This window comes from Dendropsophus ebraccatus, chromosome 4 (assembly GCF_027789765.1).
Source record: "Dendropsophus ebraccatus isolate aDenEbr1 chromosome 4, aDenEbr1.pat, whole genome shotgun sequence".
Classification (NCBI taxonomy): domain Eukaryota; kingdom Metazoa; phylum Chordata; class Amphibia; order Anura; family Hylidae; genus Dendropsophus; species Dendropsophus ebraccatus.
In genome coordinates this window covers 82,530,661-82,598,658 of record NC_091457.1, presented here as the reverse complement: position 1 = coordinate 82,598,658, position 67,998 = coordinate 82,530,661, and the positions used below count along the sequence as shown (strand labels likewise).

Below are 67,998 nucleotides of genomic sequence, written 5' to 3'. Positions count from 1 at the left end.
AGAGAGGCTGGGGTGACAGGGGAGAGAGAGGCTGGGGTGACAGGGGAGAGAGATGCTGGGGTGACAGGGGAGAGAGATGCTGGGGTGACAGGGGAGAGAGATGCTGGGGTGACAGGGGAGAGAGATGCTGGGGTGACAGGGGAGAGAGATGCTGGGGTGACAGGGGAGAGAGATGCTGGGGTGACAGGGGGGAGAGATGCTGGGGTGACAGGGGGGAGAGATGCTGGGGTGACAGGGGGGAGAGATGCTGGGGTGACAGGGGGGAGAGATGCTGGGGTGACAGGGGGGAGAGATGCTGGGGTGACAGGGGGGAGAGATGCTGGGGTGACAGGGGGGAGAGAGGCTGGGGTGACAGGGGGGAGAGAGGCTGGGGTGACAGGGGGGAGAGAGGCTGGGGTGACAGGGGGGAGAGAGGCTGGGGTGACAGGGGGGAGAGAGGCTGGGGTGACAGGGGGGAGAGAGAGGCTGGGGTGACAGGGGGGAGAGAGAGGCTGGGGTGACAGGGGGGAGAGAGAGGCTGGGGTGACAGGGGGGAGAGAGAGGCTGGGGTGACAGGGGGGAGAGAGAGGCTGGGGTGACAGGGGGGAGAGAGAGGCTGGGGTGACAGGGGGGAGAGAGAGGCTGGGGTGACAGGGGGGAGAGAGAGGCTGGGGTGACAGGGGGGAGAGAGAGGCTGGGGTGACAGGGGGGAGAGAGAGGCTGGGGTGACAGGGGGGAGAGAGAGGCTGGGGTGACAGGGGGGAGAGAGAGGCTGGGTGACAGGGGGGAGAGAGAGGCTGGGGTGACAGGGGGGAGAGAGAGGCTGGGGTGACAGGGGGGAGAGAGAGGCTGGGGTGACAGGGGGGAGAGAGAGGCTGGGGTGACAGGGGGGAGAGAGAGGCTGGGGTGACAGGGGGGAGAGAGAGGCTGGGGTGACAGGGGAGAGAGAGGCTGGGGTGACAGGGGGGAGAGAGAGGCTGGGGTGACAGGGGGGGAGAGAGAGGCTGGGGTGACAGGGGGGAGAGAGAGGCTGGGGTGACAGGGGGGAGAGAGAGGCTGGGGTGACAGGGGAGAGAGAGGCTGGGGTGACAGGGGAGAGAGAGGCTGGGGTGACAGGGGAGAGAGAGGCTGGGGTGACAGGGGAGAGAGAGGCTGGGGTGACAGGGGAGAGAGAGGCTGGGGTGACAGGGGAGAGAGAGGCTGGGGTGACAGGGGAGAGAGAGGCTGGGGTGACAGGGGAGAGAGAGGCTGGGGTGACAGGGGAGAGAGAGGCTGGGGTGACAGGGAGAGAGAGGCTGGGGTGACAGGGGAGAGAGAGGCTGGGGTGACAGGGGAGAGAGAGGCTGGGGTGACAGGGGAGAGAGAGGCTGGGGTGACAGGGGAGAGAGAGGCTGGGGTGACAGGGGAGAGAGAGGCTGGGGTGACAGGGGAGAGAGAGGCTGGGGTGACAGGGGAGAGAGAGGCTGGGGTGACAGGGGAGAGAGAGGCTGGGGTGACAGGGGAGAGAGAGGCTGGGGTGACAGGGGAGAGAGAGGCTGGGGTGACAGGGGAGAGAGAGGCTGGGGTGACAGGGGAGAGAGGCTGGGGTGACAGGGGAGAGAGAGGCTGGGGTGACAGGGGAGAGAGAGGCTGGGGTGACAGGGGAGAGAGAGGCTGGGGTGACAGGGGAGAGAGAGGCTGGGGTGACAGGGGAGAGAGTGGCTGGGGTGACAGGGGAGAGAGAGGCTGGGGTGACAGGGGAGAGAGAGGCTGGGGTGACAGGGGAGAGAGAGGCTGGGGTGACAGGGGAGAGAGAGGCTGGGGTGACAGGGGAGAGAGAGGCTGGGGTGACAGGGGAGAGAGAGGCTGGGGTGACAGGGGAGAGAGAGGCTGGGGTGACAGGGGAGAGAGAGGCTGGGGTGACAGGGGAGAGAGAGGCTGGGGTGACAGGGGAGAGAGAGGCTGGGGTGACAGGGGAGAGAGAGGCTGGGGTGACAGGGGGGAGAGAGGCTGGGGTGACAGGGGAGAGAGAGGCTGGGGTGACAGGGGAGAGAGAGGCTGGGGTGACAGGGGAGAGAGAGGCTGGGGTGACAGGGGAGAGAGAGGCTGGGGTGACAGGGGAGAGAGATGCTGGGGTGACAGGGGAGAGAGATGCTGGGGTGACAGGGGAGAGAGATGCTGGGGTGACAGGGGAGAGAGATGCTGGGGTGACAGGGGAGAGAGATGCTGGGGTGACAGGGGAGAGAGATGCTGGGGTGACAGGGGAGAGAGATGCTGGGGTGACAGGGGGGAGAGATGCTGGGGTGACAGGGGGGAGAGATGCTGGGGTGACAGGGGGGAGAGATGCTGGGGTGACAGGGGGGAGAGATGCTGGGGTGACAGGGGGGAGAGAGGCTGGGGTGACAGGGGGGAGAGAGGCTGGGGTGACAGGGGGGAGAGAGGCTGGGGTGACAGGGGGGAGAGAGGCTGGGGTGACAGGGGGGAGAGAGGCTGGGGTGACGGGGGGGAGAGGCTGGGGTGATGGGGGGGGGGGGAGCTGATGTGGGGCACAGGGAGAAGCGCGGTAGAGGCAGGCTGGTCCCCCGTTACGGGGCCGGAGTGAGCTGGGCGTCCGCCCCCACTAACCTTGCAGCAGACCGCAGACCAGCCAGGACGGTCCCCCCCAGTATAGTTACAGGGCCGGAGTGAGCTTTGGGCACGGAAAGGCTGTAATACACCCTCCCGGAAGCTCACAGCTGCAGCCCCTCGGTGCCTGGATTCTCTCCTGCTCTGCAGCGCAATGTCACATGGCCGCCGAGCAGGAGAGAATCCAGGCACCGAGGGGCTGCAGCTGTGAGCTTCCGGGACGGTGTATTACAGCCTTTCCGTGCCCGAAGCTCACTCCGTCCCTGTAACTATACTGGGGGGGACCGTCCTGGCTGGTCTGTGGTCTGCTGCAAGGTTAGCGGGGGCGGACGCCTAGTCCGACGCTGGGGGGGGGGGGGGGGGGGAAGAGCTGCACAGAATTCTCCTGCCCACTCACTGTGCGGTCTCTCTCCTCCCCTGTTCTTCTTCCTCTTGCAGGGACTTCAAAAAAATGGCCACCCCTCCCCAGGTAAGCTGTGTACTGCGCATGTCTATGCACATGCGCAGTACACAGTGACGGAGCCTCCAGTTTGAGTGAACCAGACGGACTCCGTCGGTTCACTCCAATGTTATAGAGGTGCCGTATAGTGTCTGTGTGTATGTCGTGAAATGACGTCACACACAGACACTATTAAAATGGCAGCCCCCTGTGCATACATTAGTTTGAATAAAAGACACTCAAGACCAATGTAAAAAAAAAAAAAAAAAAAATACAACACACCTATTTTTTCTTGTTACTTTTTATTAAAAAATTTTCAAAAATGTGACACTGTCCCTTTAAGTGTAACTGCCCCTGAGAAAATAGCTGTTGCCCGGATACTATATATGGCAAGGAAGTTGATTGCCCAATCCTGGCTTGACCAGGATCCCCCCACAATCTCGGCCCTCATTGCCAAGGTTAACTGGCTTATCGCCAACGACAAACATGCATACGAAAAACGAGATGCCATGAAAAAGTTCGAAAAAATATGGGCCCGTTGACTAGACACTCCAGGCTTGGCACCATTGTCGCTCACAAGAGACAGGGCCGCTCCCTCTGTGGTCTCCTGAGTTTGTTGTGCTATGTACGTAGTTTAGACATAACCTCTCTCCAACCGCCTCGTGTCCTGTCAGTCCCCACGGATGGTCCAGACACTTTTTCTTTTCCTCTTCGACTACTTGTATTGCACTGCTTTTTTTTTATATACAAGTGGACATACTGAATACTACAATGGACGTTGCCAGTACTGTTTATGTATTGTTTGTGTTGTTGTTGTGCGGGGACTGGACACATGTGGTGTCCTTCTCTGCTGTTGTTCTTTATAAATGAAAAATAATTTAATAAAAACTACTTTGATTAAAAAAAAAAATCCACAACAGATAAACTACATGAGAACATACCCTATGCCTATATTTGATTATGCATATGTAGTAAAAATGTTGGATGGACACTGTGCAAAAGGATTCTTTTCCTTTTGAATTGATGCTTGAATTAGTGCTTTACTGAACTCCCAACCAGGTATATTGGCAGGCAAATGCCTTAATATCTATGATGTCAATCCTATAATGTAGTGCCTGCTATAGCAGTAACCATACACCGATATAAAAAGACGTCTCTCAATGGTCCCTAATAAAATGCTTACACTTTTATAGGTCAGAAATGACCCAGGAGGCTGACCGAAAATTGAATGTAACATGAGCCTGCCATTTAAGGGTTAATTAGCTGGAACAAATTGTATTTAAGGTAGGAAGGAACAGAAGATTGTGTTATTTAGTGTATCTACTACATTGGACCTGCAGCCAGGATTCAAATACCAGGGCTATTCATGTCACCTAGAGCTGGCAGAGTGCCCAGCCCTGGCAGGCAGACTTGTTATTTATCAAGCTTCCACATCACAAGGCAAGCTATGTTATTATGGTGTAAATTCCCACTGTGCATCAGCCAACAGGCCAGGCTTCATTTATGTGGAGAAAATGCATTTACAAATTACAGTTCTGTATTCTTCATCGCACGGATAGAAGAGCTCAATGTCTACATTATAAAATGTGCAGGAAGAGAGTTCACCCACATAAACTAAGTACTGTGTTGCCGGTATGGTGTCACCATGAGACATCTTACTCTTCTGAGTATAGTTCTCCTGTTATCATTGGGGCAAGCAACCTTTCTTATCTATCAGCAAGCATAAGCCATCTCTCTATGATGCGACTCCATTGATTCTAATGAAGCTGCCTCATAGAGGGGCAGGGGTTTCCTCCCACTAGGGGTGGGTCAGCCCGCCTCCAGTGCTTCAGTCCGGGCCTGATGGTACATTCAATTTAAGGCCAAATTAAGCCTGGTTCTGAAAGGGTTAATGCATCAAACTATCCCTTCTGCAGTATAGTGACACTTAGTTGTACACAGTAGCATGGAGATCAACAGTATGACACAATGGAAGCTGTCACTAAGCAGGGGCTAAGCAGTATTTGAGCCATTAGTAGCCATTAACAAATAAATAGGCTTCTCAATGAATATTTACTATAGAGAAACTAAATTTTGGTTTTAATTATGTTATCTTTATAATCTATCCGGGCACAACAAGCTTGGCACTAAGGGTCCATTTACACAGAAAGATTGAAAAAAGGTTTTTTTTGTACTTAAAAAGCGCTGCCTATATTATATTGTTTGCGCAACCCAATATAGATGTTAATTTAGGTTGTTGGAGCTGCGTGTCAGATTACTGTTACCTGTAATCAGTAAATTAGAGATAATCTGTGTAAAAATGTGTCTGATCGCAGCAACTAGAGGAATAGATTACTCTGCTAGATGGACACCCTGTCTAGCCGGATGAAACAAACAGTTGTATTAGTATACACTAATGTCTCTCTATGTTTGCAGGCCCTCTTCCTATGTTATGTGATGGTATATATGCAAGTGGACTGTCAAGCAGTCCAAAAACGTTCCTCTGCCCTGTTTGTACCCACGCAGTGATGGTCGATGTTTAAAAATGATACAATATAGGAGTCACTCACCCAGCAGTGTGGTTTGTCTTAATGTTCTCCACATTGGGTGAAATCAGCTCCCGGATATCAGAGTAGTATTCTGCTGTCTGAGTCCTCAAAAATATAGTATAAGGGGGGGGGTCGCGTTCCGGCCGGTAACGCTCCTCTCTCCCACTGCAGAACTTCACGTTGGAATCTGAAGGACTCTGTTCAAAGTTCTGCAGTGGGAGAGAGGAGAGTTTCCAGCCGGAACACGACCCCCCTTATACTATATTTTTGAGGACTCAGACAGCTGAATACTACTCGGATATCCGGGAGCTGATTTCACCCAATGTGGAGAACATTAAGACAAACCACACTGCTGGGTGAGTGACTCCTATATTGTATCATTTTTAAACATCGACCATCACTGCGTGGGTACAAACAGGGCAGAGGAACGTTTTTGGACTGCTTGACAGTCCACTTGCATATATACCATCACATAACATAGGAAGAAGGCCAGCAAACATAGAGAGACATTAGTGTATACTAATACAACTGTTTGTTTCATCCGGCTAGATAGGGTGTCCATCTAGCAGAGTAATCTATTCCTCTAGTTGCTGCACTCACACAGGAGCGCGATCAGCCACATTTTTACACAGAAAGATTATCTGACAGATTATCTGCCAAAGATTTGAAGCCAAAGCCAGAAGCAGACTATAAACAGAGATCAGGTCACAAAGTAAAGCCTGAGATTTCTCCTCTTTAAATCCATTCCTGGCTTTGGCTCTAAATCTTTGGCAGATAATCTGTCAGATAATCATTCTGTGTAAATGGACCCTTATGCTGGGTTTACACGGAACGATGATCATGGGAATTTGCACGATAACGATCGAATTCGAACCATAATCGTACGTGTAAACGCAGCGAACGATCGAACGACAAGCGAGAATCGTCGTTCGCAAAAAATTCGCCGTGTAAACAGTCGTTCACTGATTTTACCTATGTGCGAGATAGGCTTAAGCGATCGGAAAACGATCGGAAAACGAATTTTCTGTACGATATATCGTTCCATCTAAATGCTGATCGTTATAAAAGAAAAATTGTTACTTAGAAATCGTTAATCGTACGATTGGGTGAATTATCGCTCTGTGTAAACCCAGCATTAGCCAAACTGATGCGCCGACATGTGCAAACACATGGCTCTCACCACAACAGGCTGTTATAATTGAAGATTTTTCGGAGTGAGTAACTTTTAATAAGGAAACTAGAAACTAAACCTTTCATTCTTTTTTCCTGCACCAATCACAACCCTTTCAAAAGCAATGACCCCACACCTACCTGCAATGCTACAAAAAGCATTATCAAAACTATATAAGTTTAGAGCAATCATCTTAAAAACAGTTTCTGCAGCTTGATTACAGGTAATATCTGAAAGTCCCCAGAAAATCTATTTTTTTTCATTAAATCCATATTCGTTTGGAAAGGTTAGGAGGATTTTCTTTTTTTGAAGAGACACAGCTAAAATGACCAGTCTGTAGAAATATGTACTCAACCATTTCAGTCTACAAAATCAAGAAATCCCAGAAGTGATATTTAGGGGGCCTTCACACACACCAAATCCGCAGCGATTTCACGCTGCTAATCCGCCGTGATAAATCCGCCGCGGATCCGGTGTGTGTGAAGGGACGAGGGCCGGGACAAAGTAGGCAGGTGTAGGCGATGGCCTAGGGCAGAAAATGACAGGGGGCGCAGTAATGTGTAAGTAATTAATTTACTTATCCATCCTACCCCCCCCCCCCCCCGCTCGCCATTGGCTCCCTACCTGTTAGTCACTCTTGTGGCCACAGGCAGCGTTTTGCCTGCAGTCATAAGAGGCCACGCTCCTCTTGCAGTGTAACTGCGTGGCCTCTTGTGACCGCAGGCAAAACGCTGCCTGCAGCAACAAGAGTGCTAGGTTGAGGAGACGCCCAGCCCAGGTGAGTAAGTGTTTTTTTTTTTTTAGTGAGTTTGGTTGTTTAGGGAAGGGGAGAGGACACAGGGGATCTATATACTACTGGGGAGAGGACACAGGGGATCTATATACTACTGGGGAGAGGACACAGGGGATCTATATACTACTGGGGAGAGGACACAGGGGATCTATATACTACTGGGGAGAGGACACAGGGGATCTATATACTACTGGGGAGAGGACACAGGGGATCTATATACTACTGGGGAGAGGACACAGGGGATCTATATACTACTGGGGAGAGGACACAGGGGATCTATATACTACTGGGGAGAGGACACAGGGGATCTATATACTACTGGGGAGAGGACACAGGGGATCTATATACTACTGGGGAGAGGACACAGGGGATCTATATACTACTGGGGAGAGGACACAGGGGATCTATATACTACTGGGGAGAGGACACAGGGGATCTATATACTACTGGGGAGAGGACACAGGGGATCTATATACTACTGGGAGCAGTACAGGGGGTGTATATACTACCACTATATACGCCAAAACTCTTTGTCCTGTCCCTGAAAGGCACCTTAAAGGAAGTTTAGTTGTAAGGTACACGGTATACATATGTATAGTGCAATTCCCTTAGTCTGGAATCAAAATAAGGCTGAGCAGAGATCTATGTGGGGGGCAGAAAACCATGATCAAGCACGGACAGTTCTCTGTAAGCCAAGCTTCTATTCACTAAGTGCAAGAAGAGAACAGATTTGTTTGGTGTACAGACAAGCCGCTCAAACATAAGGTGACCAAAGCCTTATCCAAAGAATAACAAACTTGTTGAAGTCACCCATGCTTTGTGAATTGATGACCAACAACTACAGAATTGTAGAAAACTATATCACAATGACCACTAAAGTACACCGCATTCACATATGTATATATACTGTATATATAGAGAGTCACATGCACTCCATTTTTATAGATACATACATGTGCCATATTCACATACACATATAGAGCTTTACATGCGTCTCATCAAATATATATATAAAACCACATACATCTCATTCACATAAACCCATTTTTTTGGGGAACTGCTTACATGTCATGGGAACCAAATGCAGACAAGACCATGTACCTTTAACACAAAATAGGTTTTCAATTCATCACATGTAGGCTAGACTACTGATGTTGGGCAATGAAGCAGTGGGTCAGTACAAAGACAAAAGAACCATGTGAATTCAAGTTCCCACTGACCTGATACAGATCCTTCAAGAGCTACTGACCAGGAGGGCAATTAAGGGAGGGTCTCCTAATATAACCTCCTGTTCTGATTTCCTGCTGAAGATGGGCAGTTTAGCTCCTGCCTAATCTCTTTTTTAGGTTTGATTCACATTGTTAGAAAATACTTTTGGAGCCCCTGTCACAGAGTCCATTTTAAATTACTGGACAAAAAAGGCTGGCACTTTAGGCTGTGCCTCTGTATTGTGGCCCCCTTGTGCTCTCTAATGGTCGCACAGTGTTGCCAAAAGTCCTGGAAACAGTGTGCAGCCATTTCAACTTGCATTTATTAGTGAGACATCAAGAATACATTCCAATGCTTTGACCATAGAGTCACCTTTATCAATGTGTCTGCACCAAAATCTGCCAAGTTATAGAGTACCCGGCATTGGCTATCTCCACCTTATTGGTGTGCAGTCACTCCTGCTGCCAGAAGATCATTTGGGGGGGGGGGGGGGGGGGGTCAAAAAAAATCACAAAGAATGCCCCAAAACTTTTCTTTTTTTTTCTGGCATTTTTACATCCACCCACCCCCAAAAGATGAAGGATTAAACACGCCAGGCTCTGTTGTAATTTAAAAAACTGCGAATGCACTGAAAAATACCAACCTGCCTTGAAAAAACATTATAGAAAAAAAATGTCCTGTTGGTATTGCGTTTTATTTTTCTCTATTGACACTAAGCTAATATGTGACCTCAATGTTTTTAAACAAACAAAAAAACTCCACTGTAATAAATTTGGTGTTTGTAGTGGTGTTTTTTTTAGAAAACCATTAGTCTCAGTTCAGCTTCACAAGTATGCTACATTTTCTGCATGTAAAATTAGCAATGTAAAATCTGCAGCATATAATTCTTGTGTGCCAGTAAAGTAGCATCTAAACAATTTTGGAGCTCCCAGCATCATATTGAATGATGATACCGGAAGCTCTGAACTCCGTTCCGTAGCACATCATCCGTACTGTACGTGGAAATAAGTACTATGAACTTTCATAAGCTGAAATACTCATAATATGCACACATGACATAATATGTCACAAATGCCATTCTGATGGTTTTAATTATCTTGGTTTCTGAGGTCAGGAAAAAAAACTGATGTGTGAACAAGGCAAAGGACTAGAGATGAGCGTAACTCAAGCATGCTTAAGTCTGATCATTCAGCATTTGAATACCGGTAACTGAAGAAGTTGGATGCATCCCTAGAGGGTCTGGGAAAACATAGTTACAGCCTATAGCCACGAGTCCGTGTTCGAGTAAAAATGCAGACTCAAATGCACCCGCTCCAGAAAGGAAGGGGTTAAATGACTCCCTTCTTGCTTAAAACACCACAGTCTGGTCCCAGGGGGTTAAATGTATCCCCTGTGGGCCACACTGTTCTCCGTTCCGGCGTGTGGGGCAGGAATGCTTAACGCTGTGCAAGGCAAATCATAAACTTCCATTGATTTCCAGCTAACATCTGGCCGCAGGAATTTTTGCAAACAAAAAAAAGGCATGGCGTTTTTATTGATGTTTTTACTAAAAAAAAAGGAGGCAGTGTGAAGGCAGCCTGACCATGTTTTTCTGGACTCCCTAGGGCTGCATTCAACTTCTTTGGCCACCAATATTCAAATGCCAAACAATTGGACACTCATCTCTCCTTAAGGCATACAGTCTAATAAGGTGACACAGTACCCGGTTAAAAACATTAAACAAGGCTTCTCAGCACATATACAGTAGATTTGATTATTCTGCAAAGCTAAGCTTTACAAAACAAGTTTTAGGCTATGTTCCCACACAGTATTTTTGCTCAGTATTTTGGTCAGTATTTTTGTATTTTTCAACCAAAACCAGCCTTTCTGTATTTTCAATCCACTCCTGGTTTTGGTTGAAAAATACTGTGTGGGAACATAGCCCCAGTCTGGAAACACACACAGGAAACTGCTTCTGTAGTAAGAGAAGTGGATCAGACAGGACAGAGAAGTATAAGTCCCCCTTTTTATATTTTCCATCCCATTTGAACCCACTTCTGGCTTTGGCAAAAAAAAACTGCTGTGGCAGTTTTCCAAAAACTGCCAAGTGTGATTGCAGCCTTAGGCTGGCTTCAAACTGCCATTTTTTTTTTGCAAAGACGCCAATAAAAACGACATGGCTTTTTTTGGCAAAAGATATTTTATTAAAAAAAGATGTTTTATTCAAAACATAACATCTCTACATCCCTTGTCGACCATTTTTTTAAAAATAAAAAACAGCACTGGTCATTGATGTAGTCCCCCGAATCCACCGCAATACTCTGGATACCGATATCTGAAAAACAAGAGGGAAAAACACACAAAAAGCCAGCTGCGGAAAGTAGATGGTGAGATGACTGGTGGTAAGTCAACATTGAAGTCCATGTCCGGGTAAAAACGTTGACCCGAAGAACAAGTAAAAAAAAAAAACACCAATTCACACTTAGGCTATGTTCACACTACGTATAAGTACTGTTGTTGTTGCCATCAGCAACAAGGGCCGTACTTTATGCGCCTATGAACACTGTCTATTGATCTATGGGATCATCGTATACGCTCCGGCCGGGACCCCGTGCGGTGCCACAAATAACTGACATGTCAGTTTCTGCGGGCGCAATTTAATGAATTGCGGCCGTAGGAAACCCAGTCAGTTCACACAATGAAGCGAGCATCAGAACCCTGCGCCGAAAGATTATTCGGCCTGGATGATCTGGGCAGAGACCAGCTGTTCCGTGACCCGGCCGGGGTCACGGAACGGCCGGTTGTTCACGTAATGTGAACATAGCCCTAAAAGAAAAATAAAAAAACATCACAAAAAATGACAGAAAAAAGTAACCGCATGACAGAAACCACATGCGACGCTTTGGCGTTTTTTTAGGCTTTTTTTGGGTGTAAAAAAGGCCAAACAAAAATGCTGTCTGAGGGCACCCTTATATTCCATTACTTTCCTTTATACAATTGTTCATGTTCAGTGTCTGTAACAATCCCCTACCCTCCAATATCACAGAACAGGGTGAAACATAATGGATTTCATCGACGTTGAGAATGATTGAAACACACATTATAATTTAAATTGTGTGAAATTCTAATCTCCTGCAAATTAGACAGATTAATAAAATGAAGATATTCCACTGTGTTAATGGATTGCTGTCTCAAACCTTTTCTGCCTTTCCAATAAAAGTTATAATTTGTGATTAAGCGAAATCTCACCCAGACTTCTTGCTCACTTTCTTGACTGGAAGAATGAAGTAAGATGTACCATATTATTAGTTAAAGTAACACTGTCTTTGCATTATAACTTCTCTACACAGGTGTAAAGGGTAAATGGGAAAAAAATGTAAAAATGATAATGTGGGACACTATAGACACCATACACCACCTCTCTTACACTATACCTGTCAACTCTGCGACCCCCAAAGATGGCCGCTCTGCAGTACTCACCGTTATTGTGTAAGGTGAGGAGGAAAGGGGAACTACAACCAAAGTGGATGGCACACAGGAGCTCCCCTTGCTGGTCACTCTCCTTCTCCGCCTCTTCTCCTCCCACTGGCTGTAGTATACGCTGCCCAGACAAAAACACCTGGTGGGCGGGAGTCTCGGTAGTTTTATTACACAGTGTCCTTGTTTACAGATAGTAACCAATCACAGCTCAGCTTTCAATATATTATGTGTCCTGGTAAAGTGAAAGGAAAGCTCTGATTGGTTGCTATGGGCTACTTAGGACAGTAATACTGCGTTTACACGGAACGATTATCGTGCGAATTCGCACGATAACGGTCGAATTCGAACGATAATCGTACGTGTAAACGCAGTGAACGATCAAACGACGAACGAAAAATTGTTCATTTTGATCTTTCAACATGTTCTCAAATCTTCGTTGATCGTTCGCAAAAAAATCGCAAATCGTTCCGTGTAAACGGCCGTCGCAAAAGTCCGGCCGCCCCGATCGCCACCCAATGAAGAGGAGCCGTTTGAAATTCCTGGCTCCCCTCTTCAGCCAATCAATGCACTGAAGAGGGGAGTTGGGAGTTTCGAACACCCGCTACGCCGAGCAGGTAAGGTATGCTCACGGCCGGGACGGCGGGGGCTATCGGAGCGGCGGGGATGGTGATCGGAGCGGCGGGGGTAGTGATCGGGGAGGCAGGGGTGGCGATTGGAGCGGCAGGGTGGCGATCGGGCCCGCGGGGGTGGCGATGGAGCTGGCGGGGGGGGGGGGGGGGGCTGTAGGATCCGTGGTCGGGCTGCGGATAAGTAGGGGCCGGGCTGCGGGCGATATATCTTACCGTCTAAACACTGATCGTTATGTAAAAAAAACGTTACTCCGACATCGTTAATCGTACGATCGTTAATTGGGCGAATTATCGTTTCGTGTAAACGTAGCATAAGGGAAATTTATTGTGCTGTCTTATAGCAAGAGACTCATAGCAACCAATCACAGCTCAGATTTTATTTCTTACATTGGTCTCGGAACATGAAAGCTGAGCTGTGATTGGTTGCTGTGGGCAACAAAGAGAATCTTACCATTACAAAGCTTAACTAATCAACCCCGATTCTTAGTAAAAAGTTGCATTCACACTTGGTGTTTTAGTTGCATTTTTGCCATTCTGTTTAGTATTCCTTTAGCTTTAGTATTCTTCCTCCATAGTGCAGACTGTACAGGACCTGTGGTGACATCATAGTCACATGATAAGGTCCTTCAGTATGTTCTTTAATGTTACTGAATTGTCTCCTGTTTGATCTTTGAATGGACGGCGGAATCCGCCAGACCATAGAATGGAGCCTATGGCACGGGTGGAGTTGCGCGCGGCCGTGAGCGGTGGCGAGTGTCAGAATCCACGGGAACTTCTCCGCGTGATTCCTCTGAACATACCCTTAAAGTTAATAGAGTCAAGTTGTAATACCATGTAAAACCTGAGGACAGGTGTAGTGCTTTATTTGGAAGAAATCAGCTATGTTTTTCTTATCCTGGATAACCATTTAAAAGGAGCTGATGTAGGCTCCTATCTGGTAGATTATTCAGTTGGAAATTCAAAGCTGAATTCATATTTGGAATGTCATAAAAAGGAGCATTTGTGGTAAGTATTTATAAGCTGCAAAGTGAGCCAGATGCTTTTATTGTGCATTTTACTATAATATTGGCTGGACATTCAACAGAAGGAGAATCAGAGAGCAGACAGGGCGGCATTCTCCTGGATGTATGAAGACAGGTAGTTTATTGCAAAGCAACGAATAATAAGACTATTTTAGAAAATGACAGTTGTTTGAGGAGTGTACGGGGAACAACACTCTATTAAATTGCCCTGGTTTTTGGATCCTGTTGACGATTTTGTAACTAACAAATGTCAGGATGATCAAAACAAAGGACAAACCTAGCAGATTTATTGGGAATTAAAGAAAAAATTATAGTAAACAAGTTGTTCCAGCATGAAAAGAACAGCCAGGGAAAGCAGATGCCTAATACTGACACTTTTTGGGTAAAAAAATTGGATTATTTACATGTATTTCAAAAGCTACAGTGATATTTTTTCCCCTTATTTACATAGTGATACTCCATAACATAGTGCACAAAAGAGAACAGAAATTCTATAGCTGTGTCTTTGAAGCAGTAATGTAATTTAAACATTTCTAGATATAGCCAGGTCCACCATACAGCAGTGCACTTCACTTCACATTTTTTCTCTATCTGCCTAAAACTTTTGTACAATACTGTAGGTAGGGGCAACTCCAGGAATTAGGACCTCCATAGTAAATAGGCAGGCCCCTGACTAGGTAGGTAGATCCTCCATTATGTAGACACTCTAATAGGAAGCCCCCCCAGTAGTTATGTTATCCACTGGATAGGTTCCCTTAGTAAGTAGGTAGGGCTACCCCCGTAGTTAGTTGGGCCCCTAGTAGGTACAATAGGTCCTCCTAGCAGAAAGATAGGGCCCCCATTAGGATGGTAGGTTTCTCTAGTAAATAGGAAGGGCCCATACTAGCTTAGTTGCCCTAGTAAGTACTGGAAGTAGGGACCCCAATAAGTTGGACCCAGCACAATCCAGCTCTGCTTAGTGATAACAGTGGCTAATTGAAGGTGAGACCTTTGAGGCGTTATAAAATGTAATTTTGTCCTGTTAGAATAAGTTGAATGCAACCACTTTAATGACATTTCCACATTAGGCTTGCCATGCTCATGCCCAGAAGTCATCTGCTTAAAATATCTAGCTGCAAAGTTTGTAATCAAGTCACATTCATGTCACCTTTACCCTAGTAGTATGTTCTGCCAACTAGGCAAAAGGCAGTGACCAGCACTGATCTATGAGAACAAACAAATATAAAAATATGTAACAGAACTTTCCATAAATCTTTACTAGAAAAAAGTCATCTGTATGCTTTATATCAAAGGCATTTAAAGGGCAACACAACCTTTGGGCTACAGCAATAAGAAGACTTTGGCTGCAGGGCTGGTCACACAGCAAAAGATCACTGTGTAACACTGCTAAATCACGGCTAATAAAGATGAATGGTATTGAAGCCATTTACAGGTAGCAAGGCAACCTCCCTTTCATTAAGTGCCATGCAGAGTGATGCAGTCAAATATGGTTATCTTTGTCCATGTGACCCATGTTGTAGCCTTACCCACTGTATAACTCTAGCCTGAGCCTGGTTTTGCAAGCAACATTTTTTTTGTAAAAACACTACAATATTTTATGATTGGGATGCATTTTATTTTAGCCAAAGCCTAACACAACATTTTCTGTAAGTGCCAATCTGCTAAGTTCTACTTATCTCTCCACGCTCCCCAATGTCCTCCTGCTTTTCCCTGTTAGCTAATCATTAACTAAGAGAGGACAGCACCACAGGTAGACAGGTAAGTAATAACTATACGATTTTCTATATACTTTCATCAGCCGCCAACCACATGCCTCCTCATACACGGAGCAATGCATGGTCGATGGGCGATGATTTTTAAACTAGCTGAAAGACAACGATCAGCCAAAGATCAGCTCCTTGGCTGATCATTGTCTTTGTTACAATTCTGCCTGATTGGGCAGATAATTACCCTGTGTGATAGGACCATAAGTCCTTCTTTTCTATTTCTTGTTCCTTTTAAAACCAATCTCTCTAGACTCATAAAACTGCATTTAAAACTGCTCTGCGTGAAACCAACCTTAGGGGTCATTCACACATTCCATGCACGGTCAGTATATACGAATGATGTGCTACAGAACACATTCCCACATTATCAACATCGTGATTCCGGATGATGTCAAGAGCTCCGAAACGGTTAAAATCTTTGTGGCAATGTACTAACACATCATTCTGCTACTGCAGCCACATGTGTATGGATGTCCCTATGTCAGGTACCACACTAGCACAGTCACAATGATCCTGAGTAGAGATGAACGAATTTACACTACAAACGCAGCAAATCGCTTTGTTAGCTTGGCAATCTGCTTATCAGCCTGCTGCTTTTGTGTCCATGCAGCTCTGTGCCCACTCCGGGTGCCTGGATAAACTGGATTCAGTCCTGGTAAACTTGTCCCAGGACTGGACAGCTCTTCCAGGCACCCGGGGGTGGGGAAAGCAGCACAGACTTCAAAGGCAGCAGGCTGATAAACCGATGGCTGAGCTAACAAAGTGATTTGCTTTGTTCGTACTATAAATTCGCTCATCTCTAGTCCTGAGAATGCTGCTTCCATATCGTTTTGCATATTAGTAGCTGGTTAATTTTAGTTTTTTTGTTTCATTATGATTTAAATGCTGATTAATAATTCCTATAATGTAGTGTCTATTTATACACAGCTAAGGCTTACAGTACCATAAAGGTAGGAAAATATAAACCACTACACTAATATACATGTGGGGGTATTCTCTCAAGATTAAAAGCTATCCCCTATCCACAATATAGGTAATAACTAGCTGATTGGTCGGGGTCTGATCACTCCATCAACACAGTGGAGGTGTCTTATTCCCTGAGTAGATAGAGCAGCATAGAGCGTGCTCAGCCACCACTCCTTTCACTTTCTATTAGACTTCAGGGTTCAACACCTATATTCAGAGGCAGTGGTGTAGCTACCATAGAGGCAGGGAAGGCAGTTTCTATGGGGCCCGTGCAGGAGGGGGGCCCGGGGAAGAAGGTAAGAGCGTGTGTCCTTCTGCTTAACCCCTTATGTACAGCAATGTGTAAGTGACCCAATGTTTACTTACATGCTGCAGCACACAAAAGGGTTAACAAGAAGAAGACAGAGATCTCTGCTTCACTGCACTGATAACCTCTGACCTCTGTTCTCCTGCTGCAATCAAGTAGAAAAGGAAAAAATTATATATATATATATGTGTGTGTGTGTGTATGTGTGTGTGTATATATATGCGCTGTGCTTTGTGTTTGTGCGTAGGGGAGGGGGGCCCCTTAATTTTTTTTGCTGTGGGGCCTTGTGAATCCTAGCTAAGCCCCTGTTGGGAGGTCCCCTAGGGAATGAATAGAGAGGAGGCTGCTGTTTCATGGACTCAGAACACACTTGCCCCCATTCTTGTCTTGTGGCCCAGCAGTCTGACTCAGCTAGACCCACCAGCTAGTTCTTTCTAATCTTCTAAACAAGAATGAGAGACGTGTGAATGACAACCAATCAGAGCAATGCTTGCATTTTCTAACATTCCGTGATTAAATGCAAGCGTGAGTCCTATTGGTTGCTTTGAGCAACTGTTTTGAACCCCAGTCTTTATAGGCAAGTAAAAAAATGAGATTTATCCAGCTGGCTTACTGTAAGATTCTCTTTGTTGCCCATAGCAACAATGGTTACTGTGGGCGACACAGAGACTCTTACTGTAAGACGTTTATACATCACGACTCGTCCGACACAATCGCAATATTTGTTTCAACTTTGTGTCAACGTTCTTATACAAAGCGCCACATCCAAGATGGCTGACCCTTACAGCCACTGACGCGCACCACACCCCCCGTTTCATTGGCTGTCTGCTCTGCGCCGTGACGTCAGTAGTGTAAGCCGGAAGGACCATCCTGGCAAGTTTACCCTGTGTGATCCTCAGTGTTCACCCTTGTATCATGCGATTGGCGCACTTCCTGCAGCCTCTGAGGCTACAGCGTGTGGCATCTCTTGCCAGCGGTGTAATTACAGGAGGCTGCGGGCGAAGAAGACCGCTGTGCCAGCACTTGCCCTTGGATCCCTTAAGTATCTCCTGTAGACAGGTCAGCTCAATGCCTGCAACCATGGAAGACATCCTGAGCAAGTCTGTGCCCCCTCTGCCACCCTATGAGACCAAAGAGAAAAGCCCCCCACCCCCGGATCTGCAGAGCTTACACTTCATGCACCACTACAAGTCCCTGGAGAAGGGGCAGAGGGTGGCACTGCTGGGGCAGCTGGCAGCAGAGTATGGGGTGGATCATGCCCAGGTGGCAGAACTCAGCAGCAAGCTGGTGCAGGCCCAGCAGAACAGGGATCTGGGCACTGTCATGCAGGTGGAGGACAGACTGAGGTACTACCTCACCCCCCAGTACAAAGTGCTCTTCAGCCATATCAGTAGGATGGAAGGGGGCATGAAGTTTCTGGTGGACCTTAGATCTGACATAGTAGAGGGAGTGACGGCCAAGGTGGCAGACGCTCCGCATCTTAGGGTAAGAGCTTTTGCACTTTTTTGGTTGGTATTGTTTACAAATGGTGACATAGCATATGATAACCTCACATGGCAACAACATATCACTTTCTGGCCACAGCATATTCTTACACCCATCTGTGGGTACACCATGGGGCATTGTCTCCGTGTGGCATGGAATCATAGATGGCATAGGAAGAAGAGTGCCCCACTGCTATGGGAGCTATCCAAGTGTCATTGGGGCTTCAGGTCACTGTGCAGTCCTCACCTGGTTTCTAATGCAGGAAGTAGCAGATGGGCACCATCATTAGGGTTGCATCACTGGCGGTATAAGGAATACCCCTGGAAGGAGGGTGATACATGACCATGTGGCAGAAACCATTTGTTCTCCACAGGATGAGGGCTGTGTTGTCACTGGATGCAGGTATGGGTTGTTACTATGCAAACTCCCATGGATGTAACAGTGTATCTCCTCTCTTACTTGCTTCTCCCTGCCCTGATTGATAGGTCTCTTCCTGTTCCCAAGCAAGGAAAGATCAATCAATCAAGGCTGGTGGGGCAGGGAGAACAGCTGGGGAACCACCCCAATGACTCTTCAGACAGCATGAAAATCATGATAGGTTCCCTTTAAGCACATGAACTTCTGTTGCTAAAGTGTCAGAATCCCTCTCCCTGGCTGCTGTAGCCCCCTCAGTGAGGAGTTGATATCGGTGGGTGAAAGTGCTAGTGCCTGCATGTATCATACACAGTTGTAGCTCTAAATACAGAATGTCTGTATACCTTAGTGACATAGCACCCTCCATATATCGTGCCCACTGACATGTATGAGGGTATATGAAGTGATCTATGCTGTGAATCAGATTTATCAGTCAACAGGTTGGCAGCCTGATGTACTGTATATCTGCAAGTCCTTAATCATTTCTTTTCTAATCCGTCGGGTTGTATTCTGGCTGCTTCATATTTTATGAATATTTTAAACAGTTATTTGTGTTAGATGTTGCAGTAAATGGACCATTAAAGGGCAATTTAACCTGTTGGTCACAGTATGGTGCTCTTTCTAATGTTCACCTTCGCATGAGCTGCACTTTATAACTCAGTAGGCTGCTTCTAAATAGGCATTTAATCTTGATAATGGCAAAGGCCCCTAGCAAGAGTTTCCATGAAATTAGTACACTGTGTTCCTAAACACTGAAAGTTATGGAATGAAGCAGAAAAAGGAAAGTTGTAAAAATCTGAATTGTTTGTGTATTTTAGAGTCCCGGTTATGCATCTATGTATGGTAGGAGGCTCAGAGCATCATAATCGAAGGGCAATACTTTAGCTTTCTTCCTTAAGGTGCTCTAGTAGAGATCAGCGAATCTTTAGCACGCTCAGGTCTGTCTGAAATCCAGGGTGCGGCATTTGATTAGGGGTGGCTGCAGAAGTTTGATGCAGCCCTAAGGCAGCCTGGAAAACATGGATATAGCCATAGCAGCACGTTTCCTTAGCATTAGCCAACAGCTAGCACCCGCGTCGATTAACTATTCAGCACCACAATACACAGTAAGCGGAGATTGTCACTGTTCATTGTGTAGCTTTTGCGATGTGTAACTGCATCTCAACTCCTATTCAAGTAAATAGGAGCTAAGCTGCATATCACCACCGCTGCACAATGAATGGAGACAAACTATGTTCATCGTATGTTGACACCCCACCGGCCAGCTATTGATGAGCTATCCAACTATTTTTTGGTTTGTTGTTGTTCCACAAAGCAGCTGGTTTGCAAAGTAAGCACATAATAGTATTTGGTGTAACAAAATAAAATGGGTAGAGAACATCTTAAAGTGACTGTACCACCAGGCCCAGGCTTAAGCACTGGAGGCGGGCCAACCCACCCTTAGTGGGAGGAAACCCCCGCCCCTCTATGATAGGGTTCCATTGATTCTAATGGAGTCACGTCATGGAGGGGCTGGAGTTTCTTCCCACTGGGGGTGGGTCGGCCCGCCTCCAGTGCTTCAGCCTGGGCCTGGTGGTACAGTCACTTTAAAAATAGTTGCAGAATTTGTAAAAAAAGAATAGTTTTTTTTGTTGTTGAAGTGTCACTGTCATAAAAACTTTCAACATGTATGGCCCTGGCGAGCAGGGGATATGGCTGGTGTAGAATTTTCCCCTTTTCTGTGGCATACGCTAGAATCACATCTTGGTAAATGCCCCCTGTGAAGTTAAGGAGACAGTCCCCTTTTGGAGTATGTGGTGAATGTATTACTACATGCCTAGTTTTCGATGAAGAGCTAGAACTCCGCAGTAGGCACATTTTAAACTGACAGCAATTCAAGGACTTTTTTTTTTCTTTTTTAAACTATTTCAAGGACATAATCTTTAGTTTTCTTCATTGTTTCTGCAAACTAACTTAAAGTAAAATATGCATTTTGTGCCTCTTCATCTTAAGTTGGAGTGATCACATAACGCAGCAGAGATCATTACATCTAACGTAAGAGATGTTTTTTCTTCAAAGGGCAAATTCCAGAAAATCGGGTATCAAGTGTTGAGGGACGTTGTTCAGTCGTAGTTGCTCTTGAAACTGAAATCATTACCAGCAATTAACTTGATGGCAAATAGAAATGTCCCGGCTGTAATATATTTCTGTTCCTGCTCCACAGCATCAGGGGGGAAGCTGTTCACTTGTGCTTTACATCTTAGCTGTTTACATCACTGCTTCTGCACTTTGGGGACTTATTATGCTGAGTGTTCTGTATGTAATACAGAAGGGCATTACATACATATGTATATATCATTCTGTTCCACTTACAGAACAATATAGAAAGGCTGGGTTCACCAGTGCGCCTTTCTGCTCTGCCTCCAAGGGGGACTAGACCCCTCCATAGTGTTCTTATACCCTTATAAGATAAATGGAAAGGGATTGTCCTCTTGAGGCAGCTGCTTTAGGACAATATCACATGAGGTCAGATACAATGGCATTTTTCTGCAATGTATTTGTGTGCAGAAAATCTACGGGGTACTACAGTACCAGCACTGTAAAGGAGATTTTCAGAAACCTGTGCATAGAATGGAGTCCATGGCACAGGCGGAGATGCACGCGAGGGTGAGATGCGGAATCCACGGCGGGTAATCCACTCGGATTTCTCAGTGTGCACATTCCCTAAAGGGGCACTTCTATCTTAACCTGTTATTCCATATCCATAGTATAGTGCAGTGATTTTCAACCTTTTTTGAGCCGCGGCACACTTTTTATACTTAAAAAATCCCGGGGCACGCCACCAACCAAAATGGCACAAAATGACACTAAAACAGTACATATTATACATATAGTTAATAATATAGATTCTAAATGTATTTATACTCAGTGTGAAACCTGGGCCTGTTTTCTTCTCCCCCCTGTGCTTCTCTCCTGTGGTTCTCTCCACCATACTTCTCCCCCCTACTTCTCTCCTGTGCTTCTCTCCACCATACTTCTCCCCCCTGCTTCTCTCCACCATACTTCTCCCCCCTGCTTCTCCTGTGCTTTTCTCCCCCATGCTTCTCTCCTGTGCTTCTCTCCACCATACTTCTCTCCCCCCTGCTTCTCTCCACCAAACTTCTCTCCCCCCTGCTTCTCTCCTGTGCTTCTCTCCACCATACTTCTCCCCCCTGCTTCTCTCCTGTGCTTCTCTCCACCATACTTCTCCCCCCTGCTTCTCTCCACCATACTTCTCCCCCCTGCTTCTCCTGTGCTTTTCTTTCCCATGCTTCTCTCCCCCCTGCTTCTCTCCACCAAACTTCTCTCCCCCCTGCTTCTCTCCCCTGTTTCTCCCCCATCCCCATGTTTCTCTCCCCCATCCCCATGTTTCTCTCCGCTGTTTCTCTCCCCCATCCCCATGTTTCTCTCCCCCCTGCTTCTCTCCGCTGTTTCTCTCCCCCATCCCCATGTTTCTCTCCCCCCTGCTTCTCTCCGCTGTTTCTCTCCCCCATCCCCATGTTTCTCTCCCCCCTGCTTCTCTCCCCTGTTTCTCCCCCCCATTGTTTTCTCCTGTTTTACAGGGGCACCATAGTTTGGGGAACTTTCCCCGCGGCACACCCGACCATGTGTCGCGGCACACTAGTGTGCCACGGCACATAGGTTGAAAATCACTGGTGTAGTGGATAACAATTAACTGCCAAACTCAGTCCGACCCCATAGAAAAATGAATGGAGCACTGGCTGCAAATAGTGGCCACAGTGCGCACCACTAATTCCAGATGCAATTTTATTTCCGTTCACAGGTTCCTAGTGATTGGACCCCTCGGGGGGTCAGCTTGTTGTCCGCTATACTATCGATAACAAGTTGAAATATATCTCTTTGAAGTCAATAGAAGAAAGAGCATGCCCCTCTCAAATGTCCTTTTCAGCTTGATGCTGGACACAGTATGCTTATATGAATGCTTTTATCTTCTCTTCATGGGCATGCAAACATGCTATTAATTTCCAGAAGGAACAGAACTTGCTCGATGACAGTGTCAACTTCTGGTGGTAGTTTCCCTTTCAAATCAATGTTCGACCCCTAAAAAAAATCCTTATACCATGATTGGGATTATATGCCAAGCCATAACTTCTACCATGAGGAGGAGCTACCCTTTTGGTGGAGATTCTGGCTTGGCATACATTCCCCAGTCATGTTATAAGGCTCTTCAAGGGTCAAACATTGATCTGTGGAGCAAGTTCTGGATACGAGCTATGCTGCATCCTTTTTCCCATGGAGCAGTGCACAGCTTGTAAGGCTCCATATGCCAGTTTGGTTGCCTCACCAAGGACACACACTAGTCCCAAAGCTTTAAGGGGTGACCTTTGCTTATGGATTCCCATATGACAGGCCATTCTAAGCTCCTATGCCAATTGCTCAGAATCCCACACTTTGTGGTAAGAACATTTTTTTGGACTTGTCAAACAATAACTTAATGGTTACAGCATTTACTTTCCCAGCACTTACTACAAAATACTGTGAATCCTTTAAAGCCAGAATAAATCCTGTTAGTCGTCTCTTCCAATGCTCTAAAGCCTGTAAATGCTGCGGAATTGTCACTGTGCACCAGAAATAACAGCTGAGCGCATTAACATCCAAACAGGGGCATTCTGCTCCCTAAAAAGGCGACCTGTTCACTGCTTTTATTTCCTGCAGAACAAAATAAACCAAACAACCTGCTAAATCATTTCCAGCTTGTTGTGTATGCCTAGCAATAACTAAGTTTCCAGGGCTGGCTTGTTCATTCCCAGCAAGATACAATATTGCTGAGGTCAATGTGGTGCAGGTAAAGCTAATAGGAAATGTGAATGCATTAAGTGGCAGCGGCAGGCTGCTGGCTTCTTGTATGTGTATTTTACTTTGAATCAATTCTTAGCACAATGTGAGAACGGAGTTGGCATACAGGTATTTTTTTTCTGTTTACGCTACTGAACTCTCATAATCTCTTTCTTGTATTGTTCCCTGTCCATTTGCATTTGGAAACTGTCTTTTTCCATTCCCTTATCTCCTTTCAGAAGGCAGCCTCTTGATATGAAAGCACCCCAAGGTACATACAATTAAATCTATTCACATTTAATTGAGGCCAGGCACACATGAAATGGAAAACATTTTTTTCCTCAGTTTGCTGTTGATCTAAACTCTTCCAAAGAGGCAAAATAACAGGAAGAAGGAATAACCATTATTTTAGGGTATGTTAACGAAGACTAGATTTCATGTAAAATTATTTTGCTGAAATGTATCTATGGTAATGACGGTGATGAAAATTCAGCGTGTTGAATCTCCGCTGCTTACTGAATTAACAATTTGTCTCATTAATATTCATAAAGGCTCATTAATATTCGCTAGGTGGTTTGTACTGAATTTGTAAAGGCTTCTATAACATGGGGGCTGCTTCTGCACTATTAGGCTGGGTTCACACTACGTATATTTCAGTCAGTATATTTCAGTCAGTATTACAACCAAAACCAGGAGTGGATTAAAAACACAGAAAGGATCTGTTCACACAATGTTGAAATTGAGTGGATGGCCGCCATATAACAGTAAATAACTGCCATTATTTCAATATAACAGCCGATGTTTTAAAATAACAGCAAATATTTGCCATTAAATGGCGGCCATACACTCAATTTCACCATTGTGTGAACAGATCCTTTCTGTGTTTTTAATCCACTCCTGGTTTTGGTTGCAATACTGACTGATATATACTGACTGAAATATACATATACTGACTGAAATATACGTAGTGTGAACATAGCCTAAAGGTGTTAGCCAGGATTAGAAAAAGCACAACTACTTTCTTGCAAAAACAGCACCACCACCACTTTCCTCAGGTTGTTTGGGGTATTGCAGTGCAGCTCTATTCACTTCAGTGGAACTGAGCTAAAAGACCACACCCAAACTGAGGACAAGAGTGGTGCTGTTTCTGGAAAAAAGCATGTTTTTTTTTTAAGTCTAAATATCTTTGAAGAGGTTATCCAGTGCTACAAAAACACGGCCACTTTCTTTTTAGAGACAACACAACTCTTGTCTCCAGTTCAGGAGTGGTTTGCAATTAAAGGGGTTATCCAGCGCTACAAAAACATGGCCACTTTCCCCCTACTGTTGTCTCCAGTTTGGGTGGGGTTTTGAAACTCCGTTCCATTGAAGTAAACGGAGCTTAATTGCAAACCGCACCTGAACTGGAGACAAAAGTAGGGGGTAAAGTGGCCATGTTTTTGTAGCGCTGGATAACCCCTTTAAGCTCCTTTCACTTCAATGGAACTGAGCGGCAAAACCCCGCCTAAGCTGGAGACGAGTGGGGCTGTCTCTGGAAGAAAGTGGCCATGTTTTTGTAGCGCTAGATAACCCCTTTAAGGCCTCATATGAATGACTGTAACCTCTGAGTTGTATGGAGCTGTAAAGCAACTCTCAAATACATCTATGAGGCTGTAAAGCAACTCTCAAATACATCTATGGGGCCGTACCCTACCTCCCTGTGCTTCTGATTTCATGGTGTGCATTAAGAAGCTAGTCTGAGAACGGATTATTTTGTGGTCACTGGAATCCAGTCTAATTTGCAATAGATTGTTAACTGTGGCTGAGGCATCTTTTGGCTATGGTCTCACACAGTATTTTAGTCCGTTTTTGTAGCCAAAATCAGGAGTGGAACAAACAGAGAAATTATAATGGAAAGAATTACTCAATTTCTGTGTTTTCCTGGTTTAGGTTAGGAAAACACTGACCAAAATATGTGTAAACTTAGCCTTAGACTGTCTAGTCTTAGTTTAATTTGGTTTAATGTAATGCATTATTTTAGGTAATTTGATCAATAAATTTGTCTGATAACACATGCAAAAGGTTTTTTTTGCTGCAAACTGTGGCAAAATTGTGGAGCACACCCTTTAATCTTCCCAGTTCCATAACCTGGTGTCATATGCAGCGCTATATGAAGATGCATACAGTGTTGATAACAGTGTAGAATGGCGCACTGTATAACACTTAAAGCCTGAACTACGGGCAGTATGAAGTAGGCACTCTCACTGCAAAGCACTATGGGTTACTCTGGAATGCTGCATCATAGTTTTGATCCACAGAAACTAATGCATCATGGATGCCATATGAATGGTTTCTCCAGGACATTACCGATCCTGTTTTGTGAGGTCTGAAAGGAAATGCTGATATGTGGATGAGACCTTAGTGGGCCCAAAGAAAAACTGTTGCTTTGGTGTCCAGCTGGAAGTGTTAAGAGTATAGTGGTGGTGTTTTTTGTCTGCTGCTAATGTTCTAGATATTACAGGTCATCTTTAGAAGTCTTGTAGAGTCTATGCCTCTGCGCGTCAGGATTGTTTGGGTGGCAGGAGGAGGGAGCTACACGATATTGGCCTTTTAGGTTTTAATGTTATGGCTCATTGGTGTATAACAACTTCTTTTCTATTTTGTTCTATTTCTCTTTGCAAATTGAACTCTTTCAAAAAAGAAACCCCTTGAAATTACATCTTTGACACCCCATTGTGCCTTAGTTGAAGTCGTTGACCGGCCGTCGCTTTACTTTGCGCACGACTGCTGGTAAAATGTTACAGCCTTATAAAAGCAGATAAATAGGTTAAGCGCTGACATTTGCGTCTTCAGGCTGCAGAAATTCCAGCTGATTTTATAATTGGAAGAAAGCGCACTCTTGTTAAGATTTACAGTCAGGACGGCGGAGGGGGGTTACAGTTCTTGGACAATGGCTGCTGCTAAGGATACAGCAATTTGAATGGCCACAATGGCAGACATATTAATACTGGGCTGTAAACGTTGGGTAGGTTATCAGAAGTCAAAACTGAAAGAATTTTGTCCCTTTGAAACAACTTGCAAGTAAATGTCAGAAAGTCTTAAAGTATTCTTCAATCGTTTCAGTTTTTTCTTTTAAAAGCTGCATCTGGTTCTCCGAAAACTGGATGTCATTCTATTACATTACATTGCCCTTGCTGAGACTTTCTGGTTTGCCTGTGAGATTGTCATGTGCGTTGCCTACAGAATTAATTGTGTGATGGGGCTGCACTAACAATCACTGTATCGTTCGTGCGGCCTTTAAAATGTATTGCTATCGCCCTATTTACACAGATCAATGCACGGCCGATAGTGATAAAGATGCAATCAGCCGAGGAACGGGTATTTTTCTGTTCCTCAACTGATCACTGTCACTTTTACACAGGACAGTTATCAGCCAAACAAGTGTTTCTACCAATGTTCCTTGCCGATAATCTGCCTGTGTAAAAGGGGCTTTACATCAACATGTGACACCAGTGGATAGCACAGCAGCTCCCTGTGAAATGACCTCTCTAAAGGTTGCATGGTATGCTCCGTAATGTTTCACCATTCGTCTCAATGAGACAGGTCTATTGTCTGCATCCATAGGGCTTGCTGTAAAGCAGGTCATTAAATGCTGTTAAAAATAGCTCAGGCAAGATGGCAGCCCTCTAACAATGTACAAAAAAAGTCTGTACACATTATAATATGAATTTAATCTGCATACTTATGTGTATGGGTACTAGTTTCAGCCTTTCTGGTGATGGTGTTGGCTTAATCATCTGGTGGCTATATACCCCCTGTTATATACTGATGTTTGAGTACCTGCAAACAATGTCCCCCCCCCCTATATTTTTCTAGGAGATGAATGGGATTCTGAAAGGCATGCTGTCTGAGTGGTTCTCCATAGGGTTCCTAAACCTGGAGAGGATAACCTGGCAGTCTCCCTGTGAGGTCCTACAGAAGATTAGTGAGTAAGTAGTAAATTTATTTACTTTTAGTTCTTTTTGGCTATTTTATGTATCTGTTTATGTGAGAAGCAGTTGATAACCAACAAATCCACATTACTTGTATACAAGTTTGTTGTGTAGAAGCCATAGTACTGGCAGCATTAAAAATTGAATTAAGAATTTGAAAATACTATGTATATGGGAATGAATGTATATGTGTTACTGATGGAGCAACATTTAAAGTGATTCTACAAAATATCTTTTTGTTCAGGTGTGAGGCTGTACATCCTGTCAGGAACTGGACAGACATGAAACGCAGAGTTGGCCCTTACCGGAGATGCTTTACTTTTACTCATAATGCAATGCCTGGAGAACCCCTTATCGTGTTACATGTTGCACTGATGCAAAACATCTTGGGTAATATTCAGGTGAGCTTTTGTATGTTTTGCGGTGTTCTTTTGATATTCTGCTCTGGTGTTTTGTTGCCAAGGTCTGTCAGGCCTTGACGCCCATCAGTCACCAATGACTAATGGACGTCTTGGGCTCTTTATTTTGCACAAAGCATGATCCTGTTGAGCGGTAAAGTAGTATATTTAAGTAACTGTATTCTTATGTTTCTATTTGGTATACTTTATAGGGTTTACTGTTTAAGCCTATGTTCAACGGGCGTTGTTGCACTGAAAATACCATTAATTTCAATGCACAATGGCATGAAATAATTGACATGTCAATTATTTCCACGGCCGTACCAAACAACAGCTGCTGTTCAATACACTATGTGAGTAATGGCCATTGTTTGCATTGACTTCAATGCAACACATTTTTCTATGACAAGAACAGCCGATGTGTTAATTGCAAATATTGCCTGTTCTTATCATATAAAATAAGTTGTGTGAACATAGCCTATAAATGCCTTAAGGGGAATCTTTCGGTTGCAATTCACGCTCCACACTGTTAGATAGCTGTCAGGTCAAGGAGACGAATGGTACCTCCTTTCATATATCCATCCGTGCTTGGAGAACATAGAAAAATGCTTTTATTCTATAGTACAAAGAGCTTTCCTGAGCCCCTGAAGTGCAGCAAGCTGTAACACCACCTTACACCCCCTCCCATATCTGACCCTGCTTGGGACTTGTCTTTCAGGTGTCAGTCAAGCAGGGAAGGTGAGAGGAGGCATATTAGCTTCAGAGTTTGACCCCCATAAACTAGCTAGCTATCATCTGTGCTGTGGATAGGGGATAACTTTTAATATTAGTATAATCCTTTTAAAGGGTTTGCATGAAAAAAGTGTCTGTCCTCTTTTAAGGCCTTATTCCACATTCCCGCTCACTGGGGCCGCGGGGGGCTGCCAGGGTGATCGCTGATCGTCCGGGCAGCCCATAGGATATAGCGGCGGTCTGCTGCCGTCGCTTTTATTCCACGGAGCGCCGTCAGCAGATCGCTGCTATGTAAGTAGTTTGTCTTTCAACATGTTGAGAGACAAGCGACTTCAACGATCTGTCGACATGAACTATGTCAGCTGATCTCTGCCTCCTTTTCCACGTGATGATTATCGGCCGATATCGGCTGAATACGGCCGATAATCGTTTCATGGAAAAGGGCCTTTAGACTTAAGGCCCTATTCCACCAACAGATCTGACGACAGATTATCTGCCAAAGGTTTGAAGCCAACCCCAGGAGTGGATATGAAAAGAGGAGCAATCCAGTCTTTCCTTTATGACCTGTTCTCTAATTATAGTCTGTTCCTGGGTTTGGCAAATTTTTGGCAGATAATCTGTTGTCAGATCTGTTGGTGGAATAGGGCCTTTATCGCCACCTTTGTCCATCGGCTGTGTCTGGTATTGCAGCCCAGCCCCATTTAATTGAATGTAGATAACTTGCTATACCAGACAAAGCCCAAGGATAAGAGTGATGCTTTTTCTGAAAGAAGGCAGCCAATATGTTGTACACTGAATAGATCTAGTGAATACATCTATTTATATAGCCAGGGCTTCAGAATTTCTGTCAGGATTCAGCGGTAACGAAGAGGTTCAATTTTCTAAAATAAAACTGCTGCACATTTGGCAATTACACCAGCAGGAAGCCTGCGGATAGCAAACGCCACTCAAATCTCTGATTTAATAAGAAGCCTTTGAAAATGATGAAAGGAAAGTGCCGCTAATTCACCAAGCCGTTGACTTCACCCCTGGAAGTTGGATTGAGTCAGGTGTGAGCAGACTGTGTGGTCCCTGCTGAGACTACAGAACCCAGGGAATTACTGCCGAGTACAAGTGTTTTATTGTAATAGAGGTCACAAACCTTCACAGAAGGAGAGATCAGAAGAGGGAAACATCACTGCACTGACTCCTTACTGCAATGTCTTTAATTGCGAGAAAATAGTCAAAGCAACAGTACACACCACTCCCCTGAGCAAGCAGGAATCCATTAAATGTGCATATGCTTGGGCGGTTATTGACTAGGGATAAATTGCCCAAATAATGAAGCATTTTGAGGTACTAAATGTATAGTATTTGCCACGAATAATGGATAATGAGCTCATTTGCATCACAACCTTGACTTTTATATACATAGGAATATTTGACATGCATGACTAGATTAAAGAGCTCTTCCTCAGTTACATGGAATCGAAGTATTCTTCACCTTTTTCTTCCTTGCTGAAAATCAATCCAATCATACTATAGCTCCTGGGTGGAGCTTGCTCTTTAGTGGCACCTACTGACTAATGACCATACTGTGAGCTGCTGAGAGGAGTGGGATGTCACAGCTGTCTTATCTCCAATGAAGTTCATTTTATAATATGCATGTTGTTATGTGAATTGTTGTCTCTTTCCTCTCGTAGGCAATTGTGAAGGAGATTCCTCCCTCTGAGGTTGAAGATGGAAATAAGATCAAGTCAGCCATTTTCTACTCCATTAGTTTGACGCAGCAAGGCCTTCAAGGCGTGGAGCTGGGCAATTATTTAATCAAGAGAGTAGTAAAGGAATTGCAGGTTGGTAAAGCTGTTCTTTTGTGAATCACCCCGTGTGTGGCATGTGAAAATAGTAGAAGGGGCATTTAGGGTGCCTTCACACGTACCGGATCCGCAGCAGATTTCATGCTGCAAGTTTGCTGCGAAATCCACAGTGGATCCTGGTATAGTGAAATTCTATGGGTTACATATCCGCAGCGTAATTTTCATTCCATTGTGTATGTGTGACCCGGCCCCTTTAACCCGCAGCAGCCCCGGCCTGAAGCATACATTACCTGCTCAGCGCCGTGGCTGTGTGTGAGGCTCCCCTCGCTCCTCATCAGCCAATAAGTGCTGCAGTACACTGATTGGCTGATGGGGAGCAAGGGGAGTCGGGAGCTTCACTGCAGCCGCGGCGCTGAGCAGGTAATGTATGCTTTGGGCCGGGCTGGGGGAGGGTAGCAGGGGGTCAAAGGGGCCGGGTCACTTAACCGCAGTGGAATAAAAATTCTGCAGCGGATATGTAACTCATAGACCTTCACACTACATGGATCCGCAGCGGATTTCGCAGCAAACCCGCACTGCGTAATCCGCTGCAGATCTGGTACGTGTAAAGGCACCCTTAATGTTATTCATGGGGGAATTGTGGGCCAGATTTTTTAAGCACTCTATTCAATAATGCTGTAATTTCCCCCCCCCCAGAGATATAGTTTCTGATTAGCCCTATATAAGGCGACCGGTCTGTGTTCACGACAGCTAGTATACTAAAGATATTGCTCTGTGACATCGATGCCAGACAGGAGAGGAAGTTGGATGTAAAGGAACATAACATCCATCTTCCTACAAAAACAAAAGCTCCCCAGGAATACCATACATGACCCCAGTTTTCATCAGTGCTGTGTGTGTATGTAGCAGTGCTAAGTGTGTATGTATATGTGGACCACAGAGACCCCCAGTGCGTGTGTGTCTGCGTGCACATACATACGAATTAAGTGGACACCCCACAACTCATGCTTCTTTGTAATGCCAGGAGGATTAATTACAGTGAGTTCATAAACAACTTGAATAATCCTCACATCATTACAGAGAAGCTACAATGCTACAGATAAAGCCTGCCAGGAACTTGTTTACACCAGCTGAGACAGAGAGAGGCTCACAAACAGATTTTTGTGTTTTCAGCAGAAAGCAGCAGCTGAGAACTGGGAGAAGGAGACTGAATAGATAATAAATAGAATGGAATGAATTGTTAGTCTCACCGTAGGCAACAACATCAAAACTTATGTTTGAGTGGAATACCCCTTTACATAAAGGGATGCACAAATAGTATCCATAGATGCAGTTTGAATGCATAAGACCAATAGGTGAACTCTTGCAGTCAGTCTCCTAAATCCAGTTAGGCCTACTTCTGACCGTCGGTAATCCATGGACCCTGTGAAGTTGAGAGCTGCGTAGAGGACTCAACATCTCCCGGCATCATGTATCAATATGACGCTGGGATGTAAGTGTTTAAATCTTTGCAGGACTGTAGTTATACCGCAGAGAATGGGCACAGCTCAGTCCCTCCGACTCCTTGCACAGTGACCTCTGTTTATCAAAGGGCATGCCTAGCAGAGTCTCCAATAGTCAGTGAGTTGGCTGTAGACTCCTATGGGCCATGTGGCTGCTGTAAAGCATATCTCTGAATACTTTTAAAAACACCTGTGGCAAGATGGCTGCAAAAATCTCCAGTCAGAAAATAAACGTTAAGAAAAAAGATTGTGGCAGTATCAGGTTTTCATTAGTAAGGTGATATTTTCCCATTAAGCTTTATATTCGCACTGCTGGAAACCTCTCAGTTAAGGTTTTGGAGCGATTAATATCACTATAACAGGGGATTGCAATGGAAGTTCTTTCTTCAAATAACTCCTGTTTGTTTGTAATGACAATCCTTCCCCTTTCTTTCAGCATAGTCCATTAAAACTGCAGAACTCTTATTCAGCCTCCTAGATTTTAGAGAAATACTTTTCAGCTTTCGATAATCATGTAGCATTGTTGACCAGAAGGTATAAAGCGCAGTATGTTTCAATTATACAATGCCTATTTGCTAAAATTGCCTCCGCACAGGCTCTAAGGCAGTTTCACTTGCCTTAGTTTATTTCAGCAATTCTCCTAGTTCTGTACCATAATTACGCAAACCCCTATGCCTTAACCTTCTGCATAGATCCGCAGCCCACATCTGCGGTTTATATCGGCTCTTGTGTATATATACATGAAACACAATGCCATACACTCAGGCTGATTCTCAGCCATTACCAGGCTACACACAGGACTCGGAGCACAGCTACAGGAATTTGCAGAGACTAATGGTAATTCTTTCCATGGCTATTTTGCCCAATTACAGCACTCAGTAAATGCATGTGTAATCTCCTCGCCATTATTCAGCAAACAAAGTGCTTTTATTTGTTTCTCTCCAACGCTTTTCCCAGTACATTTGTGTTCTGCTGTTAACAAAATGAAGGTGTTTTATTTTTTTTTTTCTGTTTTGCGGGAGGCTTGTATTTGTATTGCCTAATGTTACCCTGATGGAATACAGTGCATTAGCAGCTCATAGGATATTACAGTAACATACGACTGGGGCATCACCGTCTGCAGCTGAATCCTGCCAGCAAAGAACAGTTTTGTGTCTCATTTGATATCCTAGGCTTAGCAGATAAATGAGCATTCATAGGAACACATGTGGCACGTAACGGGTTATACTGCCAAGAGCAGAGTTTTCTCATCACCTCATTCCGACCCGGTCAGAATAAGGCACTATAGGGATGTCTGTAAAATAATGAATGGGTGGTCACTAAGGGGTTAATATGTCTGAAACTTGGCTGGCTGAAATGCCACCTCACTCCCACTACCATCTCTCAGTCAAGCAGGGTCAGGGATGGGGAGGGTGGGGAGTGGGTCAGGAGGCATCACTTAGCACTGGAAAATAAAGCTTTTTTCTTTTTTTAAATATGCTAATATAGACTGGTATATAAAAGGTACCATGTGTTTCCTGTCCCTAACCAGGGCTGTGGAGTCGGAGCTAGTTTGGCTGGAGTCGGAGTCGGAGCTAGTTTTGGCTGGAGTCTGAGTCGGAAAAAAATGTACCGACTCCGACTCCAGCTTTAAAAAAATCTTTTAAAAATGTAGAATTGAATTTTGATATGAATTTTACAAGTTTTCATCATAAATATATATTATGAGCAACATTGTAATAGGACACTGACCCTATTAGATAAGGGTGGTCATGGAAAAGTTGTCGGTCACTATTTGGCAGTTTGTTTCTGAGCTGGAAGAGTCCATTGTGTGGGGGGAGATCTGTGCTGTTCTCTTCCTGGGTGCTGGATGACTTTATATGAGCAGCAGTGTAATATGAAGATATCCTGTGTAATATAGAGAAGGAGGAGAAGACATAAGTAGTGTAGCAATAACCTCTGTCCTCAGTGTGGTGTTTTCTCTCTGGGAGAAGATTCGTGTGTTTTTCTTTAGTGTTCTATGGCTGCAGCTGTGTGTGTGTGTGTGTGTGTGTGCGCATGCTATGGCTGCAGTAAGTTGTGTGTGTGCTATGACTGCAGCAGGCTGTGTGTGTATCCTATGGCTGCAGCAGGCTGTGTGTGTGTGCTATGGCTGCAGCAAGCTGTGTGTGTGTGTGTGCGCACTATGGCTGCAGCAGGCCGCAGCAAGCCGAGTGTGTGTGGTGTGCGCTATGGCTTCAGCAAGCTGTGTGTGTGTGCTATGGCTGCAGCAGGCTGTGTGGGTGTGTGTGTATGCTATGGCTGCAGCAGGCTGTGTGTGTGTGTGTGTGTGCGTGCGCGTGCGTGCGTGCGTGCTTTTGCGTGCCCCCACAGTGACCTTCTATATCACTATGTGTGACCCCTCTCTATATCACTTTGTGTGACCCCCTGTATATCACTATGGCGGACCTCTATATTACAGTGATCTGGCATTGTTAGCAGTGTTTTTTTAAGTATGGTGAATATTTAGTTAGAAACATAGAAGATTGTCAGCAGGAAAAGACCACCTGCTCCATCTAGTCTAGTTGTGAGTAGTTCAGGACATGAAGGCTGTAGACTGGCTGCATCCACTGCACACACAGGAGAAGCTGCTTTTATATCTTTCCTCATTCCCTTAGAAATTGCCCAGGATCATGTAGGACATTAGGGAGAAGCTGCTGAGCCAGTGTGATAAATAACTCCCCTGGTATATGATTGGCCATTTATGAAGGAGCAGGAGTCTGTCCTGATAAAAGTCTTGAATCTGAGTTCGAATCGGTCCTGATAAAATTCAGGAGTTTGAGTCGGAGCTGCTGCTTACCGACTGCACAGCCCTGTCCCTAACAGGGGTATCTAATACTGGCAGCAGTTTGGAGCATAAACTGCAGCTGTCACATTTACTGTAACATATAGTTTTTTGTAGATGAAAGTACTAGTTGCATCTTGAAGCTATGTTCACTCAGTATTTTTCTATTGTTATTATTTTGGTCACTAATTTTTCAACCAAAACCAGGAATGAGTTAAACACACATAAACTTTCTATTATAATTTTCCCCGGTCAGTTCTACTCCTGGTTTTGTTTGGAAAAAGACTGAGCAAAAGACTGACAGGAATTCTATGTGTGAACATAGTCCTAAAGTGAATCTGTCAGCCCCCTGACCACTTACTAATCTGTTTACCCCATTGGATAAATATCAAAGCAATTACAACATTTTGTTGACTTTGGCTGCGTTCTTAGTTTTAATAAAAAGATAATCATTTTTTATGTGAATAGTGTCAAATAGGAGGAGCCTATTGTTCCCTGTACCCCAGCACTGCCACAACTCTCTATGCTGTATGTACTGTGTATGCAGCTGATTCTAGGGCCCAAGGAATGATAAGCTCTGCCTCAGACAGGCTCAGGCAACAAAGAGATGTTCTGAATGCAGTTATTCATATCTATCCAGCAGTGCTGCCAGCTCTGTAGGTGGTCAGGGGGTGACAGATTAACTTTAAGGAGTTTTTCCCCCTATTTTCACCTTTACTAGAGGGTTATTGCATTTATATTACAGTGTGTAAAAGGGAAAAAACTCCATATTACTTCCTAAAAGTTCTGTATACTTTGAACCCCCCCTCCTATTTTTAGAAAAGTACAGCAGACTGAAATCTAAATTACGCTTCTTTTTACTTGCATTACATGTAATGTCTTTCAGGTTTGACACATTCCGGTCATATTCTCCTTTTATTCTTCAAAGCCAGTTAAATTAAAGTAGGGGAGGGGATGGGAATTAAAAAGCGAGGTCAGAGATTGTCAGGAGACTATCTGAGGCAGAAAATATCATTTTCAGAAACTTTTTAGAACCTTTAATGTAAGAGGATTTTACTTTCCACTCATACACAGCGCAAGATGCTGCCTCCTTCAGTCTGTGTTATCGGATGAATGATCCCATTCCCTTCCACCAAATATGAATGTAATTGTTGATAAGAGATTTTCAGCCAGCCACGGACAATCTCTCTTTCAGTCCTCCTAATGCTTATCTTCCCAGCACAGGATACAAGGGTTTCAAAATCAAGTTTCTTTATGAATGACTTTTATTCTGAAAATTGGATGAAAAAGTAATAACTCAATATCACTTTCAGTGGTAACTGAAACAATTATTTTATTTCTTAGAATGTTCGTATATAGGGGGTCAACCCTTGTATCAAACTTAGGCTTGTGTAGGACGTGTCCAAAGTTTTTATTATCGACAGGTATAAAGGGATGTTGTTGCAAGAACACGTTCTTGAATTTGTGTAAATGTACCGTATGTTGTTCAGTTATGGTTGCACCATTGGATGCAGTGTTGCCCCACTAAATTCCTCTCCTCCATCAAAGGTCCAAGTGTCACCTCCTTACAGACTGGACACCTCTTTTTCTAAGTCTGGATGTGTCTGTTTTAGGAAGGGAATTTAAAAGACAATGTACAGCAGCATAGGTATTAGCTGGCCTATATTGTATACATTAGCAGCTGTCCATGGTGCTGAAATAATCTTAGCGAGAATGTTTACTCCCTGCGTCCAGAATGAGACAAACTCCTCAGAAATAAAACCATTCTTGAAATGACATGGTAATGTTATTTTACCCCCATTAACCCTAAAAGGGAAAATTTCCCCTAGACATTAGGCTCGGAATAGATGTTCCACATATTGATGGGACTTTTTCACTAGATCTTTGAGTGTGATGTGACCTCACTATATGCACTTTAGTGGCACTTCTAATGAGTCTACATCTCTAAAGATATCCACCTCAAACCAGCATAGATTTACCAGATACACTATGCACAGAAATGCAGGGCAGCTCCATATAATCCATGGGAAGTAGGAAAAGGAGCACCAATCAGTTTTGCCCTGTTCTCTGAATGTGACACAAGGACTTTTTTGTAACATGAAAATTAAGTTACTGTTGGAGCTGCAGTAAAAAGTCTCATCAGACAACCCCTTTAAAATAAAATACTAGCACCCCTGGGGTTTTGTCCTTGGCCAGGAAAAGTTGTGGCTACTACAGTGGAAATGTGGTATTACATTGCGAATAATGGCTTTCCTTGTACTCACTTGTGGCTCATAGTGTGTCCTAAGAGAGGAAACCCCACTATTTGATGTCCTGAGACCATAATGCGGCATATACATTGGGGTTGTCATCATTAGTCACAGAGAAATTTTGTGGTCACCATATAGTTCAGCACCGCTAGCAGGGGCGTAGCTAGGATTCACGGGGATATATATATTTGGTGATGTGGCCAAAGAATAAAGTCTCTTAGGCAGAGCAGAGAGCCTATCACTGCTTGCTCTGTTGATCCACTGCATTTAACTATAAGGGCCCATTAGGAGCCATTATGGTTAATATAGGTTCAGGTATAACATAGGTGCAGGAGCAGACTACCTTCTGCCTAACCCCTTATGTACTGAAGTGTGTAAGTGACATAAATCTAACAAGCTGCAGCACAAAAAAGGGTTAAAAGCAGAAGAGAAGGAGATGGCTTGTGCACTGATAACCCCTGACCTCTGCAGGGCTCAGGAGAACAGAGGTCAGGGGTTATCAGAGCAGTTAAGCAGCGATCGCCTTGTCTTCTGCTTGTTAACCCATTTTGATGTTGCAGCATGTAAATGAACTTTGGATCACTTACACACACCAGTACATAAGGGGTTAAGCAGAAGGACAAAGATTGGATCTTATCTTCCCTGTGCATCCCCGGGCCCCCCCCTGCAGGGGCCCCATAGCAGCTGCCTACCCTCCCTCTATGGTAGCTACCCCTATGACCGCTAGTAGTCCTGGTCTAGAAAAACTAGTCTGCCATCATAGGTCCCCATTAATGCTAGTCTATTGTAACTTTCCTCTGTGGGAGTACATGATTTGTCATTGAAAGAGTTATTAAATTTTCCCTGGTATTTTTCAGTGGTAAAAAGTAATCTAGCACTGACATTTGCAGTTGTCAGTACCACTAGAACATCAAAGGCCGGCTTCTACTGTCATTTCTTTGTGGGCTCAATAAGTTATTTAGTGTCTGTGATGTGCCTTTCTGTCTTGCTTAGTAACTGCCTCGGATCTGCAAAAGGCTTTTGTGCATGGCGCCGGCTCGCTGAAAGCTTTTTAGCAGAGAGGATGGAGGGGTGTCACAAGGAGGCTCACGCCATAGCATGTCTCAGACATCGTTCAGCAGTATTTAAAGGGACTCTCTTCTATCTCTTGCGAGCAGCTGTGTAACATTAGCAGATGTGACAGGCTTCACGCAACCCTTTGAAGTTGATGAGTTTCCAGGTGAGATAAATGTATTGGCTGTTTTTATTTTATTTTATTTTTGATTGATGTTTCATGGCAGAGACTGTTGAAGAAGCGGCAATAAGACTCACATGAAAAGACTTTTTTTTTTTTTTTTTTTACACGGTTTTGTAAGGGCGAGCAATCATGCAAATTGGGATGTGGAATAGATCCTAATGGGCTTACAGTCAAGGTGAATGAACGGTGATAGCATGTCTTCATTCTAAGTCAGTTCATAGCTAATAGGATAATTCCAGTTTTTTGGAGTTAAAATACTTATATACTGAAGACGACCATAAAAAGTAGATTAGTAGAAGATGCCACCAATATTGACATTAATGTCTATCACTCCCTTTTGGCATATCCAAGGCAAAATACTGCGGCATTCCAATATACGTGAAAAAATTCAAAGTAGTTTATTCAATCCATACAGCAGGTAATGCTAATCCCTTTTGGCATAGATATTTCCTAGATTTACAGCCTTTGGTTGCTAGAATAAAAGGGCAGTTGTACTCAGCCACACTGCTATCCTTTAGAGACATTTATTCTTCCCATAGGATAGAGTGAGAAGACCACAACACTCAAAGCAGCCCATTGTCCCTCAGCTTTAACAATCAGTAAATGTTCCCATCTGTCAAACACCCTATCATGATAAGGGAAGACCCTTTAAAGAGGATGTACCACCAGGTACATCCTCTTTAACCTGAACACACGGATCGAACGCCGTTCTATGCACCCGAACCGGACGGTGGTCAAGCACTGGAGGTAGGCCGGCCCGCCCACAGTGGGAGGGAATTCCCTCCCCTCCATGACGCGGCTCCCTTAGAATGAATGGAGCCGCGTCATACAGTGGAGGGAATTCCCTCCCACTGGAGGCGGGCCGGCCTACCTCCAGTGCTTAAGCACCGGCCGGTTCCGGTGCATAGAACGGCGCCGTGCACGGGAAACGGCTTTGGTACGGAAAACTGACCACGGCACCGGCTTCCTCGTGCCGGTGCCGTTCGATTCATGTGTTCAGGTTAAAGAGGATGTACCTGGTGGTACATCCTCTTTAAAACAACCATATAAATGTGCCTGATCTCACCAGAAGGGCCTTACAGTGGCTGATGCTACCTTCTTAGGAAACCCATCTGAAGAATGTCTCTTTATAAATGAAAGCTCTGTTTAAAAAAAAAAAAAAAGTCTTTGTCATTAACCAGTACATTTATGACTATAGGCTACTTAATTTCAGAATAATACACTGCATAAATAGGACATGGTTTTTTTACGGGAAGCAACTTGCATTAGGACCTTTCAATGAGAACTCTCCACTTACCTCCCTGGCTCCAGTGCTGGTGCTCTGGTTTCTGGTCACTTCCTGCTCTAGAGATTGGACTTGCGACATGACGTCGCAGGCCCGCTCAGCCAGTCAGTGGCTGTAGCAGTGTCCCGCTTCTTCCGCTTAAAGACTGAACGGGGCTACTCAGAAAGTCTGGTCTGTAGACGACCAGGAAGTGGATGTTAATTTTTTCACCCATTCCTGCCCCAGGCATTTTAGAAAAAAGTGGTCCTACCTGGAGTTATCCTTTAAAGTGTCACTGTAGATATAACTTTCAAAATCTAAATCAACAGTGTATGTGATATAAAGCAAGATTGCAATTTACATTCATTATTTTTTTTTTAGTTATCATGCTGTAATACAAAGCTATACTTATACTAATACTATACTTATATTAATACAAAGCTATACCAGAAATCCAGGTCCAGTCTCCTGAAGTCAGATTTGTAGTCTTGTGCTGACTGGAAAAAAAAAAAGACTAAACACAAGAAATCCTGGCCAGTACAGAGAGTCACGGCTCAATGTGTCCGTCAGTCACATGACTTCTTTCCCTGTGATGACTTGGGAAACACAGGACTTCCTGTTTTTAGACTATGGAAAAAAAAGACCCATAACAAAGGAAGTGATGTGTCCTCCATCATAACAAAACAAAAATAATGAATGTAAATTGCAAACTTTCTTTATATCACATCTATTGTTGATTAAGATTTTGAAAGTTATAACAACAGTGACACTTTAAAGGGAGACTGTGGCTTTAGGTGTCAAGGAGGTGGTGCCAAGCCACTGCCAGCATGTTCCATTACTCTCCTACACCTTCCTATCCTGATTGATTGATCTACAGAGCTCAGTGCTTGAAGTCTAGGCCGGTATGTTGGTGAAGGCAGGGGAAAGTAGGAAAGTAAGGAGTTATACCTACAATAGCTCAGCACTGTATTTTTGACACACAAGCTTTTAACATGACGTTAAACTGACAGATTCCCTTTAAATCCTTTGTGCAAGATCTGAGGAGTTAGTGCATGACACAGGATTCCGTTTTGGTGATCCTCTCCTTAGGCCTTACTCTTGCCTTAATGCAATGCATTACTTCTTGCCATCAGAGTGATTGTTCCCATAATAATACTGGTATTTTCCCGTGTGCCTAATAGACACAATCTACACATGTAGCTTGTATATAGGGCAGCATACTGTACCTGTTGTGCAAATTACTTCTTTACATTTATTTTTTTTCCTTGTGAAACTCCCTGTTTAGATGTGAATGTCTTTCCTTGTGTCTTGTGTTTTATATCTGTATTACAGTAGGGGGTACATTAATTCACTTTGTGTAAGAGAATGTCTTCTCTGTTTGATATCCGGTTCACAGCACACCATTTATTATCGTTTCCTTTGAAATCCGGCCTTGTGCTTTGGTTTTGCCTGCTCAGCTAATACAAGACATGACATATTTGCGGGAAGGGGGGTTTGGAGAGGCTGCCTGCCATCAGGACTCTGTAGGAGCTGCTTTTAATGCTGCTTGGTTTTTCGACATGTGGCTATATTTTTCTGGTATCCACCGGAAGCCTTGTCAACAGTTGTGTTTTGTTGGCCATAGAACCGCGTTTACCCTAGCGTGTCTTTCCCTTCACAAGCGCTTGCCAAGGATGAACTGTAGAGATGAGACATACATCAAACATGTGACACTGTAGTTGGCTTTAAGAGCCGCTGAGTGCATCCTCTTCATTATCGCCAGCTGCAGTGGCTTTTTAGGGAGTGGGAATATTTACCGTCACCATGCTGACAAATGTGATGAGGCACTTTACTAAAGAAAATCCCATTGTCTTCTATACAAATGATCTGCTCAGCTGCATTTTACAGTTCAGATATACAAATAGTACATATAGGAGGGAGTAATGGTGCAGATTATATGACTTGTTTGAGGCCTTACTTAAGTCATCTCATCCGGAGCTGCGCTGAATTATCCTGATTTTTCCTGTCCTTTTTTTTCTATACTCCACAACCCTCCTATCTCACTGTTTTGCTCTGCTGGCTCGGTGTCTTTACAATTTATAACATGATTTATAGGAGATTTGGGTTTTACACTAATATAAAGTAAAAACTGTACAAAAATTCTGCATGTCCTACAATGTACTCCAGGTTCCAGCTTTTAGAGGCCTTTACAAAATTGAAGCACTCTGGCTGGTGATAGTGGGCAACTGCTCCACTTCTACTTTGCACAGGGATTGAGAAGTCCCCCCAATAGCGACCTCTACTGCTGCTGCGTCCAGAGATGCATCCAGGATTTTTGGAATCCTTATGTCTTACTGCTGCCCTCTGCTGGTTCAACACCAGTAGAGCTGATTGTGGATGTTTTTCTTCTTCCCTCTATATTAAAGGGGTTATCCAGTGCTACAAAAACATGGCCACTTTCTTTCAGAGACAACACGACTCTTGTCTCTAGTTCAGGTGCGATTTGCATTCAAGCTCCATTCACTTCAATGGAGCTGAGAAGCAAAACCCCGCCCAAGCTGGAGACAAGAGTGGTGCTGTCTCTGGAAGAAAGTGGCCATGTTTTTGTAGCGCTGGATAACCCCTTTAAACTGCTATACAGTACCTGGTGTGAACTTGCGCAAAGCGCTGCAACTCAATTTATACTTGCTTTACACTACACATGCAAATAGTCTTTCTATGAGCATGCCTGCACTAGTCATTAGCCCCCCTGTGCAATGGACAAGTAAAGTAAGCGCCAAGTTTCTGCAGTAAGTTATGGGTGAGTGCTTTCCGCTGTGTTATATTATTGTACATAACGACCAGTATAATAGTAGTACCAGTATTTTACCAGTTATAGTCTTGTTCATAGTAGAAGTTTAGTTGATTTACTATTGTACATGGCAAGTAGTATTATAGAAGTTGTATTTAGATGGGGCAGGAATATAGTAGTTATATACTTACATGTAGGAGGACAGCTTAAGTAGCTATATTCGTGTACATAAGCAGGAATATTTTACTAGTTCCATTCTTGTACACAGTAGGCAGTATTATAGTAGTTTATTACATTCAGTAGAATAGGCACTTCCCCATAGTAGCTGCAAACATTTCTTTATTTTTGCAGGGCAGACTTTACATTCTGCATCATGTCAGTTTATGTTGTGGATTTTTCCCAATTGAAATCAACGAGGAAAGTAAAATCCTCAAAACCCCACTCTAGGTTACATTTTGTTTACTTGTGAATCCAGCTATATATGTCGTAGCTGTATTTTGCAGCACTCTGATGTTAGTTCTGTGTTTGTTTGTTTTTTTTACCGACTTAAACTTAAAGGACACTTGTATTCTCTGATTAAGTAAAGTCTCATATGGAATGGACCAATCGCAGCTGTGCCTCCCAGTAATGCCATGAAGTAAACATTTACATCTCATGCGGTTTAATGCAAACATTTATGTGTCCTGTAATGTAGAACGAGGCTCTCGCCGTTCCGTTTAATGGCAGCACCTGCTCAGCAGCCTGGCTTTGAAAGTGATTTGGCACAGTTTTCTGTTTGAGCTGAGAACCAGGGCAACAGACACAGCTGAACCTAGGGCGGAAGAGCAAGACAAGAAAGCAAGTTTCTGATGAAACACGTACAAACTCTCTATATATTAGTGCAACCTCCTCAATTCAGCAATCCTAGCATTTTTCCTTAGATTCTGCATTGGAAAAAGAAGAAATCACAGGAACGTGGAACTGGAGTTGTCACATCTGAATAATTGGCATGTTTGATTATGGAACTGCTATATCTGCTTTCCCAGTCATTATAAGGTACATTCTGACATGGCACTTAGGGTTACAAAGGAAATACATCTTTGTATATACATAAGCCATTGATTTGTCTTGTTGATTTGATGTATTTTTGGGCTCATGTCTTGAATGTAATGATTTTCATCCAGCTTTTCACAATCCTAAATCTGCATTGACTTACGTTGTTGAATCCTTTGGATAGCTCATCGATAGGTTTTGCCCAGAAAATCCCTTTAATCCCTGCAAGTGAACAGGGCTACAAGGGAACCCCACTACAAAAAATTATACTTACATACCCCTGGACCCCCACAGCTTTTGTTCATCTCATTCTGGTCCACTGCTGCTCCTGTGTTCTTCCTGCTTCCTTAATGAGATTTCTATGTAGTGTCTGCCTACTCTGATGAATAGGAGCTACAGGGAACTAGGCTATGGAAGTTTTTTTCCCCCTACCCCTCAGGCCTCAGCAAAATATCCCCACCCCAAAAAGCAAGCAAACAAACCTCTTCAATTCCCCTTTAAGACCCCTTTTACACCAGTGTATTGCATGTGTATTTTGACCTTATATTACACAGTGACTTATTCCATTTATGATTTTGCCTTTTTCTAAGAAGCAACTGCTAAAATAGAACCCATGTGGCACACTTGAATCTACTATGAGCAGGTAATGCACAATTCTATGCCAATTTGATTTCTTATATAATATAGCTCTATTTTGGATGCACAGCTCCAAATCTCTTGACTAGATGTAGAGATAAAGAGCACCTGTCATTGTATTCCCCATTAAAAAAGTTATTCTTGAGAATTTTTTTTTTAACCATTTGTTGTGGCATTTCTCTTTCAGACGACTACTCCCATACTTTTCTATCCCTCAAATAAAACATATACTGGTGTAAAGACTTACCCCAGAATGTATTCCCAAGTAGATTCCTATGACTTTGCCTGTTACAACATGTTCTAATAATATTCTGGATGGCGAAAAAAGTAATTTCCTAGGTCCTTACCTTGTTCTCCCTGTACATCCCCTGTGTGAAATACAACTTTTTACTGAAAATGACACTTTTTTAACCCGCCCCCCCCCCCCCCCCAATTATAATAATGAAAAAAAAAAACGACTTAAGTCCATCTCCTAAGAAAGTAAAAATTCCAGGTTCCAATAGAGGAGGTCCATGGAGCTTAGTGAGAGATCTGTCGGTATACCTCCAAAGAGTACACCTAGGTATGGCACGATTATGACAACCAATCAATCTTAACCACCTTTCTAAGGGCCCTATTCCATGGGAAAATTATCGTTTGGATAATTGTTAAATCGTTCAGAGTGAAGCGATAATCGTTCCGTGTAATTGCAGTTAACTATTAAACGACGAACGAGAAATCTTTGATCGCTTAATAAGACCTGGACCTATTTTTATTGTTGCTCATTCATAAATCGGTTGCAAGTCGTTAGGTTAATAAAACATTGTTCGGTCATTCCTTGGTCGTTAGTGGGTGGGTTCAACAGCTTCATAGTGCAAATTCTGTTGGCTTAAGACTTTGATTGAAGATCTAGCGTAAACTGTCTTTCATGATTTAAGCACATTTATTGTCTTAAAGGGAACCTGTCACCCCCCGTGCCGGGGTGACAGGCTCCCGACCCCCCGTTAGAGCCCCCTATACTTACCTAATCCCGCCGGGTCCCGCTTCTGGAGGTGGTCGGGTGATGAAGATCTCAGCCGCTGCAGCCCGGCGTGCGCACTGAGAGATGAGTCCAACACCCATAGAGAATGACAGGAGAGTCCAGCGCTCCGTCATTCTCTATCGGTGTTGGACTCATCTCTCAGCGCGCGCGCCGGGCTGCAGCGGCTGAGATCTTCATCACCCGACCACCTCCAGAAGCGGGACCCGGCGGGATTAGGTAAGTATAGGGGGCTCTAACGGGGGGTCGGGAGCCTGTCACCCCGGCACGGGGGGTGACAGGTTCCCTTTAATAAAAATTAGGAGTATATTTTTCCATTTATGTAGTTAGCCCCTGGATATGTCCTGCGTTGTGATCAATATCATAAAACAGTGTTGCTATGATGTCATATATCATATAATGTGTGGATGGCGTCCGGAGCTCACTATATAGATCCGCCGGACCCACTGGCGTACCAGTACATCATGGGTCCTTAAGTTACAGGCTCCCATGATGTACCTGTACGTCATAGGTCCTTAAATGGTTAAGCACTGATAATTTTATTATTGCTGAAATGCCATTGTGCACTAAGCGTAACGTATAATGCAGTTGATGACAGAATTTTGGAAGTAGAGATTTTCCTTGGTCACTTAGGCCTAACGCTGTATTAAGTAAGAACACTTCTGTTCATCTTATATTCACGGTTTTTATTCTATGATTTCTGGCTTGGAGCTCGGCATTGCTAGCGTGACTGAACTTTATAAATAAAGGCCTATTAATGGTAATTCCACTGGTTAAAAAAGTCTAATTTTCATATTGCAAATGTCAGCAGCCGTTTTGCAAGAGTTTATTTAATTGAATACTCGGCAGTGACCTGGGTGGAAATCGTTAAAAGGTAAGTGGTATCCATGGTGACCGTTAGACTGAAATAAAAAGTTAAGTGCATTGTGCCATACCTATTAGTCCCTGCCATGGGGGTGATGAATGATGGCGCTAATGAAACCATGTTTTCTCCGTACTGACAGTTATTAGGGATATAATGAAAGCAAGTTAGGCCATTGAATGAAGGCTGGCCACAAGCATACAACATCTCTTATAAATGGAGCAGGACCTTGAATTATTCTCTAAGCCAACGAAAATGCAACATTTATACTCATAAAATATGCAGTTAAATATGCCTAATAAAATATGCAGTAAAAATAAATATGTTCTTGGCTCAAGTACACTGCCGAATTTAAAGGTTCTTTGGAAACCTCCTCGGCTTTACTCCATGAATTGTGGTGTTGTCTCTTACTGCTGTCGCCCAAAGCCCATCTGATAGTTAAGGCACAAATGACAGAATAGTACAAACGAATGTAAGAAACTTTGTAATATGTCTTGTCAAAAATGCTCAGATTACAAACAATGCAAGTTTCGGGAGGAGATAGATGGGAGGAGTGCCTGGGAACACACATGATGCAGAGCGATGTAGAGAGAAAGATGGCTATAAGACAACCTACAGAATAGAAATCTGATGAAAAATGCCATATACAAGATCAATAGTGGCCAGGTGACGTGCTGCTCCTCATGTATGCACGTAGGACTGCCTATCCTTAAAAAGGTCATTTGAAACGACAGGTATACTTTAATGCTAGATGGGGTTCTATACTTTGTACAATCTGTTTTAACTGTAAAGGTCCTTCACGTGATTAAACAATGCTACTGAATTCCCACACAGATTACAGCTATGCTCTGGTGTCCCTTTGATAGATCTAACAATCCCTCTGCAGTGCCACTACCGAAGATATGAAGTATTAGACAGTCAATAGGATCTCCATGTACTGCATGGATATGCTGTGTCCTTTGATTTCAAGGGATCCTGAACCCCTTAATTAACTCAGAATTCCATAAGAGTATACAGTAACATGTTTTGGTAATATGCTTTTGTATAATTTTTTTGACTAGTCATCAAATTTTTTTATTTTTGAAAAATCATCTTCAAATACACTGTTTGGGAATAGTTCATAGTTCACTTTGCGAGAACCTTGATTTAATAAGGAACGGTGTAATACTTAATTTCGCCTATGCAGGTGCTGCTGTGAAATTAAGCACTTGCGGCTGGTTTCTCCCACAGATTGTAGCTGATCACTGTGTGAGCCGATAGAGGACATAGAATTTCCAAAGGAGGCAAAGAGGTCTTCCAGATACAGCCAATGGTGCTGACATTGTGCAATATATGCAGTTTTCTACTGTTACGTAGACTTCTCAGTTTTCAAGATTGCTTGTGTATCTTCTGCATATAGATATTATGTATTTATGCTGTCTTTTATATTGTGCAGGGTGAATTTTCCCAGCTCTCAGAGTTCTCCAGTTTGTCTCCTATACCTGGATTTACTAAATGGCTACTTGGTGCTTTTAATTCACAAACAAAAGAACTGGGACGGACTGAGCTCTTTTTGGAATCGGAGTGTAAAGAGATATCTGACATCACAGGGGCACCAGCAGTTGAGATTTTGAAGCGTCTCTTCACCAGCAATGAGTGGATGAAATCTGAAAGACTTGTGAAGGTGCTTGAGGCCCCATTGATGAGGCTTTGTGCTTGGTACTTGTATGGAGAAAAGCATCGTGGTTTCGCCTTAAACCCAGTAGCAAACTTCCACTTACAAAATGGGGCTGTCATGTGGAGACTGAACTGGATGGCCGATATAAGTCCAAGGGGAGCTGCAGCCTCCTGTGGCATGATGGTCAACTATCGCTACTTCCTAGAGAACACTTCAGTCAACAGTGCGAGATACCTCCGGGTGAAGCACGTTGAGGCCTCCGAACAAGTTCTCAGCTTGGTTTCTCAATTTAGAAAGTACAGCAAATTGTAATTGATGGCCAATGGGTTCTGACTGCCCACCGCTGCTGCCTACACTGTAGACCTGTACTCTGTCTACTCTTTACATAGTAGGTGGACATTGACTGGCTGTGTCTTGCCAAATAATGAGTATATTTAATACTGGGCCTTGTCTCATTTTTGATGAACCAGAGACTTATATGGATTTAAGTTCACTTGCACATTGTTTCTGCTTGTTGATTTGTCTAGTGACTCTTTCAATGTATTTTATATAAATTATTTCAACTGATAAGGGGGTTGTACGAGATTAGAAAATTGTGGTTGCTTTTCTCCACAAACAGCAAGGTGCTTGTCTGCAGGTTGTGTCTGGTATTGTAGCTTCTCTCTATTGAAGTGAATAGGATGGTGCTTTAGTATCAAACACAACCTATAGACAGGTATGGCACTGTTTTTGGAAGAAAGCAGCCATGTTTAACCAATCCTGCACAAACTCTGCAAATTGTTAGGTGACACGAACATGGTTGAAGTGAATTATTTGTGTCTTATAACTGTGTAATGTAACTTTCATTTCTTAAAGGGAATTTGTCAGCTGTAATTTAAGTTTCAAACTGCTAACACTGTCAGATGCTGTTAGGTCAAAGAGACACGCAGTGCCTTTCATATATCTGTCTGTTTCCAGAACTTGGAAAAATACTTCTATTCTCTGATGCAAAGTGTCAGCTAGAAGCTGAACCCTACTTCCAAATATCGCACATCCACACAATTTGTAGATGGGGGAAGGAGGGGGGCGCAGGGCGGCATTACAGCTTACAGCACTTCAAGAGTTTGTTCCAGAGAATAAAAGCCCAGACTAATATATGATAGGTACCGTGTGTCTCCTTGCCCTAACATCTAACTGTACCCACATCCATTTTAAATATATGTCTTCCCAACTGTTATATTGCAAAGCAAAACTAAGCCTGTGTCCTTTAAGACAACCGTTTTTATGAACATTTGGCTCCTTATTCAGTAAATGTAAAGTCAAACATTTGTGTAACAGAGCTTTTTTTATGGAAAATGTCTTCTATAAGGAAACTATAAGCAGGGGCCGACCTGCTTTTCTACCAATACCAATTATTGGGAAGAAGATGGGGACGTGTTTTTTTTTGGACATGTTTGGAATGCGTTCTAAATGTGGCTAAAATCACATCCCTATTTCTTCCCCAATAGCTGGGTGATGTTGCTGATAAGTGTAGAGGTACATCCTTTTATTATATTTTATTTTTAAAGCACCCTTGATTCCAGAGCGCTATGCAAGCAATAGGGGTAAACAAGCAGAATATTTCAAGATCAAAAACACATTACATGAACAAGATTAATGGCAGACTGGTACATGGGGAGAGAAGACCCTGCCCATGAGGGCTTGCAATCTGTGAGGGATGAGGAGAGAAACAGAAAGTAAAGTGCAGCCAGTCAAAGTCTGGTGCAAAACTACTACAGGTTATAGCCTAGTTTGAAGGGATGAGTTTCCAGGTTACTTTCGAAGGTCTTGATGAGAGCTGGGTGTGACAGGGTAGTGAGTTTCAAAGTATGGGGAAGGCTCAGGCAAAATCTTGGAGGCGGTTATGTGAGGTACGAACAAGGGGGGGAGCACAGAAGGAGGTCATTGGAGGATTGAAGGTTGCGTAAGGGGCGGTAGCGGGATATCAGGTTAGAAATATACAGAGGGGACAAGTTGTGGTGGCCTTGTATGTCATAGTAAAAAAGTAAATAAAATATGTTGGGCAATGGGGAGCCAGTGAAGGGATTTGACAGAGCCTTAAGGGACACCAACAGTCAGGAGAGGAGGAGAGTAGGTAGTGTGGGAGTGGGAGACACTAAAAGTGTGGTAAAAGAGGTAAGAGGTGATCCAGGAGAGGGCTGAACTAGTGACACCAAGGGATGAAAAGGTTTGTAGGAGGAGGGAATGGTCAACTGTGTCAAAGGCAGAAGATAGGTCAAGAAGAAGGAGCACAGAGTATTGGCGTGAGGCTTTGGCAGTTAGCAGGTCATTGGCCACTTTGTGTTGCACGATTGTAATTTCTGAGAAAAACACTGGAGGTGTAGTGCCATTACAGGTGACGCAATGCAAAACATGCTGTCTATTGGAATTGTTGGGCTATTTGAGTATTGTACCTAGTTTTACTGAAGTCTTGGGCCAACCCTCAACTGCTGCGTCCTAAGGGTACAAACACACACGGCGTATACGCTGCGTATTTACTGCTGCGATACGCAGCAGATACGCAGCAGATTAGATCTAAATAACTGAACACAGTACAAAATCTGCTGCGTATCTGCTGTGTGTGTTTGTACCCTAATAGTAAAAATGTAGGGTCACACATAACATATTTATTAGCAGTTAAATATTGAATTTGCTTTAGTAAGAAAGTGGGCAGGATTTGAATCTCATCCACAAAATAAGGAAAAAATCAGCACAAAGTCTATACTAAACTGACCTGCACTGCAATGTGAATTTTGATGTTTTTAAATGCGGCAGATTTGTTGCATATTTTCCCCAGAAACTTTAATTAACATGTTTTTTTCTCAACACTTTTACTTTTAAAATTTGCATCCTCAACACTAAAATCCACATGGTTTGGTACAGATTGTCCATTTTGGAAAATCCACAGCATTTAACTGTGACCCTATCCTAAAGGGGTTATCGCCACCTTAGCTTCTGCCATGAGTGTTGACATTTCATGCTCTTGAAAAAGGGCCATAAAAGTGCCAAAGAAGTAGGAATTGCATTTCTCAAACTTCTTCTTAGCTGTTACAAATATTGACTTGTTTCCCTTCTGATGTCGATAACTGGTCCAGTTTTAAATGCTTCCTGCCTATGCTGCGCATATCTCAAGCTCAAATACTAAGAACTGCCAGGAATGGCCTTTAAGAACTGTCATCAGCGGGTACATGAAGAGAATTGTCTGGCTTTCTGCATTATCTGGCAATCAATATGGCTCTTTATGAGCAGCTGATCAAAAGGACACTCGCTGCCTGTGATACATCCACAAACACGACGAGCAGATAAAGTTCTCATAGATGAAAGGCGGCTGCTAATCTGCTGGTGCTGCCTGATATGTTAAATCGCACTGTCTGAAAATTCTTTTGTGTTGGGCAAACTTTTTGTCTTTTATTGCTGAATCCAGTGTCTGTATTAAATGTATTCAATAAGGATAGACAGAGAATTGAAACAGTTGCATTGAGGGCTTTTCCGGCTATACCGCCACCCTTGTATAGGCTATGTCTAGTATTACAGCTCAACTTTTGCCTCACCTAAATCAGCATGAACTACAAAACCAGACACTGCTCATGGACAAGGTTATAAAAAAACAGACCTTCTGTAAAAACAGACCCTTTTCTAAGCTTTAACAACTCCTTAACGTGTCACTGTCGTTATACCTTTCTAAACCTAAATCAATAGTAGATGTGACATAAAGCAAGTTTGCAATTTTTTTTTTTTTTTTTACTTTATTATGGAAAACAGCACTTCCTGTGTTAAAACGCACGGCGTTCCATGTTTCCCAGGCCATCTGAACACTCACAGAGAGAAGGCAGTCATGTTATTGATGGACACATTGAGCTGTTACTCTCTGTACTGGTCAGACTTCATGTAATTAGTCTCTTTTTTTCAACCAGCACAAGACTAAAAATCTGCCTCCAGGGGACTGGACCTGGATTTCTGGTAAGTACAGCTGTGTTTTACAGCATGGTAACTAAAAATAAATAATGAATGTGAATTGCAAATTTGCTTTATATCACATCTGTTGATTTAGACTTTAAAGTGTCACTGTCATTAAAAATTTTTTTTTGCAGAAATCAATAGTCCAGATTTTAAGAAACTTTGTAATTGGGTTTATTAGGCAAATATGCCATTATCTGCATTTAAAAAGACTTTCCCCAGGTCCCCCCTCCTCTCCTTTCTGTCACCCACTGCTCATTATCAGGAACTCTCGACTGTTTGACATCAGTCGGATCCTGTCTGTGCTATAGAGAGAGGAGGGAGATTACTCGGCAGCAGAGAACAAAGTATAACACCACAGAGAGCCGCTGAAAGCTGCTATACAGAGGTCAGAGAGGTCAGTGCTGATGTCAGAAGAGAGAGCCTGGTGATGTAGCTGTAAATTAACTCTTTGTTGTCCTGTTTTGGTGCCTGATTTCTCCCCTCTCTATAGACAATCATGAAGACGGGGGAGAGCTTCAAACTGCTTTTTCATTATAAAAATGCATTTTTTCGAATAGACCCAATTACAAGGTTTCTTAAAATTGCCTGGACTATTGATTTCTGCAAAATAATTTTAATGACAGTGACACTTTAAAAGTGCTTTGGGAGTCATGTATTGGGGTAGATTATCCACTCTTTTCATTTTGCAGACGGTTCTCTGGTTAGGACATAACTTGGTGCATAATGTGTATGCGATTACTACATGGAGCTGTCATGTTGTGTGGGGGGGGGGAACAACAATTTCACCATATTCATAGGTAATAAAACCCAAATTGCAGATATATCCTGTGTTATTCCATTAATTCAGCATTTGATAATCCATCCTTTATTTTCAGGACACCAGAATCTTATTTTAATGTGGAAGTACACAAGACCTGAAGACACAGCACAAATCACCTATTAGGGAAAAACTCTTCTAGGACCAGATTTAGTAGAAACATGCTACTCTGGGTTGTCTCTCTAAAGCAGGAATGGGTAACTTTCAGCCCTCCAGCTGATGACAAACTACAATTTCAATCATTCCTGGATAACCAGTGCTTTGGCTGTCCAGGCATAATGGGGATTGTAGTTTTGCTACAGCCGTGGGCTGCTGGTTCCCCATCCCTGTCCTAAATTTATTAGACATGTTGCTATAAGAGATGAGTGAATTTACAATGTTAGTGACACAGAATTCTATTGATAATACATTTAAAGGGATATTCTGGGTAGAGATAAATGCTGTAAATTCTTTACTGTTATTCTTTTTTCTTTTCTCATTATGCACCCCATACAGAGGTTGTGTATGGCAGTGATATTCTCCACATCTCTCATTTCTTCCCATGCTCCTCCTGTCCACTCGAGTTGAATGGCACATTTTCATAATGTCTTGGACTTTGGTTTGTATTGAAGTGTTATATCAGAATATTAATTTCTTTCTTATTTCTTTGCCATCACATTCTGTATGAAAACCATGTGAAACCTGCACCCTATGTATCTCTTTGGACACTGCAGATTTATTCTAAAACTGTTTACAAACGTGTCACTCCTTTGATGTGGAATCTGTGTAAGGGGGTCTGTACCCTGTGCCAGACAGTGCCAAAATCCGCAGCAGAAATCTAAAGATGTGCCTTGAATTTCTTCCCTGGATTGTAAATGCATTTTCTGACGTGAGCATACCCTAAGGAATGGGCTACATCAGGAGTGTCAAACTCACAGCCTTCCAGCTGTTGCAGAACTACAGTTCCCATCATGCTTGCATAGCCAAAGCTTTACCTGTCCAGGCATGATAAGAATTGTATTGTTGAAACTGCTGGAGAGCCACAGTTTGACATCCCTTGGCTACATGGTGACATTTAGTGAGCAGCTGTCGTGAAAATCCCTGGAATACAACAACATTATGTTAAAGTCCTAGATGACTGTATGACAATAAGAAAAAGTCAGTTGCAATATTAGGATTGCAATACACTTCTGGAAGCAGCTTGAATAGTTTTACCTTCAGTGTATAGGGCATGGGTAGGAGGCAGGGATGAAATAAGGGATCATCAGGGATAAAATGGCCCTGTTCTTACTTCCTGCTATTCCTCTTCTTGGAAGTACTGTAAGCCTTCCAGGACATGGAGGTGCAGGTCTTAGCCACAGTCATCATTGGCTAAACCATCTATACCACCCTATAGCTGCATAGTGTCTCTGATGTTGCAGTGATACCATGTAGTTAAGGTACTGTTACAGCCGATTATCGCTTTGTTTAATGGTAATGTTAAACAGCAACAATCAGCCGACGTGTTGAAAGACCAACGATTCAGATAGCTGCAGCTGATCTGCTGCCGTTGCTCCACGTAACTGCCACTATAGCCTATTGGCTGCCCTAATGATCTAGCGATCACCCGGGCAGCCCCCCCCCCCCCCACACACACATACACATAATAACTTAGAAACAGCAGAGAGGATGAGGGTAAGAAACTTACCCTCATCCTCAGCGTCCAGTCTGCTGTAGAGAAATATCGGCAGGTTGGATGTTTCAATGGAGCTGAGTTGCTAGACTACACATAACGTGTAGAGAGGATGAATGACGTGGCCATTTTTTAAATATCCTTTTCAGTTTATTTAAATACAGAGGCCAATCTAATGATAGTTTACTCTAGTGTGATACCTGTATCTCATTGTTTAGTTATAATGGTGCAGATCTGTGACTGTTTCCTTTTTTATATTGTCTAGCTGCATTTGTAACATATATGCTTGGAAATAAGTGCTAGATTAACCAGCGTTGTCTCTGGATCTTGTTTTGATGTCAAACAGCATGTCTTAGATTACATTGAACTTCCCCATCTGCTGCAGAAAACAGTAGCTAGGTAAAAAGCTGAAATATAGATGCCTCTACTGAGAACTGCACTTGGTACAATCTTCAGGATTTCAGGAGGTTGATTTGATATTATACATTTCTAAATGAAGTCCATTGGTATTTGAAGTTCTCAAGAAGCTGGGTCACCAAGTTACCAGGCATGTTTAGAGACATTGCCTCTGTTTTAGTGGTATTTATATCCTGATAGCACTCCAAAAGAATGCAAAAGGTTGTGTAAGACAGGTAAGGTAGTTAGGGTCTCTGACAGGTGAGAAGCACATCATCTGCGAAAAGCATTCTTAAATTCCTTCCCCTAATCCTCCCTCCTTTTATATTTGGATCGCTCCGGATGGCACATGCCAGGGGCCCCATGCACATGACAAAAAGCTAGGGTGAAAAAGGGCATCCCTGCTCCTATGATGCAGTTTTTTACCTGATTCATACCTCTTGCCATTCCTCTGCTATGCAAGTACAGTTCCCAGAAGTCTTTGTGGTGCATGCTCAGAACGTCCTTTTTCTCCCACCCTATAACCCCCTGCCCATGTCCCACCCCTCTCCACGCAGAAATCAATCCCACCTCCTATTCACCCAGTCATGTCTGCATCCTCGGTCAGTGCTCAGCAAACAAACTGAACGTGAGACAGTGGTCACATGATCTCTATCTCCTGAGGGGGGAGAGCAGAGGGAGCAGGAGACAGAATAGTTTGCACAGAGTCAATACGTTGCACACTTACTAGGTGTTAATCAACTAACAGGGCGGCAGAACTGCACAGACAGGGTAATGCATTATATAGAGACATCTACATAACTTCAATGTACTTTTTAAAAGAAAATAATTTTCCCAATCTGGAGTTCCCTTTTGACTTCTACCTATGTTTTAATAATGCTTCAGATTTTTATTGTGGGATCATTAAGTCAGTCCTCTAGAAAAAAGGTCCATTACCAGTCTAATATGAAAAGACATTTGTATCAGTGGGTTATAGGCATCTAATGTCTAATGGATGGGACTGGGCTATGGTGAAGTTGCTGATAAGAGTTTATTATCGTAACAAGAAGGTGCTGGGAGAGTCTCTGGGGAACTTAATGAGGCGTCACATGTCTCCTATTTCCAAAAGAAGAGCTGTCACCCAATCCCCCTATAACAATGATTAATGAGTTCTAAATACAGTGCATTTTCTGATTAATACTGTGTATTGCTGTATCTCTTTGGCCTCCAGGGGATTCTTGTACAGTAAGTTGGATATCATTATACCAGTTGCCACAGGTTTTTTGGCTTCTCATTGTTTTGTTCATGTAAGCAAAGGATAATAACTCAATAATTTCCCTGCAGCAAAGGTTTACAGTGCAAATCGCTTCATAAGATGCCTTCGCTGCTTTTCTTTCTAAATAAATGCATAATCTAAAACCTGTGCTGTATTTGTATGAAGGTGCCAAGAGTCCTTATATTCCTCTGATCATGTGGACGTTGTCACTGTCCCATATGATTAGAGGGAGGACTGTAGCTAAAATAAAAAGCTGCAGTCCTGCTGTAGTGTGGCATAATTTGGGAATATGAATAGGGTATCTGCTCAGATTTTTTGTGACACCACCTTTAACATGCCTTGTATGGTCTTTTAAAGGACCTTAGGGCTGTCAGTTCAAAATGCCTTTTAGGTAGAAGTGATGATTGGACCTTGAGCACACATGGGTTTGTCCAAACCCAAATGCTCTGCATATGATTAACGGTGGCTGAAGATTTTTTCCAGGACTCCCTAGGGCTGCGTCCAACTTCTTAAGACACCTTGTAATCAAAACTTACAGGGAGTAGAGAAAAAAAACAAGCTTTTGACATTGTAGACCACCAGCTCCTCCTCATTTTGCCTCAAGGACTCTGCTCTTTCTCTGTTTTCCTCCAAACTCTGCTGACCTTTAATGTATCATATGCTGGCTCCACCTCATCTTCTCTCCCTGTTATTGTTGGGGTTCCTCAGGGATGAGTCCTGGGCCCTGTTATTTTTTCTCTTTACACTTTACCCATTGGACAAATCATCAGCAAGTTTGGTTTTCAGAACTCTTTGCTGATGATTTCCAGCCATATACCTCCTCCCGTGTTATCCCCCCCACAGTCCTACAAAACACCAGTGACTATCTGTCTGCTGTAACTAACATTATGTCCTTCCAATGCCTAAATCTTGCTAAAACTGAGCTGCTTATATTTCCTTCTTCTTCTAACCATCCCAACCTAACATCTCCATCTCTGTCGGTGGTGCAACCATAATCCCTACACAGCATGCCCATTGCCTTTCGGTTTATATAAGACTCTGATCTATCTTTCGCTCCCCATATTCAATCTCTTTTACATTCTTGTCACCTGCATCTAAAAAATATCTCTAAAATCCATCCCTTCCTTACAGCTAAAACTCTCATTGCTCTCATTCACTCCCATCTAGACTATTGCAATTCCTTCCCTTCTCTAAACTCTCCCATCTCCAGTCCATTGTTAATGGAGCAGCCAGGCTCATCACCCTGTTCGACTGCTATACCGATGCCTTCCTCCTTTGCCAGTCACTACATTGGCTCCCTATTAAACACAGTACAAATACAATACAAACTCCTCCTGCTCACCCACAAAGTTCTCTACAGTGCTGCACCTACCTTCCCTTATCTTTGTCTACCGTCCTGCCCGTGCTTGATGCTCTGCTAATGCCTAACTTCTACCTTAATCCGCACCTCTCACTCCCGTCTTCAGGATGTTACCTGAGCTGCATCAGTTCTATGGAATGCATTGCCTAAGGGCCCTATTCCACAGTAACGATAATCTGCCGGATCGGCCCCATTTGGCCCGATTCGGCCGATTATTGCTTGGTGAAATAGAGAGAACGATCAGCCGATGATCGTGTCATCGGCTGATCGTTCATTTAGGGACAGACCTAAAATCATCGCTCCCCCACCGCGCATCACTACGGTTGAATAGCGGTGCCCGCCGGGCGACCGACGATTTGACAAGCAGCAGCATCATACATTACCTGTCCAGGCTTCTTCTCCGCGCTGTCTTCATCCCCGGGTTCTGCACGCTCTATCTTCAGAATGGCCGGTCAGCTGACGGAGCTCTCAGCCAATCACAGGCCGGGACCGCCGCAGCCTGTGATTGGCTGAGTGTGGCCTGTCAGCTGACCGGCCATTCTGAAGATAGAGCGCGCGAAACCCGGGGATGAAGACAGCGCGGAGAAGAAGCCAAGGCTGAAAGGACATCGGTAACAATGTCCTTGCAGCCCTCGCTCAACGATCATCGGGCCGTGGAATAGGCCCAGTAAACGAGCGGCGATGTAGCAGATCGCCGCTCGTTTACATCGTTGATCGGGTCCTCCTCGGCTCGTGGAATAGGACCCTAAGACTGTCAGACTCACCGCCAATACCAAAAGCTTCAAACGTGCCCTTAAAACACATCTTTTCAAACAGGCGTATCAGGTTCCCTAACCTCCCCCCCCTCCCCCCTCCCCGACACACACATACACGCCAAGCATTAAGCACTAAGGGTATGTGCACACTGAGGAAAACATGCAGAGAATTTGCGGTGGATTCCGTCCCTCGTCCCCACGCACTCCTGCTTCACTCTCCACCTGTGCTATAGACTTCATTCTATGGTCAGGCAGATTCCGCCGTCCACCCGAAGAATGAATGGGCTGTCATGACAGGTACACTTTAAGCTATATTCTAAGGGTATGGTCACATAAAACCTGCAAGTCATGATTTTGAACCATGTTGCACAGCTGTCAATGTATTATACCATCATTTATTCTGGAGATTGAGGGAAGCAATATCGTTTCCTTCTTTTACAGCCATATAACACATAGGAAAGGTAGGTCCTTACTTTCCAATGCTTGAAGGTGGGTCATTTAATAGGCTTTTTTTTACTGGTGTTTTATCCCCTGCGTGATGAATCGTGTGATTCCAGGATTTTTGTTGAAGAATTTGAAGGAAAAAATGCTGGTAAAAAAGCCTATAAGCCTAAAATATGCATATAGACATGAGGGGGAAGATTTATCAAAGGGGGTAAATTATACACTAGCTTAAACTGCCCACAACAACTAATCACAGCTCAGCTTTCAGCTCTGGTAAAATGAAAGAGGAGCCGTAATTGGTTTCTGTGGTCATTTTACACCAGTGTATATTTTACACCCTTTGATAAATCTGGGCTAATGATGCTTTTTTCTTTACCCCCTATAGAAGTCTATGAAACGCCAATGTTTCTTGAAAAAGAACAACCCAAATGCAAAGTGTACTGTGATCTAACATAGCCGCAAATTACCTGAAAAACACCAAGTTGTCCATAAAAAATGCTAAACCCCCAAATCTATGTGGGTATATAGCGTTTCATATTTCCACATTGACTCTAAGGTAACAGTTGGCTACACTGTCATTGAGAAAAAATGGTGGCCATATTAGGTTATAAAACGGCAATGTTTTTTTCCTATGTAGACAAGCAGAATGTGACTTTAGATTTTGCTGCTAGTCATTAGGGTGACTCCTAATTAAAATCATCCTCCATCAAAGAGCACTTTATATGCATTTCATGAACCTCAACAAATTAGGAGAGCTGTAAACCAAAAGGTTATTGTAATATGCTGTCATTAGTGCAATCATTCTGTATTAATGACTATGGATTAATTATAAATGATGCTTGTGGCTTTCTATAGAGCAGTATCGGCCTGCTAACAGATCTACTTAAAGAAATACTGGAAGTGGAAGCATTGTTCAGTAGTAGACTCTACACTTTAGTCAGCACTGTAAGTGTCAAATCTTGTCACTACCAATATTAAAGTCATTGCTTATTCAGGTAAAATCAGATTTTACTTATTATTACCCCCATCACAGATTAGGATTAAGCACAGATTTCAGTAACCTAAGAGGACATCTCTTATTATCTCCCCCCCCCAACAATACACCAAGATTAACCAGAATATAGGTATTATAGAACTGATTCTTATATACAGGGATAAAACTACTACAATACTGCCCTTTGTACAAGAATATAACCATTGAAATACTGCCCCACCTACAAGAATATAACAAATATAATACTGCTTATACTCTTACCTGATACGATCCAAAATAGAGATGGAGACTCTGTCCGTTAAGAGTAAATGGGAGGCCAGGATTCCTGATATAACTGACGATGAATGGCTAGACATGTTATCTTCCCACATATATGTGTCACCCGCTGCTAATAATAAAATTATTCAGCTATATATCACATACCAGAGCTATCTGACACCCATACGGTTACATAAAATGGGGAGGTACCCGACCACAGAGTGTCATAGATGCCATACCGCAAACTCAGACTTCTGGCACATGATGTGGGCGTGTGGGATAGTCCAGACTTTTTGGGAAGGGGTGGTGGATGTGTTATCGTCGGTCTTAGACACGAGGATACCCCTGGATCCAAGGATATGCCTATTTGGCTTACTAGCGGAGGACCAATGGCCTCACCACCAGAGGTTATTCTTAAAGGAGGCCCTATTTATGGCTCGGAAAGCGGTCGCTGTCAGGTGGATGGACACGAGACCCCCTACAGTTAGGAAATGGTTGTCCCTTACAAATGCTGTATTACCGTATGAATATGTGACCTACAAGAATAGGGGGTGCAAGGGCAAATTTCAAAAAGTGTGGGGTTGGTGGTGTGCTTCCCCCTTGACCAATTATACACCTAACCAGTACATGCGTTCTGTAGGGGTGAGATATGTGGTTGCCTAAAGAAATGTTTTTTTCTGTTTTTCTGGAGGGCTGCGAGCACATTTATAGCTCCGACAATAGCAATTTATTGTGTCTTATTGGTTAACCTTCATCATTTTCTGAATTCTATGAGGATTTCTGTATGATCTGGCGGAATATGTATTGTTTGTGCATCTACACTTATGTGGACTGTACTCCACTTGTTGCAATACTGTCTGTAAAACATTACTTTGTACAAACTTCAATAAAACGAGTTTAAAAAAAAATATATAATACTGCTGCCTGTATACAAGAATATAACTGCTTGGTTCCCTATCATTAGTCTGCTGTATACTGTATATACTGGAAAACACTAAAGGTCTCCTTGATCAGACATAACCGCTGTTTGCGCCTGGTTTGGACATCACTCTAAAGCCCCTATTACACGTGGCGACATAGAGGAGCACACGAGCGTTGTCATCCCTCGCTTGCTCCTCTTTCCCCACTTGCTAATGACGCTATGACACACGTCGACAGCAAGCGGGTGAGTCACAGGAGTGTGGCGGCGAGCTGCGGGGAGGCTTCCCGGGTGATTGCTTAATCGTCCAGACAGCCCATAGAGGATAGCGGCGGTCTGCTGCCACTGCTGCTGTGTTGAAAGACATGAACGATGTCGGCTGATTGTTGCTTTCTTTTACACAGGACAATTATTGGGCATAACGACCAATATCGGTCAAATACGGCCGATAATTGTTCCCTGTAATAGGGCCTTGAGGTTTATTGGGCTCTCCCAACTATCAATAGGGGTTGGGCGTGATGAAAAATCACACCCGACCCCTTTATTTCAGAAAAGATAAGCAGCAGTGTGAGCGTTCTCGCTGCGGCTTACCCCTCCCCATAGAGAACACAGGATGGCTTGACCGCGCTGAACGTCGCTGTGTATGGGGAGGACGGGTGGCAGACGGGAGATATAACCGATGGCTTAACAATTGTTCAGCCATCAGTTATTGAAGATGCATGGGGGCCTTTAGGCACGTAGATACAAACGCAAATGCCATATGTTATGTTGGAGCCATGTATTGCACCTGTTCCACACATTCTGCATTGGACTGAGCTGTGATTTATAAAATCCATTGTTTTTGGGATTGTACTGTTTCTTTCTCTTTGCACATCTTCCAGCAATTTCGGCAAATAAAGTTAAATGTGACTTGTTAACATTGGTAGTTATTTATTGGCCTCTCTATAAAACCGTCAGGCTTGCAAGTTTAAATTGTCCTAGATCTGCTGCATTTGTAGGTATTAGCTTGAGCAAAAAAAGCAATGAGGGGAAAAAAATGTGAAAAACTGTCTTTTTTGCCTGCTGTAATGATGCCCTGAAATTGCAAGCTAACAAGCTTGGCACAGTATTACAGAAACGTAACCTCATCATTTTAATGTAACCTATTATCAGTGTCCCAGTTTTGTTCCAGCATTTCTTTGATTAATTTCTCTTTGTGCATGCATATCACTTTGGTTAGTGGAGGGACCTGGTGCAAGGACATAACAGCTGAGCCAGGGGATAACTTTGGGATCCTATCCCTGATAAATATAAAAGCTATTTTTAAAAGCATATATGCAATGTTAAAAAATAGCTGTAGAAAACCTGAATACAATGTAGAATAGATATGATTGATGCCAGTCCTTCAGTACAGACACAATGGGATCTGTAAAACCTGCTGACGGGGGAGCTCCGCTACTTGTTTAAGCGGCTGTTTGAGGATTTTGCCGCCAGTTTTAAGCTCAATCTTAAATCAATAGGTCTAAACTTAAGGAAGCGCAAGCAAATCCACGGAAATAAAGGTAACATGCAGAATTGACTGTATTGCCGTATGAGGGGTCCTACAGCGACCCACCAGCTCAGAGTAGTAACAGGATTTATCAACATGAGGTCATGTGCTGTGTGTGTTTGGGGATTGAAAATTCCTATTATTATACTGCTAAATATCCTGCTCTTTCCAATAACTGATGGTCGTCTGCTGCAACCTACTTGTCTCCATCCCCTCCTCACATTGTGACGCCGATTCCATTACATACTGTCCTAAACTCACTAATGTAATGTCATAAATTCATGTAACGATAAAGAGCAATCTGGTGCTCAAGGAAAACTCACAGCCATAGATATAAATATTCACCAGTAATAGGTAAACAAGGAGGACTTACTCTGCTGTGGGGGAGAAGATCTTTTGCGAGTAATCTAAACCTCCTCCAGGTTTGCAGTGTAATAAAACTGATAGCATTCATCAAATATCGGTTCATCTGTTTATGTTTATAATTTTACAATCAATATGTAGTACATGCGGCAATGCATTTTGGTGGACCACCAAGTTCCACCTTTCTCAAGCCATATACACTAGGCCATTCGCACTCTTTCAGGGGCGTAACTAGAAATGTCTGGGCCCCATGGCAAACTTTTGATTCCCCCCCCCCCTTCATGATTGACCACTTAGCTGTGAATAAAGTCATAACTGCAAGCGCTCATAAGGAGCGCTTGCAGTTAAATGGGACATTTGCAGAACCCCAGAGGCCCCCCTTGGCCACCTGGTGCTACAAATGATGATAGCTCAGGGTGCTCAGTGTATTGCAGGAGCAGGCAAAGGGGCCCCCTGATGTGGTGGGCCCCATAGCAACCGCTTTGGCTGCTACAGTGGTAGTTACGCCTCTACACACTATGTATAACACTGGCCGTTCTGTGACCCGGCCGGGTCACAGAATTGCCGGTGTTACCGAAGATCATCCCGGCCGGTGCAGTACCGGCTGGATGATCTTCACTTCTGCTGAATTCACATGCGGGCACACCCGTGTGCGCCCGCATCCGAATTCCCGCTGCACACAATGAAGCGTGCGTCCAGGAGCCGCACGCTCCATTGTGTGAACTGACATCTCAGTTTTTTGCGTGCCCGCTAGCGATCCAGGCCAGAATGTATACTACAGTATGTATATACACTCCAGCCGGGATTACCTCTAGCTGCAGCGCAATGTAAGTTAAGTATTAATTCTTTACTTACATTGTGTGAACATGGCCTTAGAAATCATGCAATGCCAACAATATATATACAACATTAAACGTGTGCATTTACTGACATCCATATGAAGGACGCCAGTGCTGGCTCTCTGCATATGGATGTAAGTAAATGCACATGTTTAGGCTATGTTCCCACACATTATTTTTGCTTAATATTTTGATCAGTATTTTGCAACCAAAACCAGGAATGTATAGAAAACACAGAAAGGCTATGTTTACATACTGTTGAAATTGTGGAATGGCCGACATTTAATGCCAAATAATGGATGCCAATTATTTGCTGTTAAATGGCGGCAATTCACAAAATTTCAACAGTGTGTAAACATAGCCTTTCTGTGTTTTCTATCCAATTCTGGTTTTGGTTGCAAAATACTGACCCACATACTGAGCAAAAATACTGTGTGGGAACATAGCCTTAATCTGTCCCCCTTCAGATAGCTGCTTTTAATCCAAGATCTGTCCTGGGGTCCGTTCGGCAGGTGATGCAGTTATAATCCTAATAGAAAACTTTAAAACTTGCAGCCCTGTGTCAAACTGCCGTGGCCTAGAGTGACTATGCCCTAACTTTGCACCACCCGTCCGTCCCTCCTCCACACCCTCTTCATCATTAGGAATGCCACTAGTAGGATTTTTCCTATTCCTCTGCAGTGAACACTGCAAAGGTGCCATGTTTCACAGCTGATGAATAGGAGAAAATCTGCCGGTGGCATTCCTAATGATAGAGAACGGGGAGGAGGGACAGAGAGGTTGTTCCAGCCTAATGCGCAGACACTCTAGGCCACGCCAGTTTGACATAGGGCTGCAAGTTTTAAAGTTGTTTTTTAGGACAATAACTGCATCACCTGCCGAACAGACCCCAGGAAAGATCTTGGATTAAAAACAGCTATCCGAAGGTACAAGTGGTTTGGGGTGGGCAGATTGTGAGCACAGAGTCACTTTAATGTTGTATAGATATTGTTGACATTGTATGATTTTATCCTGATCTTGTAGGTGGGTGTACTTCTTCTGACATGAGCCATGGTTTGGACCTCCCGGAAGTGCCGTGGACAACAGCATTTCTGCCAGTTCCATACCACCTGGAGGATTTTTTTTGAAGATCCTGCCACAGTCAACAAGCGATAGGTTACCATGTCTCTCTTTGAAATGTTTTTTTTCTGTTCACTAATAAAGTGAAAGCTTAAAGCTCCCAGACCCTCATGCTCCTTAGCTACTATGTGCCATTTATTGTACCACCTTCCTTGTCTGTGTCTTCCTCGGACAATAGACCTTGGGTAGTCCTGTGGAAACTTCTGCCTGACACACATAAATAACATTACCATACCAGTGGGTGGGTGAACTCAAACAAGCCCTTAGGATAAGGGATGTGGTGTGACTCAGCTCTTAAGTAAAAGTGGTAAGTCTCATTTTGTTTTTTTTTGTTTTTTGCTTCACGAGGATCAGTTCTTCTTTGTACACCCCTAAAAAAATAAAAATAAAGGGACTATTGTTAGCACTGGGACAATGGCAAGATAGGCAGACAAGACAAGAACAGGGAGCCCAAAGCTGAACCCACCCACTGTCCCTGCCTACTTGCCATTAGACAGCCCTAGGCGACTGCAGGCAACCCCTGTGCAGGTCCCTGCACTGAAATAGGTGGATAACACGTAACAGGACAGACAAACACAATGCTATCAAAGTCTACAGTCCTTGTCGGCAATAGCCGACAGCAAAGTACAAAGCAACAGGCAAGAGAAAGATCCAGAAACAGACACAAGGTTCAGGGCAGGCAGCAAACAAGGATAGTCAAAGCAGAGAAAGTCACAGAGAGAAAATCAATACAAAGCTGAACAGGAATATAGAACTACAATAACCAGCAAGGATTGCATGAGCTGAATACTATTTATGGAGGATCAGGGATTCAGTCTAGTAGCTGATTGGACCGACCCCTGATCTTCAACACAACGCACCTGCACAGCAGCAGGTTAACCCTCAAGCTGCCAAGGCATAGCAAGCAAGACGGGTGGGGCTGAACAAACCTAACATACACCTGTGTTCAGACAGGGTTCAGGAAACTGCAGAGCAACATAAAACTCAGCGCCTTCTCAGCTGCAAAACCTGAACCGAGGAGCGCCAAGGAACAGTCCTGACAACTATATAGTTTTTAACCACTCTCCTATGACTATTGGTCATATATTTCTCTGCTTAATAAAATGGGAAGTTACACAAAACTAAAAAAAAGGTAGCCCTATGAATTCTGCAAGCTTTCTTCTGAATCAGCAACTTCTTCCTGGTCATAAATGTGTTTCTCGAGAGTCATCATTATATAAATGAAATAGAGGCTTAGCCTCCAGTGGTGCCTCTGCACAACTCATAGAATTAATCCATTGGACGTTAGTGGGTTGAGGAGATGGCATATGGCAGGAATGTTCAAATGTACAAATCTATTTTGAATAAGGAAACGAACAGGAATTTGCTTGAAATACAGAGACAGGCTGAGTGGCGTCCCAGCAGTGCCAGTCCTTGCTGTTACCCAAGGCCTCCAGCAAATTTAACTGGAAATAATGTGCTGATACTAGCCAATTTCTATAGATGAAAGGCGAGGCAGACTTTCATGCTAATAACATCTCTTAAAATAACAGACGAATTCCTGAATAATTAAATAATGAGAAAATGCTGCACCAAGGTTAAATATGAAAGGGGATTTTGTTTTAAAGTTTCATTAAGGGGGGCACTATACTTTTCCAATGGATGATATCTTTTTTATAGAAAAGATGAAAGGGTTCTTCAATGTTTTTTGGCATCGTCGTATGGCCTAAACAGTGTTTCCTTTATAACCTGTAACGTCTTAAGTATTTGAAGGAAGAAAAAGTGGGTTGACTGCATAAAATTACAGAATAAATTTAAGGCTATGTTCCCACACAGTATTCTTGCTCAGTATTTTAATCAGTATTTTGCAACCAAAGCCAGGAGTGGATTGAAAACACAGAAAGGCTATGTTCACACATAGTGGATGGCCGCCATTTAATGACAAATAATTGCAACTGCTGTTGTTTTTAAATAACGGCCGTTATTTGCAATTAAATGACAGCCATCCACTTAATTTCAACAAAGTGTGAACTTTCCGTGTTTTCAATCCACTCCTGGTTTTGGGTGAAAAATACTGAGCAATTATGTTCACACTGAGCAAATTTAGCGGAATTCCACAGCGGACCTCTCCATGGAATCCAGCCCGCCTCAGTGTCAAACTGCGGGTCTATGGGAGGGCTTGCACGCCTCTGCTGTGCAATATCACTGGTCCTGGCCAGTAATTGGCTGAAAGGCTTGTCAGCTCAGACCACTTTGAAGCTGAAGCCACAGCGCCAGGAGTGAATGCAGTAGACCACGGGCAGTAGAATGCCAGGACCATGAAGAGGGAATGTATAACAGTTTAGGCCAATGGCTGCACAATGCCCGGTCAGCCCTTGCTAAAGGATCATTCAGCTTTGTAATAGGATCAGTAAACGAGCAAAGATCTAGCAGATCGGCACTCGTTTACATAATTGATCTGGCTGCCATCGGCCTGTCTACTAGGATCCTAAGAATGGGACAGTTTTAGTAAATCTGGGTCATTGTTCAAGCTCCTTCTCCTGTTAAGTCAGTTCATCTCATGGAAGATCAATTTCTGCACCGAATGAGCAAATGTTTCCTGTGCCTTTGATCACGAAGATAAAGTTGAGAGGTCTTGTACACAATATAAGATGGTTTATCCAGCAGTAAAAATTACACCTTTAATTACAGTTCCTGCCCAGGCACAGGAAATGAATGAGTGTAAAAACTCAATGTGTCAGCACTTCTGCCTGGCATAAAGGGAATTATCAGCTGAAAGATTTGGCAGCTGGAAATAGATGGTTTATGGAAATTGGCAGATGATGGAAATAAGGGCTGTTCTATAACTGTCTAACACTATAAGTAGATTTATGATGATGATGATCAGTCAATACTATTGATTAATCACAGGAGATGACAGCTCACTGACGGTAAATACTAATATGGCTGCCAGCCTGGCTACTGAAGTGGCACAAAATTCAATAATATCCGCAAGGTGATATCAAAGAAGGACAGGTAAATGATGGGCCTATATAGTTTAGTTTACAGTATTCATAAAGTTATAAAAAACTTAACACAGCCTGAATATGCCACCAATACTATTCTCAATTATGCCATTATTACACTATGACTACATGCAGCTACTCCATTACCTACATAGTACAAATAAAATTTTATATTACAAAAGTATGCCAATAAAAAATACAGCCATACAGTGATCAAATATTACCACTGTGCAAGGACCAACCCAACACCTCCACACAGTGATTAACCTATGCCGTACAGAGTTAATAATACTGCCATAGAGCTCTGCTCCTGACCTGTTGCAAGCTGGAAACTCTTTCTTCCATACCTGACCCTGCTTGATTGTCAGTCAGCTGCAAGCCAAGCACCAAGCAAGGTCAGGGATAGGAGGGGAGGAGCTTGCGTCAGATCAGGAACTTGGGAAAGCCTCTCTGACACTTTGCACTGAATAGTAAAAGCAATTTCTGATGTTCTGGAAGCACAAACGTATATATGAGAGGTATCAATGTTCGTGAAGCACAAACGTATATATAAGAGGTACCAGGTGTCTCCTTGACCTAACAGCTATTTAATAGGGTCAGCAGTTTGAAAGGTTAATTGCATACCATTCACTTAAAGTGGCACCTAAATAGCCCCATATACGATTATGCAAAATTATGCCAAATGTACATATAAAATCAAGCCATATTTATCTATTTGGGCAATTCCAAAGTATTTGATATAAAATGATTCTCTTAAGTGGCCAGTTCACCAAACTTATCAATCTTTGCATCTCCGAATAGGAGACCTGCATTCACCACTGCTGC

The 67,998-nt window shown here is 43.6% G+C and overlaps 1 protein-coding gene across 1 annotated transcript; it reads left to right on the top strand.

The window, feature by feature from the left end:
* Positions 1 to 17,715: 17,715 nt before the first annotated feature.
* MLYCD (malonyl-CoA decarboxylase) lies at positions 17,716 to 48,816 on the top strand. The gene is made up of 5 exons (XM_069966165.1): positions 17,716 to 18,357; positions 27,442 to 27,554; positions 27,802 to 27,958; positions 30,370 to 30,519; positions 47,292 to 48,816. Exons 1-5 carry the CDS (start codon positions 17,788 to 17,790, stop codon positions 47,823 to 47,825), a joined length of 1,524 nt encoding a protein of 507 aa, XP_069822266.1. The 5' UTR covers positions 17,716 to 17,787; the 3' UTR covers positions 47,826 to 48,816.
* Positions 48,817 to 67,998: the final 19,182 nt, after the last annotated feature.

Excerpts from the sequence above, each read along its gene's own strand:
- MLYCD (XM_069966165.1), top strand. The coding sequence starts at position 17,788 with ATGCGATTGGCGCACTTCCTGCAGCCTCTGAGGCTACAGCGTGTGGCA. Across the intron at positions 27,555-27,801 it reads GTCCTACAGAAGATTAGTGA|GTGTGAGGCTGTACATCCTG; the intron begins GTAAGTAGTAAA and ends CTTTTTGTTCAG. Across the intron at positions 27,959-30,369 it reads ACATCTTGGGTAATATTCAG|GCAATTGTGAAGGAGATTCC; the intron begins GTGAGCTTTTGT and ends TTCCTCTCGTAG.